The following is a 70595-nucleotide window of genomic DNA, read 5'->3' as shown; positions in this document are numbered from 1 at the left end:
AGCTACTCACCCTCTGCCCCATCCCCGGCTGGCCAGACCAGCCCTGGGGCTTCTGGAGGAGGACAAGGTTAGGAGTGGACTGGAACGAACGAACGAACGAACGAACACACACACACACACACACACACACACACACACACACACACACACACACACACACACACACACACACACACACACACACACACAGTATACGTTTAACATTGTGACATTTTTTTGTCTTTACAAACATTATTTAAACATTATTGTGTCCTCTACTTACAGGGAAGCGTCCAAAGAAAGGACTTGCCACGGCCAAGCAGCGGCTTGGGAAAATCCTGAAAATCCATCGGAACGGCAAGCTGCTCCTGTGAGAGGGGAAGCTGCCACAGGAGATGGAACCAGACAGTGGAAGATGGGAGGCTGAGAGGATAAGAGAGGAGAGAGAGAGAGAGAGACAGGAAAGGACAAAAGGAGGACGGGCAGATTTAAAACAGGAGGATGGAGCGAAGCAGTGATGCCCAGTTCCACTTCAGCTGTGGTGAACAAAAAAACAGAAATGTACATTATTTTGCCTGAAAGAGGCTGTGACCGTAAACGGTTGGGAGAGGAGACTGCAAGCTGAGCAGAGCGTCGCTGGTATGAAGCATGAGACTGAGTGACTGATGTCCCGTATTTGTACATTTCTATGTCATCCATGACTCATTCCTCAAATCTTTCAGTGCTCACATTTTTATCATAAGCAACATCCCATTGGTTTTTGATAAGGGGGATTGGGGGGGTGTATTTAAGATAGGTTAGGTGTCAGATGAGTTCAATTCTCTATCATGACTTGAGTGAGTTCATATGTAGAAAAGCTTTTATGTAATGATTTTATATCTTTTGAGGATGCATGATTCAACTCTGAATTGTGTGTGTGTGTGTGTGTGTGTGTGTGTGTGTGTGTGTGTGTGTGTGTGTGTGTGTGTGTGTGTGTGTGTGTGTGTGTGTGTGTGTGTGTGTGTGTGTGTGTGTGTGTGTGTGTGTGTGTGTGTGTGTGTGTGTGTGTGTGTGTGTGTGTGTGTTTGCGCACCGTGTGTGTGTGTGTGTGTGTGTGTGTGTGTGTGTGTGTGTGTGTGTGTGTGTGTGTGTGTGTGTGTGTGTGTGTGTGTTTGCGCACCTTGTGTGTGTGTGTGTGTGGAGCTAAAGCAAAAGGCTTACATCTAGCCTCTTTTGAGTTCTGTGTTTTTATATGTGGAACAGTTACAGCACACATAAGATAAGGGATTTCAGTGCTAACAAGGGAAATAACCATCACTGTTTCAAAATAAGAGACTGTTTTCCTTATAAAGGAAAAACTGTTCTAATCTAGCCCTGATCCCTTCTAACCTACCCCACCCCATCCCAACCCCACTCCACTCCTGCAAATGTTTGTATAATAACATTTTTGTATAGCATTATCATTGCAGTGACCTAGTCTGTGTGAAATGTATGTTTTTTTTTTTACTTTACATGTGTACACATGCCCTCCCTCCATATGAATCCCCTCTACTCATCTTTTTAGTGATTATGCTTGTCTGAATTCTGTTGTATTATAATGTTACAAGTGTTTGTTTCAAGAGCTCCCTCTTAGACCCAAGTAACTGTAGATATCCAAACCCTGTGTACTTAATCCGCTTGGCCAGCTTGTTTATTAATGTTGCAATGCAGTCTCTTAAAACTCATTTAAGAATGTGTGTGTTTCTAGGTGTCTATATTTTTTTAGTTGTCCAGTCACCCAGGATAGGCAGTAGGATGCCCTTATGCGAGGAGACTGGCTTTAGATCTGTCCTGTCTGCCTTCATGAAATTGTGTAGTCCACAAAAGCTTGATAAACTGTACTGACGAACAAGTAAATAAAGGAGATGTTCTTCAGGTTAGGAATGGCAATGTTTTTAGATGGAGAACATTAATGGTTAAGCTTAGGAGAGTTCATAAATGTCATTGTATATAATTGTTGTAATTTTATTTTCATAGTTTTAAACAAATCTTTGTTGCATCACAAACCTTCTTGATAACATGACTTCTGTAAAAAAAAAATACATAATTGGTTGGGAAATGTAAGAAATAGTTGTTTAGTTGTTATTATTTGTATGTGGTAATTATTATTTTTAGTTGGTCTTGTTTATTGGTAATATTGTAACAATGAAGTTAATGTATTCAAAAGCGCAGTCCTTTGCTACTGTTCATTTTGCTATCTTTTCTTTTAGTAATTAATATTAATAACTGTTGTCAAAATATTTGTTGGGTATTTTTTTAAAGATATTTGGTCCAGATGGCTTAGATATAACATTTTTAAACAAAGTAATTCATGATTTTTGCTGTACCATCATGCGTTGAATGAAATGCTTTCACGTTCACACAAAAAAGAGCTATCAAGATCTTTTTTGTAATTTGTTGAAGTCAAAAATCCCTTTCTCACATATACGAATGTAATGATGTCAATCACAAGCACCACTAAACATTCAAAAGTTCTACATTTTTTTCATTTGTAAGACCTATATTATTGTTCACTGTGTCCAGCGATAGACCTACAGTAGATTGAGTCTAGTTGGGGCCCTATTATTCAGTATGGCAAATTCAAGAGGTCATATTTGTCTCAGTTGGATGTTACCTTTCAGATGGTACTGGTGACTTCCATAAAGAAATTATTTTTTTGAGGTCAGCAAAAATGTATTATTAGTGCATCAGTTTTATTGTCAATATTTGTCAGTTTGTTGCTTTTCAGGCCTGTGAACCACTGTACTTATTGGTCTTTTAGAGACTTATGATACTTAAATTTAGAGTGTATGGTGGCATACATCTCCATTCTCAAGAAATGGTCATGATTGCTGAGTGAAATTCACATCAAGGATCACAAAATTGTATTCAACTCTCAGTTGCCCATACTACAGTGTAGCACAGTCATTTATTATCTACCAAAATGTTTTAAATGCCATGCTTTTCTTCGACGTTTTTCAATTTCTAAATAACTCCTTTCTTGATCATTTCTGTGCTCAAAGTTTTTTTTCTTTTGTTAATATAAATTAGTGTGGTTCACACAATTCCTCTCAGGGTTTATTTTGTATTGATTATGAATTTGTTGTTACTACATTAATGAGCACCTACAAATGTCACTCCGTTCACTCCAAATCTGCTTTTGCATATCATACTTAAAGAGTCCCATACATAAACCATCCCCTGTTTTTTGGAAGTTTAGAATGGATTTTTCAATTACACTCAATTAAAGCATATTTTTTAAAGTTACAGCATTGCTTCGGTTTCTTTTTTGAACAAAATAAGTACTGTGACACCCTCTGAATTCCTTCACATAAATGTAGTGTAGGAGTTTGAGGTCACGCTGTGTATGCATCTGTAGACACTTAAAGGAGAATTCTGACCATTTTTCACATAGATCTCTGTTTCTCAAGGTCATCGAGTACTGTCGGTAGGAAAAAATCAGTGCTACCTAGCTGGAGTTGCTGCCGCTAACAGCAAGAGCAGCCAGGCAGCTACATTGCTACACTCTGGGGATATAATCATTATCATGCCCCCAGAGTGTAGCACTGGAGCTTAGTTTTTTGTTTGGTGTTTTGGACCAACAGCACTCAGTGACCCCGAGAAACAGATCTATACGAAAAATGGCCAGAATCTTTCACACATTAATAGATTTTGTTCAGTTCTGTGATGTTGACTTTGGCCACGTTTGCTATTTTAAGCTAACTTTAAAATTAAGAGTGTTTCCTTGAGAGGACCAGGCGGGGGTGATGCATTCTACGTCACCGATTTTGATGAAACTTGGCCAGTTTGAAGGGTCCACCTAAAAACTCAAAAAGCCAAAATAGTACAAAATTTGAAACAACCCAGGGGGAAGTTAGGACCCCCTCCTTGTTTTAGGCCAAAAAACCTAAAAAAAAGACCCAAAATTGCATAAAATGTTGACATCCCTCCTGCTGTCAGATTTAAGCACAGCAAAGTAACAATCCATGCCATCAAAGGTCCATCCAAGGTTAGTTTAAAACTGGAGTTACAAGGCGTAAGGTGGGACGGGTGTCAGTCCAGGACTGCACATGTCCACTGTCACATGCTTTTTGGTGAATACCCCAAAAATAGCAATATTCAGACCTGAATATCTCCGATGAGCAACCTCCTTTTTTCAAAATTCTTTCTGCACATGAAAGGGCTATCTGTGGACTGGTTGAAAAATAATGCTTAGGTCATTTATGGTGGACAAATGGAGATATATTATCATCAATCATGTCTACTGATCAAATCCAAGCTACATTTAATGTTCTGAGTGTAATATATTCCTTAAGGTAGCTCAAAATGACATCATTGGGTGACATACACCAGTATACCCGTAGGTCTAATTTTTGCAAATGTGATATCTCCAACATATCTCAGGGCTAGAAACAGTCACTTGGACAAATAATAACTTGTACGATTTTGATAGTCAAAGGTCAACGGTCAAGGTCACTGTGACCTGATGTACATCCCATTGTGGTGAATAAACCTCTAAAAATACCTGACAATTTCTAATGTGATACAAACATTCACACTGGCCCTTTCTGAAACCAATCCCTACCCACTCCCCTCAGTTACGGTGTGCACTCAGGTGGGAAACACCCTTACAGCTAAATCGAGTTCTCCATGTAAATGGGAAAATGTTGGAGTTCTTTTATCACTTTTGGGTGCTATAGGCTAGTTGGAACTGCTCACCTCAATGAACTATGATAACATATGGACAACATATGGACAACATATTGAGTAACGTGGTGTAGCAATACTTTTTGGACAAGAATTGATAGCTTCTTGGTCACCTCTGTACACGCGAAAATTAACTCCCCATTTATTTTAACAATATAATCGCGCTGTATCGTTGGTATGAAAGAATATATTTATTATTAAATTATCCGAGGTGGCGGAACTGCGTTCCTCCCACTTTAATTCCTGCATATGACTTCTGTCTGCTGTGTTGGGCTAATAGAGTAATGCCAAGCTAGATTAACATTTTCCCATGTTAAAACCATTTATCACATGAAAAATAACAGTGTTATTATCATGTGACGATAACAATAATAACAATACTCTGTGTTTCCAGGATATCATGTTCAAGTTGTAAAAATATTTTTTAGTGAATAGTGAAATAGTTTTTTTTTTTGTGAGGTCAGAGTAATATTGACCTTTCACCACCCAAATATAATCAGCCACAAAACTTCTGTTAGACTTTTTTTGAGGACGGTCACTGAAAGGAGCTGTAACAAATATCGGAGGCTGCTGAAAAAGCAAGCCAATGGCTATGGCACTCACATGCTATTTGGGGTCATGTTGTAACCTGAATTGACTGAGACGCTACTGCTGTGTTTCTGGGGTGGCAGTTGTTGGTGCCTACATCAAGGGCTTACGTGTCGTCTGTGTATGTTGTTGATCAGATCATAAGTGTCCACAGTAATGAAGAGGAATGACTGGAGAATTTATGATATTGCTTGGTATGTTGGTATGTTGCTGAACGGATCATAAATGGCCATAGCAAAAACAGGAATGACTGAAGAATTTGTGATATTGGTTGGTAGTTGGTATCTAAATATTTGTTGGTATTTGTTGGTGTCTGCATCAAAGGATTGCGGTTTGACTGGGTATGTTAATGATCAGATAATAAACTGCCACAGCAATGAAGAGTATTGACTGAAGAATATGTAGGTATTTGTGGGTGCCCACATCAAGGGCTTACAGTTCTGGTTATGTTGCTGATTGGATCAGAAACTGTGGGAGCAAAGAAGAGGAATGACCAAAGACTTTGGTGGTACTTCTTGGTGCCCTCATTAAGGGTTGGTGTTTTGTTTGTTGTATAGTTGCTGATGAATCATAAATGGCCACAGCAAAAAAGATGATTAACTGAAGAATTTGTTGGTATTTGTAGGTGCCCACATCAAGGGATTGCAATTTGCTTGGCTGTGTTGCTGATCGGATCATAAACGGCCACAGCAAAGAAGACAAATTACCAAAAAATGTGTCAGTATTGGTTGGTAGACAACCTATCATGAGTGTGGAGGGAGCTGGGTCTGAGATGCCAGATACCACTGTTGAGCTTTCTGGAGGTCACCGATGAATGACGAAGACAAAAGTGCAAGTGAATATTTGTACCAAATTTGAAAAAAACATCCCTACAGGCATTTATGATACATAATTTTCTCAAGAATGCAAGGTCCTTGACCTCCACCTTTGACCACCAGATTCAAATATTTGTTATCTGTGAGTCATAGTGAATATTTGTATCACATATTAAATTACGTCAGGGATTTTTTGAGATTTATCCACCACAAAGGGATATACATAAGGTCACAGTGACCTTGACCTTTAACCTTTGGCTACCAAAATGTTACAAGTTATTATTTGAATCCAAGTGACTGTTTCTAGCCCTGAGATATGTTGGAGATATCACATTTGCAAATATTGGACCTACGGGTATACTGGTGTATGTCACCCAATGATGTCATTTTGAGCTTAAGGAATATTGCACTCAGGACATTAAATCTAGCTTGGATTTGATCAGTAGACGTCATTGATGATAATATATCTCCATTTGTCCACCATAAATGACCTAAACATTATGTTTCAACCAATCATTGAAATAGATATGTATTTGAAATCACTGGCTGGATCACACTATTTAGGCGGTTACAGTGACAAAAATAATAAAAAGGCCGAGCATTTTTCTTTTAATTTATAAAGTCCACAGATGGCCCTTTCATGTGTTTTTGAAAAAAGGAGGTTGCTCATTGGAGATATTCAGGTCTGAAAATGGCTATTTTTTGGGTATTCGCCAAAAGGCATGTGACATAGTGGATACATGCAGTCCTGGACTGACGCCAGTCACACCTTACGCCTTGTTACTCCAGTTTTAAACTAACCTTGGATGGACCTTTGATGGCATGGATTGTTACTTTGCTGTGTTTAAATCTGACAGCAGGAGGGATGTCAACAATTTATGCAATTTTGGGCCTTTTTTTTTTGGCCCCGTTTTTTGGCCTAAAACAAGGACGGGGGCCTAACTCCCCCTGGGTTGTTTCAAATTTTGTACTATTTTGGCTTTTTGAGTTTTTAGGTGGACCCTTCAAACTATCCAAGTTTCATCAAAATTGGTGACGTAGCATGTATCACCCCCGCCTGGTCCTCTCATGGACACACTCTTAAATGTACTCCTTCAGAGGACCTCTCCTACACATGGACTAATAGCTCATCAAATATATGAGATTGGTCACCAAATATTACAAAAGGTGTCTTAAATGGGACCTCTATTACAAACAGTTAACCCTACCTCAGGAGATACTGAGCCCTCTACTTCCCCCACCGGCCTGTCGTACTAGCAGGTAAAGCTGCAGGCCCGGATGGCATCAGCCTCAGGTAGTGTTGGGCAGATTACTTTTAAGATGTATTCCACTACAGTGGAAAAAATATTTAAACCTGCTGACCTGCCAGACTGGTTGTCAATGGATGTAGGTGTGGTTAAGTTCAGGATGTGATTTTGATGTATGAATATCCAGCTCTTCTGTTTTGGCTACATTTAGTTGGAAAACTGTGAGATTGAAGTGTTGATATGCTGAGATGGATTTGTTGTCATTGAGTGGTACTATGGCTGTGTCACTGGCATATTTGTAGTAGGCTATCACAGATGATGGGCTGCTGCAGTCATTTGTAGGGTGTAAAGAAAGAGGCTGAGGACACCCTGATGGGCTCCGGTGTTGGTGGTGATGGTTGGGCCTGTTTTCACTGACAGTGATCTGAGGAAATTGTGGATGAAGAGTATTGAGGTGCTTGATGAGCTAGATTGTGTTGAATGCAGAACTAAAATCGACAAGGAGGACTGATGCAAAGTTGGTTGGTGTCTGGAGATGTAGAAGGCAGGAGTGGAAAATGTGACGCCACTGGGTAGGCTATTGGTGTGATGGTCTATTGTATTCTGTCTATTATGAGATGGTGTAGAGCAGTGGTTCTCAAAGTGGGGTCCGGGGACCCCTTGGGGTTCGCTACCCATAGCCAAGGGGTCCGCAAAATAATTTGCTTGAAATTATAAAGTTTAGTTTTATCATTTTAAAAATAAATATCTACAGATGATGCCCCTTTTCACCCATAAAATAAGCAAGTTGTGTCTATTTGCTCCTATCACATTTAACTTCACTTAGGCCATGAAGAACCATTTCTACTACTGCTTAGCTTGGCTTATTTGTTAGCTAGCTAGCTGATGAATGTGTAGAAATGTTTGAGTCAGTCCATGTTGTCAATACAAAATCCAAAACTGACAAAAGACGAAGTTGCACATCTGCCAAAAAAAACATGGGATAGTGGACCTGTCCACAACTTCAGAGAATACAAATGACATGCTTAATTGTTATGGTTATGAGGAGGTCCTCAGAATATTTTCTTCACCAAAAGGGGTCCTTGAAACCAAAAATATCGAGAACCCCTGGTGTAGAAGAGGATGGGAGAGAGCTCCATCACACACAGCTTGAGCACCTCTACCAAGATATCATCTTTGCCAGTTTTGCACCTGGATAGTCTACTGTTTGAAATAGTATCCAGCATCCAGCATCTTTTCAATTATTTTATATCTTGAAGTCTCTTCTCTGTCATCCAAGCACCTCAATTAGATTAATTTTGTCCATTTTATTTTTCCTTTTTTTGTCCAGTCTCGGATATGGCCATCATTCAAGAGCCTGCTGACAACGAGTCCCGTGTTGTGCTGCTTCCTTAGTTACAGTGCAACAAACAAATTCCAAATAATTTCATTTAAAGGCACACTATGCAGGTTTTTTAACTTAATATGCAAGTTTTTACGCTTAATTTACCCTACATTTAACAGCTTCAGAGTCATTGGGATGGTTATATGACTTTTTTCGGGTTGAATTGTGGCCGTCTCGCTTCCCCCTAGCGCAGGGGTGGGCAAACTGCGGCCTGCCGCCAGCATTTCATTTGGTTATCAGGCTGCTTGCTATTTTTTTCCTGTGATAGAGACGATGTTGGTTAGCTTTACTGCAGACTGCTTTTCACTCTCCTTAGAGAACGTTTACAATGTCAATGTCAAAACATCATGTTAAAGGGACACCAGGCAAGCCTGATGCTTTTTCTCTACCAAACTCCCCCTCGCTCGGTCTGAAGCTCTTTTCCTTTTCTTTGCATCTTCCGTCAAGGGTTTTCACTGCTTCTTTGCCGGCTCTGCCATTATACACACGTTTGCAACAATCGCTAGCGTTTCGTTGGCCTCCCTCTGTGCTGTGGATGCAGGATGGAAACTGAAACTGCTTCGGTCGCCGGGTACGATACACTGAACTTGCAAGCGGGATATTCTTCCTACAGGCAGTAGGGGCGGGCGAGAGTCTTCATTCGCCCTGTAATGAGTCATTTAACCATATACCGACTTACGAAGATGAGTAATTAACACGAAAACGTTGCCTGGTGTCCCTTTAAATTGAGATAACATCATGTTAAACTAAGTTAACTCTTAGTTATCTCCTTTGCAGCAGATCTAACGTGAAAATTATGCGATTGCGATCCATTTAATTGGGAACGCGTCTGCACTCACGAAAGAGAGCCGCAGGTTCCAGCTGGCTTGTCATTGTTGATAATTGATATCTCCTTCTTATAAGAAACTTTTAAAAGGAAATCATGAAGGCAACAGTTCCCACTACTGACCATTTAAACACGGTGAGAGGGCCCAGCCGTAGGTACAGCACTAGCCATAGCGGAGCAGGCAGAACCCACATAACAATTTTTGGTTCGCTAAAGGTTCCGGGAACGTTCGCTACAGGTTCCCTAAAGGTAAAATATTTTGAACCTTTAAAGAACCTTTAGGGAACGTTCCCTAAAGGTTCCCTAAAGGTAAATATTGTGAACTTTTAAAGAACCTTTAGGGAACGTTCCCTAAAGGTTCTTTAAAGGTTCAAAATCTTTTACGTTTAGGGAACGTTCCCTAAAGGTAATTACCTTAAGGGAACCTTTAGGGAACGTTCCCTAAAGGTTATGTGTTTGCTGGGAAGATCATTGAAATAAACGTGAATTAAAGTGACTGTCTTAAAGCGACAGTGCACAATTTATACAAAAAGCATAAAATTAGCAGTATTTTTAAGCAATTAATATTTTAAAAGAAATACTTTTTATACTAAACTATAGGCTAAACTATAGGCTATACATTTTTAATTTTATAATTTTGTTGTGCGGCCCGCTGGCCAATTTTCAAAACCCAATGTGGCCCTTGAGCCAAAAAGTTTGCCCACCCCTGCCATAGCGCCTGTGAGCGGAAAAGACACCCTTGCAACTGTGGGCCGGTGGGCCAACGGCCTCGGTGTCACGAATTATAACGAGTGTAACGATTTGCTTTACTGCATTCAAATACACATACACGCCAGGCACCGGCTAGAAAAAGGTAGCGATGGAGTTTCTCAGACATTCGTCATGACAGAGCCATCGAAAGAAGCAAAAACCGAGAAAACAGTAAGGAAATTGCCAATACTGCATAGTTTACCTTTAACTGAGGAGGTCAGTCTGGTCTGCAAATCAACATTTTGAGGACGCGGGGGCGCCCTATCTACTTTTCAACGAAGATATGAGCTTACTCTCGCGAGACTTCAGCATACTCTGCTCGCTGCTGTAAAATGGAGAAGTTAAATTGAGACGCATACAAGGTAAGAGATTAATTTTATTCTAATCAGTGAACCTACGACGTACACGCAGAGTGGTTAAACAGCAATGTTAGGGGAAGCGATAGGATTGAAGCCAAGAAATTTGGTTAAGCAGAGAGGTAAACTAGTCTTTTCAAGCTGAAGTCCGGACATTCTACTGTATATACCGCCATTTTTAATTTGCGGTCCGACTGAAGAGCATTGTAGTGAATGCACGCGCCTTGCGCGCGCGCGACTCCTCGTATCTATTTACATTCTGTTCGCAGAATTCCTCATATCATGTGTGTCATTTACAAAGTCATTGTTCCTCATGCTGAAATACACCCAAGGAAAATGTCATTGTTGTCGTCAATCCTGCTGTAAAATATGAAGCATCTCCTAGCTGGGTCTTGACCGAGCTAGCTGATGTACATGTGGCCGAGGCATGAGTGATGAGGGCTACATAGCCACAGACATGTAACATAACGATAGCTAGTAGGCTAACTTGCTAGCTATCGTTAATGTTAACTTCCATATAGCATGTCAACCCCCCTCTCTCTGTTTTTAGGTTGTAACCTTACCGTTGAGAGACCCAAAATTGTCACTGTTTATTTGGGAGATATCTGTCTCTGATAAAGTATTCATGATAAAAGCCCTCAAAAAAATCACGTTAACCTTGTAGACGTGATTTATAATTAAGAAAATGGACGCAAGGGCAGTTTATGTGCAGAACTTGGAACAATATAAATTAGGTTAGTAATGGCTTCACGTTTAAGTTGGCTTGCTAGCCAGGCTGGCAGGATGCCAAATCAGGGATCTTAGGTCAGATATGTTTTTTAGATTTGAGGTATGGAAATATGGCTCTGGTATGACACTGAATAGAACAGCTAGCCGTTAGTTGAATATCAGTACTAGTTAGTCATAAAATCTCAGTCATCTAAAGTAGTATTGTCTTCGTTTTAAGTGTAGGTGTAGTTTAGGTGTGATTGTGTATTCCAAGAGTGCTGCAAATCATAATGTCATGGTAGAAATGGAAAAGTGTAATCAAAGTAATTGCGTGCTATAGCAATAAGTCAATGTGACTTTTGGTTTTGATATGTTTTGTCCCCTACATCCATGCTGACCTGAAGTAGTTTGAAACTGATGACTAAATGTACTGTACAGTTGTTGTTTTGGTGAATGTTAGGTCACCTGAGTAGTTGTCCTGTTGCACGCCCAACTCAAGCATAACGGTAAATGTTGCAGAACACTGCAGTTTACAGAGTTTATAGTTCAAGAAGTTGTTCTGGAAAACTCAACTATCAAACTTGAAGCAATACGTTTAACACTTGGAAATGACAAAATACTTCCCTCAGATATTGTGTATGTGGCTTGTCTGTTATTTTTAAAAAACATTTTTTTTATCATTTTTAAAACAGGCAGGTGTTTCGCGATGGAATTGTATTATTATTTTTGGTAATTTACCAAACATGCGAAGAGTTGTATGTCGAGGTCCATAATACACTTATTTTTATGTATCTTTTATATTTTCCTAGTTCACATTGTTAAACAATGCGTTATTAAATTTGGCTCATGCATGGCTTTGGAGGAAGGCAGTTTAAACAGATTTAAACAACTTTACCCCATGAATAATTTACATTTGGGGTTAACTTGTTGGTATAATACAACATATCACTTTTTTACCCTAGTAATGTAAACGCATGGGAAAGTTGAAAAATAATTTGACTTGACGCTTTAACATTGTCCAAAGACGAAATGACTACACAGGTTGTTACGCACAATTGCAGCAGTAAAACTCCGAAATCTACCAATTCACTCAGTGTCATTCTAGGCCCGTATGGGGGAATGATTCAGCGGGATATTATGCGTTTCACAGCTAGCTAGCCAACCAACGAACGCATGTCGGAAACCGTAAGTATGAGCATCTTTTCGTCGCTTTAAGTGTGGAAGATCGACTAAATTAAACATGGTGATAGGTATAGTTTTGAGCGAAATATGCATACACCATAGTCCGGTCTAGTTGTTGCCAATTGGGTTTGATAGTGCGTTTTGGGGGATTCTACTTCCAAATAGCTAATGGTAGCTACAGAAGAGTGCGCTGGCTGTTGAAGAGGCCTGTTGCAGCCAGGCGCTATATTAGTCAACAACAGGATGTGGAACTGAGTTAAGAAATGGACAGCTGTGGTTGAACGTATTGGTTTAACGTACGCCTCTTCTAAATTTTCGACCAGTCTATTAAAGCACATGCAAGTTGGGTAGCTAACGTTTATTAGCTTGTTCATAACTAGCGTGACATTTGAGGGGCACTTAAACGTCGCCAGGACTGTTTTAGTCTTGAAATGACCTGCTATGTAAAAAGATTTCGTGTTGACATCTTTCGAGTCACTATCTATTGCAACGTTAGCACTCTTGATGTGTAGCATTTGCTAGATTGCTACCATTGTCGCGAAGTTAGCGCTTAGCGAGTTTACACTTTACAGGTCATATTGCTGGCTAGGAAGACACACTAGCACGTTAACGTTACTGTTATCCTAGTGTTGTAGTCAGCAGCGTCTTGTGGTCATCTCGTCAGGGAGCTAGCATAGAGGTAGCTAGCATAGAGAGATCATTTAGTGTATCTTTCATCAGTGGTAACCAACGCGCCTTAGTGGTAAGTTTTACATGGCTATTAATTATGTATGGATGAGATGGCTTGGGTAGGTAGCTTTGCTAGACTGAGGTAACGTTAGGCTAAATAGTGTAGGATAATTTTGCTAGCGAGCTAATGAGCTGTGTTGACTGCTAATGTTAGCAAGTGGTAACCTTAGCACCCGGTTTTTCCTCTATTTCTATCCATTTCACTACACGATAAGCTTGGTAAACAGCTTTTCACAAACCACTTTTGTAAAAAAGTCTTTGTTTGCTCTGTGTATTCGTTGCTTCATGTGTTGTGAAAATATGTGGCTGGCAAGAAACAACAAATGTTAGTTTTGCTTGCTAGCATTTTGTTCAGGACTTTGCTTGCTAACTGCCATTGCTAGTGTGTCTTTCTAGTCAGCGACGAAGGCACGTCATTTTAATTTTATTTTTTTGTGTATGGTAAAGTTAGCTTGCTAACTGACTCTTCCCGTTTTAAGCTCTTCAGTTAGCTAACCTTAATTGTTTTGCCCACCGAATTGTTTTCAGTATGAAAGACCCTCTATTCACACCGTTTGTTCGCTAGTTGGTTCTTTATCTGTGGTCACACGGAAGTAACTAGTTATGTTTTGTGTAGTGATATTGTTAGTGTGAGTATTTTGCAGAATACCTTTGCCTACACAAACGTTTACATTTGGTTTCCGTTTGTTAGTCACTGCATTGGCACATAGTAACGTTAACAGGCTCTTCGGATGTATTACCCCCTTGGGTTATAAACTTGAGGTGCAATTCACGTTTAGGCCTAGGTCAGGGACAGGTAAGAGCTGTCTATTTTCTACTGATAGTTCAGTGTATTATTGATCAATGTATTCGAAACCTATACAATGTTCTTTTCAGAAGGTTTGATCTCAATCTCAGGGCAAGTGAAAGATGGTTGTGTTCCCCAACTCTTGATGGTGACAGGAAACCTCAGTGCTGTCACCATTGCTTGGCTGATCTTTTTGCTATTACCTCCCTGTTCTGCTCTAATAAAGTTACTCTCGAATTGCTTGTCAATAAAAAAGTATGAATTTTACTTCTTACTAAAGGACCATATTGTATATCTATACTCTTTCCAGGTTTAGGGCAAATAAGTTCATTATATTTTTTTGAGGTTGGTATGGACTAATGACCTGTTATATTTATATGACATGTTCTGATTGTGCTTCGTTACATTTCCTAAGGTAGAAAGGGATAAAATTAGTGGTTGAAAAAAGTGGATATCACATTTACAGATGACCAACTCAAATGACCTAATTGTTGTCTTTCCCTTTGTCCTTTTGTTGTCTTCCTTGTTTAATCTGTAGGTATTGTAAATGAAACATGCTGTTAAGTTGGATTTGCCAAATCATTTACAGTAAGTGTTTTGTCAAATATTTTATTGTGCTGTATTTTGGCCTTAATCTTTGGTGGTAATTCAGTGCGGGAAATTATAGTCATATGCAGTAACCAAAGTTGTGATGAGTTAATTTTTCTGTCCTCACTGCATGTAATCTTTGCACAGCAGAAATAAATCATACCGCATTTGGGACTTTTTATCTGGTCTGTTGGCCTTTAGGCTTGTTGGATCAGTTCTGTCACAGTGGAGTGTCATATTCTTATCTGTGTGTGGGAAATGCCCCATCACCTCTCCCCTCTTTTCAGGAGCAGCGAGTAGAAACTAGTGACCATGAAGGTTGACAGAAGCAAATTAAAGAAGACTCCCACTGAAGCGGTAAGTGCGCCCAGGCTTTTGATCTGCCTAATCCAGCGAGTGTGTGTGTGTGTGAGAGTGTAAGAGCCACGGCGACTCTGCAGAGGGTTCGTGTCCTGACTCTCCTCTTCTCCTCTGTTGCCCCCTCAGCCTGCCGACTGCAGGACGCTGATCGAGAGGCTGAAAGGATGCAGCGACGAGCAGCTGCTCCTGGAGCTGCAGCAGATCAAGACCTGGAACATCGGCAAGGTGAGTGTGCCAGCCTATAGTCTGGGTGAGTCACTGCTGCTCACGTGGCCTTTGGGCTCCCTGGCTCTCCAGTCTGATTCAGACCTGTGGCAACAGAGCATCAGCAGCGCACAGGTGCATATGTCCCCTGATCCTCTGCTCTCTCTCCTCCCTCTTCCTCAGTGTGAGCTGTACCATTGGGTGGACCTGCTTGACCGATTCGATGGGATCCTGTGTGACGCCGGACAGACAGTGGAAAACATGTCCTGGATGCTGGTGTGCGATCGGCCGGACAACAGCCAGCTCAAAGCCCTCTTGTTGGCTGTGCTCAATTTCACGGCCTTGCTGATTGAGTACAGCTTCTCAAGACACCTGTACAGTTCCATAGAGGTACCGCATCAAATTTACACAATTATTCTCTTCTAGATCCAATCCTCAATTATTCTTCTTCTAGATCCAATCCTCCAATGAATTTTTGATGAGTTATTACTACTCTGTATTTTAAGGCTAACTATACGCCCCCCCCTTCTTGCAGCATCTGACCACCTTGCTAGCCTCCTGTGACATGCAGGTGGTCCTGTCAGTGTTGAACCTGCTGTATGTCTTTAGCAAGCGCTCCAACTACATCACTAGATTAGGCTCCGACAAGAGAACGCCTCTGCTCGCCCGTCTGCAACACCTGGCTGAGGTATGGCAAATATCTTGTCACTCCAAGAGCACCTGCCAGCTATCCAGCAGGCCATAAATGTTTTCCTCTGTGTTCATGCTCTCTGATCATTATCTGAATTGAGATTTAAAATGCGTCCTGCGTGTGTGCTAATTGACCTGGGTGAACCTGTCTTGACAACAGTATTGCACATTCCATTCTCTTGCCTGTTTTGCATTATTTCTGATTCTGGTCCCTCCTTCCCCTCCTCCCTCTGCAGAGCTGGGGAGGCAAAGAGAATGGCTTTGGCCTGGCGGAGTGCTGCAGAGATCTGCCCATGTCGGTGAGTGCTCACTCTTCTATGTTCTCTGGCTGCCGAGCCCTGGTGCTATTTGCAGCGCCCCCCTTCTAATTAACAAATAGTGCTGTAGTGCTGCGGGACATTTATTGCTGCGGTCTTCATTGATCTAATTTCTTTGCCTCCTCTGCTGTCTCTTGTGCTTTTTTTCTTTCTTTCTTTTCTTTCTTTCATCCCCCCCCTCCTGCTTGTGTTGTCCGTGAGCAGAAGTACCCCCCTAGTGCCACGACTCTGCACTTTGAGTTCTATGCTGAGCCCAGCGCTGAGGTCAAAGTGGAGCGGAAGGTATGGTCATCCTTCTCTATTAAACTTATACCTCCCAGTCTGAGAATTAAGTCAAGAGAAGACCAGAAATTATTTTAACTTGGTGTAGTTTTTAGAATTAATTTTTTATTGACGTCCTAAAGATATATCAAAAAATATATTTTTTAACGCATTTCTGTCTGTCTGTTACAGTCGAGCAGTAACACGTTACACTACATTCATATTGAACAACTGGATAAGGTAAGCCCTGTTTTTAGAATAAGTGCATTAGTATTGCAGGTTTGCAGAGGCATTGTTTTGGACGTTAATTTATGCTTACTCTCGTGGCCAGATCTCGGAGAGCCCGTCTGAGATTATGGAGTCGCTGACGGTCATGTACAACATCCCAAAGGACAAGCAGACTCTGCTCTTCACACACATTCGCCTGGCCCACGGCTTCTCCAACCACAAGAAGCGGCTGCAGGCTGTCCAGGCCAGACTACACGCCATCTCCATCCTCGGTGAGTGTCAGGGAGTGTGTTTGTGTGTCAATGTGTCAACAAGGACCCACTACGTCCTGACCCAAAAATAAAGGTCTTGTTTGTTTCCATCAATCCATGAACAAACCTCCCCAATGAATGTGTGCTCAGGGTGTCCGCGGGGTTGTAAAAAGTATTAAAAGGTAGTAAATGAAATTAGCCAAATTTAAGGCCATTTAAAAGTATTAAAAAGTAATAAACGTCATCTGATGAGGTATCACATTTTCGAACCGCTAACTATGATGTTTTCCATTTGTGTTAAGTGCAGGCCTATCTCCTAAAATTCGTGTGAATTTATTTATATTATATTAATTATATGTGCGAGTAAGACCTGAGCGATATGTCAGTGTGCGTTTGTGGTAAAAACTTTTAGCGCCCCCTAAAACTCTGCTCAAACTGGATATACGGCTGGCTTACTGCCTAAACTTGTTGCCAAAAGTTCGCTACCATTGACGATGTTATGGGAAATTTAATTTTTTCGGACATTTGGTTAGAGGACTCGAGATTCAAAGACTGGCTTAGGCTAGTTGGCAACAGCCAAGAGGCTTATTGCCACGTCTGTAAAAAGACAATAAATGCCCCTGGATGGGAGTGAATGCCGTCAGGTCACATGGAGTCTACCAGAGCCGTTTTTCTACCGCTCTGGAGTCTACTAGCCAGCAAACAAGAATGGGCGGACGTAATCAGAGGTGGAAGAGTCGACTGCCTGGCTCATCGGCCACGTAGGGCTACTGTCTCCACATAAATATGCGTCATTGAAGCTATCAGTATGTCTACGCTACCAGCTGTCATTGTCATCCAAAAAAGTAATCATTTGCGCCATCGCATTTTCAATGATACAGGCTGTAAGAGCAGCAGACATAGCCTAAACTAGGCCTAGCCTACATACAGTATCACAATAACCCATTTTCAAATTAAAAGTCTCCATAAAGGCAGAAGGCCTTCTCATTCAAACAAACATATAATTAAATGAAAGGGTAAAAAAACAAGAATATAACATGTAAACATATGCACATGTTAATTTTTTGCAATGAGCTACCCCTGCCTTGACTACAGAATAGAGGTTAAATATAGGCCTGACAGTGTTGTTTTGTTTAGGCTATAAGATAAGGTTTAGGCTATAAGATTTAACATTTTCTACCCTCAGTAAATGTCATGTTAAGGTTAGTTTAACAGGTGTTACCTTTACATTATTCAAAGCTTGCTCAGGAGCTATAGGGTTACTCCCTTGATGTAGTATGTGATGAGATCAAAGTCCCAATAGACTTGCTTAAAATTAGTTGAATAAAAGGACCTGTGTAGGTTTGTATAGGCTGTATTGTAATATGCTATCAATATATTATAATATATTTTAAGTCAATTTGTCAATTATTTTCCACAAAATTCCCCAGAAGTCACCATTTAAGGGGTTATTTTTCTAATTTTTCGTCACAGGGAGCATGCAGGCCCAAAAGTATTTTATCACATGTGGCCCACATTCTCCAACAGCACCCAATTAATAATTAGTATTTTTGTAAAATGTGACAGCCTATTTTTGAATGTGATACCTTGACTGGCAAATTATATGAGACAGCGAGGGTGTGTGTGTACTGCGTATGGTACAATGAAATAACTTTTTTTATCTTGGGTTAGGATTAAATAACAAATAATTGTGTATAGGCCAGTGTTTTGTATTGAAGCAAAAAAATGAACAAAGTATCCAGTAACTGTAATAATAGATACTTGATTTGAATTGTAAGCATTGCTACACTTTCTTACTCAGAAAGTTAAGTAACAAAAATGACAGTAATCTGTTATAATTAGTTACCCCCAACACTGAATTTCGAAAGGTTGCCGCTAGTTGCAGCTCAAAGTCGTGTTGGTATTAAACAATATTGTGAAGGTATTAAAAAAGGTATTAAAAGGTATTAAATTCAACTTAAGAATTTCTGTATATACCCTGGAGGTGCATTTTTTTTTTTACCCTCAATGTTATTTTTGCAGTGTACTCTAATGCCCTCCAAGAATCTGCCAACAGTATCCTCTACAACGGCTTGATAGAGGAACTAGTGGATGTACTGCAGATCACAGACAAACAGCTAGTGGTGAGCTACATCTTGTGTTTCTCTTCTGTTTCTTTGATTTTAACCTACAGGATGTTTTTGTTGCACTTACAGGATGTTTTTGTTGCACTTACTCCACAAGGTGGATGGTCGAATCCTAAAAAGATAAACACATCTATCCTATCATTCTGTAGCCTTTGGGCATTGTTTCCTAACCTTGGGGTCGGGACCCCATGTGGGGTCGCCTGAAATTCAAATTGGGTCAGCTGAGATATTGGGTATCTTACAATCGACAACATATACATTAGATAAAAAAATATGAAAACCTCCAAGTTAAGTAACTAATTGGATCCTTCATTACAATCTAGCTATGTAAAAATAAACTTAGAAATCCTCCATGGGATCATCATGGGTAATAATGCAAAACAACCAGGCGAGTTAGTCAAACAAATGAATTAGCTTGCTGTGACATACCGTTCTCAACTGGATGTTACAGCAGAGATGAGATTCCCTCTCAACATGTTGTGAGTGAGTGGCGTCGCCAACGTTTTGTGACATTAAAATAGGGTCACCTGCCAAAAAATGTTGGGAAATTTTGCAGCTGTTACCTTTAAAGCTCTGTGCATTGTTATTTTTTGCTGCTAACCCTGGAGGATATTTCCCAGCCAGTAGCTTAGAATCTTCATGATAGAAAGATAGAATCCATAGTCTTAACCCATAACCACCCATCTAATTTGACCTCAAGGTTAGGAATGATGGGACATTGGTTGTCATTATTGTGCTGTTACACCCTTGGCCATAGGTGGTACACTGGCACTTACTCTTATGCCCTGTTTTATGTCAGGACATCAAGGCTGCCTCTCTACGCACTTTGACGTCTATAGTTCATCTGGAGCGGACGCCAAAGCTTTCTAATATCATCGACTGCACCGGCACAGCCTCTTACCACGGCTTTCTGCCAGTGCTTGTGCGCAACTGCATACAGGCCATGATCGGTAAGCAGATGGATGATTCCATACAGCCATTGGAGCCTCTCATTTTTTTGCACGTTCAAGAAAGTATTCTGAACTATTTAATGGCAGCTATATGCTGTGGATGAGAGATTCAGTTCATTTTGCATGTTTTATATTTGTTACCTACATGTACAGCACTGTGTGTGTGTCTGGTGTGTTTTAACCCTTGTATTGGTGCACTTTCCAGATCCTCTCATGGAGCCGTACCCACACCAGTTTGCCACGGCACTCTTCTCATTCCTATACCACCTGGCTAGCTACGACGCCGGTGGGGAAGCGCTGGTCTCCTGTGGCATGATGGAGGCCCTGCTCAAGGTGAATTCCCCCCCCCCCCCCCCCTGCCCTGCTCTGCTCTGCTCTGTTCACAGTCGGCCTCTTTGACTTCCTGTCTGCCTGGCTTCCTGCGCTAATGAGCAGAGTGATGCAGACAGTCGTCTCTGCTCAAAGGGCCTCTGCTGTTCGTTAGCTTGCAGTCTTTGCTTTGGATGGACAGCATAGCCCAGTGAAGAGAGGGCCCCCTTGTCTTGTGAAAGACTGGGGTTCTAGTCTTCCTATGGCTCACCCGTGGTCTATGTATGCCTCACAGGTGATCAAGTTCCTGGGGGACGAACAGGACCAGATTACCTTTGTGACGCGAGCAGTGCGTGTTGTGGACCTTATCACCAACCTGGACATGGCTGCCTTTCAGTCTCACAGCGGCCTTTCCATATTCATCTGCAGACTAGAGGTAGGCCTGTGGGTCCTTACAGACTTGCTAAACCCCTGTTCTCTTTCTGATGCATAGTGTCATATCTTACTGTGTGTGTGTGTGTGTGTCTGCAGCATGAGGTGGACCTGTCCAGAAAGGAGTGCCCATTTGTCATCAAGCCAAAGATCCAGAGGCCCAGCACCACAGCGGACACAGAGGACATGGACACAGACATGGACAGTCAGTACTTTCCCTATTAGGCGTTTTCAGACTAAAAAGTTCTAAGAACTCCGTTCCATTAACTACTGACTGGAGAGGCTACCCCTAGAACTAAGTTATTAGGGCTGTTTTTCAGTTTGCACTCACACCGTTAGTAGGAACGCTGAGGTTATCTAAGGAATGTTTTAGTGGAGCACTCATGACATTGGACCAAAAAATTGTACAAGAATTTATTTGGCTTTCCCTTATATTTTTAAAAAGTGAGAAATGGGCATGTTATTAAGAGGGTCATATCTTTATTTAGCCTACAACAACATTGCCATGTCTGGCAAATATTTCTTTGACTTTTATTAAACCTGCCTACAATCTCTATGCCATACTAGCTCATATTTACCATTTTCTCATGAGATGAACAGTGTTTCAGTGGAAGATTGTAATGGTTGATTGTTGAGCATAGCCTATCCTATTACGGTGCAAAAATGTGGCCCACTATCCAGGTGATAACAGTAAATAAATCAGCAATTTCTTTTTAAATTTCTTTTTCTTTTTAATTGTTTATTGGCAGATAGCATTACCATCAGGGTAGCATCCTATATTAATGAATGAATGAATCAGACAGCATAGTTATTTAGGCTACTAAAGTTATTGACAGATAACATGGTAAAGTTATTGACTGATAACATGATAAAATAAGCTGCAGCTAGTGTACACTAGCTACTTTACCCCAGTGGAAAATACTCTTGTCTGTCCTGGTGATGTCCGTGAAAGCTTCGCAGGTAGATTACTGTCATACTGACTTAAGGATTGCAGCCTATTTATTACATGAGCATATATTAATGAAACATATGGCATTCCTATTTAGATTACTGAAATGTGTTGACTGATTAGAAAATCATGGTAGCATTGGGCATTTGGGGGGTGGGATCAGCATTGCTGTTTTCATCCGTGTTCTTATCATCTGCCCAGAAGGCATTTATTGTGTTGCAGTAGTCAGCCTTGGCAGCTTACTTCTGCAATTTTTGTGTTAAACAAATATACACAGAAGTTGGATGGTTTTTACACAGAGTTTAAAGAAAAATGTTGCTTTTGCTGCCTTGGCTAAGTTGGCTATTGTGTTTGACCAATCAACATGTAAGTACGTCAGTCATAGTTCCTATGTTCAGGGAAAAGACCATAGTCCAAAGTTGGAACGCCCCCAGTTCCAAGTAGTGCAAATGCGTGAAAAAAGGGTAGTTTCTCAGAAAGTTCTAGGAACTCCAAAGTCCCTCCTATGCAAAAACTCCTATTAAAACTTCCTTCAGAGAGAGTGCCTTCCAAGATGGTGTCTATGTTTATCCCAGCAGTTGGCTTTGGTATTTATTTTTCGCTGGGGCCATTTGTGTCCTATGCATGCTACCTGTGTTATTACGCCAATGCAGATACTGATGTTGATGATGTTTTTAATTTTAGTGTCTGAGGTTTTCATGGAGAGCAGCCCTGGGCCTTCCACGTCTGCCGGCACCAAAACCGACTCAGACACTCGAGCACCGAGCAGCACGGCCTCTACACCTAGAGCAGGTAACTACACTACCCAGAATTCAGTGCAAAAGGCACACATTCGCAGTAAGAATCACAGCTTGTGTCGAGATTCAGTGGACTTGCGGTCTAACGTGGTGTGCTTTCCTCGTAGGTGTCCAGTGCATCCCACAGAGGGCAGCTCTGTTGAAGTCCATGTTGAATTTCCTAAAGAAAGCCATTCAGGACCCAGCCTTCTCGGATGGCATCCGTCATGGTGAGCCTCAGCAACGCTGCGCTGTTCTGAATGCACATTCCCTTATCTTATTAACAAGTTGGCTGCTAGTGGCTAATGGCCCAGTTAAGTACAGTGTAGGCAACAACAGACTGTGTATGTCCCGGTGGTACTGCATACTGATGGGTCTGTTCTGCTGACTCTGCTCTCTCTCTCTCTGTCTCTCTTGTCCTGCTCACAGTAATGGATGGGTCCTTGCCTACCTCACTCAAGCACATCATCAGTAATGCCGAGTATTACGGGCCCTCACTCTTCCTCCTCGGTGAGTCTACTCTCTCTCTCTCTCACACACACACATACGTCACCGTAGAGTTAAATTTGATCATCCTCTCAGTGGTGGAACCTGTTATGGTAACTCTAGGTTTTGTCTTTACTCACCAGAGAGCAGTGCTGTGTTGCTTGTGCTATTAGAAAAGCACAGCTTCCTTGTATGGGCCTGTGCTACACTGGTGCACATTTGTTGCCAAGTGTCTTGCAGATTTTCTCCCCCCTCATTCTCTCTCTGTGGTGACCTCCCCATGCTAACTGACTCTCTCTCTCTCTCTCTCTCTCTCTCTCTCTCTCTCTCTCTCTCTCTCTCTCTCTCTCTTTTCTCTCGCTCTCTTTTTTTCTCTCTCTCGCAGCTACGGAGGTGGTGACAGTGTTTGTGTTCCAGGAGCCCTCTCTGCTTTCCTCTCTACAGGACAATGGCCTCACTGATGTCATGCTGCACGCGCTGCTCATCAAAGACGTGAGTCTGCGCCTTCTCAGTCACCCCCCCTCCTCTCCCTCTCTCTAGTGTATCTGTAGATCTGTGCTCCTTTTTTCTTTTATTTTCACCTGCAGCAGTGATGGGCAGGGAATCCCACATCATGGTCTTTTGGGCAGGTGGCCAAAGCCTGGAGGAAAAGGCATATCTCTATTTCTTTGTGTGGCCGACAACTATTACTGCATAAATGTGATGGACAGAACGAGTTCCATAAAAAAACTCTGTTTCCAGTTCTGGGCAGCATTTTGTTTTTGTTGGACTGGACTGCCAATTGCTCTTATACACTTGAAAACATATTTTAGCCATTGGAGAGGATAAATTGATGCCTTGACGTGTTGTGGCTCAATTTGGTCTGGCTGCACAAAGAGTTTGATAAATTGACTGCGCTATCGTTTCCACCATCTTTCTCTTTGACCACTCCTATTTACTGTACCCAGTGGTTGGCTTGTTTTAAATGTCACAGCTTGGCAGACTGTGAACCGATAGGAATGGATTGGCTATATCTTCCCTCTATTGTAGTGGCAGTGTTCTAAAGGGATGGCTTGTGCTCTGTCACTCTTGGTCTGCGTCTTTCTCGAGCGAATTGTCTCTTAGTCTTTCCATCCTTTCATCTCGCTTCATTTCTGTCTCCTGTGTGTTCGTGCCTGTCTATCTGTCTGCGACTGTGTTATTCTCGCGGGCTGGCTCCTGTTGTTCATCTCCCGGAGGTTCCATGCGGACGGACGCAGTTCTCCTCCGCCAGGTTCCTCCTCCACCTCCTCCCCTGCCATTCCCTGAGTTGCTCAGTCGCTCACACCCCCCCCCCCTCCCCCCCCCAGCACTCTGTCTCTCACTCGTTCTCTCTTCTGCCTCCCTCCCCTCTTCTTCCACTCTTTATTTTTATTTCCCTCCGCGCTTTTTTTGGTTTCTCTTTCTCAGACTCTCTCTCTCTCTCTGCAGGTCCCTGCCACCAGGGAGGTGCTGGGCTCCCTGCCCAACGTCTTCAGCGCCCTGTGCCTCAACGCCCGCGGCCTGCACTCGTTTGTGCAGTGCCAGCCCTTCGAGCGCCTCTTCAAGGTGCTGCTGTCCCCCGACTACCTGCCCGCCATGCGCCGCAGACGCAGCTCCGACCCACTGGGTGAGCAGAAGCAGGGGTTCAGCCAGAGTGCACTTATATACACACGCACACACACACACACACACACACATAGGCTTAAGCACTTTCACTTGTGCTCACTTGACACATTCATTCATTCATTCATTCATTCATTCATTCATACACACACACGCATCCACAATCATTGTGTCTTGCTTTTGAGCTTACTTCTGTAAGAGAACATGGATTGTACTGTGTTAGCTGGTAGTAAAGCGTGTGCATGCGCACCTGTATGTTTCAGGAGACACTGCTTCCAACCTGGGCAGTGCAGTGGACGAGCTGATGAGACACCAACCCACTCTGAAGACCGACGCCACAACAGCCATAATTAAGGTGCGCTCAGTCAAGAGCCCAACATGACCATCGGACCAGCTCAAGAACAACCACGGTGGCTAGTTTAGCGTCGATGCTAACGACCTCTGCCCTCTCTCTCTCTCTCTCTCTCTCTCCCACAGTTGCTGGAGGAGATTTGTAACCTGGGCCGAGCCCCTGAGTACATCTGCCAGAAGCCCTCCATCCAGAAGGCGGACGGCACGGTGGTGGTGGCCTCCACGCGCTCCAACCATGCGGCCGAGGAGGCCTCCAGTGAGGACGAGGAAGAGGAGGAGGCCCTCCACACCTTCAGCCAGCAGCAGGGGGAGCCGGAGAGCAACAGACAGTTAGTTCACATTCCGTCTCGTGGCGTTTGTGTGAACAGGAGCCCTTTGTATGTCACCGGTGGAGTAGAGTCAGTGGTGGAATGGGATAATTGTGTCCCCCCTTCCTGTTAATGTGGAAAGTGTTGACCATGTGTTTGTGTGTTGCTTTCACAGAGTGGTTGGTACTGAGGAGAGAATCCCCATTCCCCTCATGGATTATATTCTGAATGTGGTGAGTGTCCAGCCAATGCTCCTGACATATTGATTCTCCATACATGCCAAATGGAAACACCTCCAAAAAGCATATACCCCAGGGTTAACTGCGCTCTCTCTCTCTCTCTCTCTGTCTGTCTTTTTTTCTCTGTTCTTCAGATGAAGTTTGTAGAGTCCATCCTTAGCAACAACACAACCGATGACCACTGCCAGGAGTTTGTGAACCAGAAGGGCCTGCTGCCCCTGGTCTCAATCCTTGGCCTGCCGAACCTACCGATCGACTTCCCCACTTCGCCTGCGTGTCAGGCCGTGGCGGGAGTCTGCAAGTCCATACTTGTGAGTCCACCTTAATGGTCTTGGGAAAGTGCACAATCACTGTTTACTTAGAGAGTCAGGAAAGGACAAATCATTACTGGACCGTGTCAGGGCTGTTAGCTCTATATTTGCCATTTCCACTGATTAAGTGCCAGACAAATGAGTCACAGATTTGGAAATGTAGCTGAGATACTGGACTAGCAGTGTTTCAGCCAACTGCAGTAGTCAACTCAGGCTCACTGATAATGTTGGAACAGTTATGCGCAACAAACCGTGATTATGTGGGGCCAAGTGTTCAGTTTTCTGCATCCTCCTCGTCTTACCTCTCTGGCCTGTGTGGAACTAACCCATCCCCCTTTTCTCCGCAGACTCTGTCCCATGAGCCCAAGGTGCTGCAGGAGGGGCTGTGCCAGCTGGACAGCATCCTGACGGCGCTGGAGCCGTTGCACCGGCCCATCGAGGTGCCAGGTGGCTCGGTGCTGCTGCGCGAGCTGGCCAACGCCGGCCACGTCACCGACGCCACGCTCTCGGCCCGCGCCACGCCGCTCCTGCACGCGCTCACCGCCGCCCACGCCTACATCCTCATGTTTGTCCACACCTGTCGAGTTGGACAGGTGAGTCATGGCAGGGGACCAGAGGGGTTAATTGTACAGAAAAGCTTGCAAGGAATGTGGTCAGATGCGGCGTATATGAATCGGTGCCGTTCTGTCCTGACTTTGTGCTGTGTTTGGATATGTAGGCAGAAGCACTGCGAAGAATGCTGATGTGCATTCCTTTCTGTCTCTCTCACTCACTCTATCCTCCTCTGCCTCTCTCTCTCTCTCTCTCTCTCTCTCTCTCTCTCTCTCTCTCTCTCTCTCTCTGTGTCTTTCTCTCTCTGTCTCTCAGAGCGAGATCAGGGCCATCTCGGTGAATCAGTGGGGCTCCCAGCTTGGCCTGAGTGTGCTGAACAAACTGAGTCAGCTGTACTGCTCGCTGGTGTGGGAGAGCACCGTGCTGCTGTCCCTCTGCACGCCCAACAGGTCAGCGAGCGCTCGCCTCTCACCGCCACGCCTATATATAGCCAACCCGACGCCACACAATCAGCCTTGTGTTTAACCTCTCGCCCCCTACCAGTGGTGCTAACCCATACCATTCTCCCTCTGTATATCTTTCTTTTCTTCCACCCTTTTTTCCTTTTTTACCCACCCCCCTGTAGCCTGCCCCCTGGTTGTGAGTTCGGCCAGGCTGACATGCAGAAACTGGTCCCCAAGGAGGAGAAGCCATCAGGCAGCAGCAGCAGCAGCGCTGCATCCTCTAGCAGGAGAACCGGTAAGGAGATCCAACCCGGAGTCGTGCTCTTAATTGAGCGCTAATTAGGAGAGTGGAAGCACTGCCATCTCTTCATGCACTCCTACTGGTGTCACTGATTAATTATGCATGACGTCCAGCATAGCGGCTTGGAGAGCGTGCCTCCATCTCAGTAGTGACAAGGTCCAAAATGCAATCATAAAAGCACATTGTTACCTCACGAATATTGGAGTATAGACACAGTGGCATTTTAAGAGCATATTACCAAAATTGCAAATGTATAAATTTAGTTGTGAAAGATAACCGGTCTTAAAAAATAAATGTAATGTGTGATGTGTTGGAACAGTTCATAAAACTGGGTGATGTTTGCTCCAGCAGAGGCAGATGCACTGGGAGTGGACCCCTCAGCCCAAGGCCTGCTGGAGGGTATGGGTCTAGACGGAGACACCCTGGCCCCCATGGAGACAGATGAGCCCACTGCGACTGACCCCAAGGCCAAGTCCAAACTCACCCCAGCCATGGCCACACGTATCAAGCAGATCAAACCTCTGCTCTCAGGTCAGTGGCAGCATACCTCTAGCATTGAAGCTTATGAGCGTCAGATTACTGTTTTGCCAGCAGGACTGGAATGATATTTGTATTTTGACTTCCCAGCATGTTTATTTTAGCACTAGATTATTTCAGATAAATGGATTATAGTGGTTGCTCAAGTTGAGCCCAGCCCTGCCCTTTCTGGCCCTGGGTGTGAATTTCTTTGCTGTTCCTGCAGCTTCCTCGCGGCTAGGCCGGGCTCTGGCCGAGCTCTTCGGACTGTTGGTCAAGCTGTGCGTGGGCTCGCCCGTGCGCCAGCGCCGCTCGCACCACACCACCAGCACGGGCACAGCCCCCACCCCCGCCGCCCGTGCCACCGCATCCTCCCTCACCAAGCTTCTCACCAAGGGCCTGAGCTGGCAGCCGCCACCCTACACGCCCACGCCACGCTTCAGGTACGGCGGCGTCCTCCTCTCATTTCCCCTGGCCACTTGGAGCTCCTGTTCTGGCTTTAGCTTTCGGCTCCAGTGGCTTTCCCAAGTCAGCATCTCTTAGAGTTCATTTAAGGTCCTCCAACAAGCATATTATTCACAATACTGATGACTACAGTATGGATGCAACATTACATTTCTAATTGTAATTAAGCACAGGTGTCTTAAAACCCACAAAAAAAGTATAGTCATACAATGTGCAATTGGTACAAATAGACATATAACACAAGTATCCTCGTCAGACACTATTTGCCTTTCACATTGTCTTCCCTCCCTCCGTAGGCTGACGTTCTTCATCTGCTCGGTGGGCTTCACGTCCCCCATGTTGTTTGATGAGAGGAAGTACCCCTACCACCTCATGCTACAGAAGTTCTTCTGCTCTGGCGGCCATGATGCCCTGTTCGAGTGAGTGCAGTGGAACACGATACTTCCTCTTAACCCCTACACCCCTTAAACCCTGTTAGAAACAAACTACCCCTGCAGGAAATCGAAATGGTGTTAGATCAGTAGTGTTAGCTGAGGGTAATGTGTGTGTGTTTGTGTGTGTGTGTCTCCCCTGACCTACAGGACGTTTAACTGGGCCTTGTCCATGGGAGGGAAGGTGCCCGTGTCTGAGGGGCTGGAGCACACTGACCTGCCTGACGGCACGGGAGAGTTCCTGGACGCCTGGCTCATGTTGGTGGAGAAGATGGTGAACCCCAGCACCGTGCTGGACTCTCCCCACTCCTTGCCCGCCAAGGTGCCCGGAGCCACTGCTACCGCGCCCCAGTTCAGCGCCCTGCGCTTCCTCATTGTCACCCAAAAGGTGAGTTGGTCACTGCCTGAACAGCGGTCTGTCATCAGATGCCAGCGTTTCAGTGTTGCTCGCAGTGCTGTCGTTGTGTGATCCTCTGACCGAGAATGGTTCAGATGAGATGAATGTTTTGTTTTTCTGTTGCTTTGTTTTTTTGTTTTTTTTGTTTTTTAAATGTCGTTTGGTGTTTTTTCTTTCTCGTAGGCGGCCTTCAGCTGCATCCGTAGCCTGTGGAACCGCAAGCCGCTGAAGGTGTACGGCGGCCGCATGGCCGAGTCCATGCTGGCCATCCTGTGTCACATCCTGCGCGGCGAGCCCGTCATCCAGGAGCGGCTGGCCAAGGAACGCGAGGGCACCGTGCGCCCCGAAGAGGAGACCAGCTCCGCCGCCGGGACGGCCGGCACTGCGGCCCCGGCCGCCGGAGGGCCCACCGTAGAGGGGGGTGCCCCCACAGCCACCACCGCGCCGGCTCCAGGAGCGGCAGACGAGGCCAACAGCTCCACACCGCGGAGAGAACCGCAGGTCAACCAAGCTCAGCTCACACAGGTAAAATATGGCAGTTTTTGCCCGATTGCCTCTTTCCCCTGGAATAGAATGGCTTCTCACCTTTTTGCCTTTTTAATGTTATTTTTTTAATATTTCATATTTCTTCTCTCCCTGGTGCGGTATAGCTGATGGACATGGGCTTCTCCAGAGAGCACGCCATGGAGGCCCTGCTCAACACCAGCACCATGGAGCAGGCCACTGAGTACCTCCTCACTCACCCCCCACCCCTGCTCAGCGCAGCAGTCAGGGTAAGAGCACTCACGCACACACACGCACACACACTCACACCTGCACGCTCTCAAGCACACGCTTGGACAACACCCATGGAGTACACGCACGCACATAGTCTCCCTCATGGCCTGTACAGTGTAGTTACTGTGTGCCGTGTTTTCATAGGAGTTTGCCATGTCTGAAGAGGATCAGATGATGAGAGCCATAGCCATGTCTCTGGGACAGGAGGTCAGCATGGATCAGCGCTCTGACTCCCCCGAGGTGGGCACTCATTCCTCTCTCACACACAAGCGCTTGCACGCATACACGCACACGCATACGTAACAGCTGACATGCTTTAACAGCTTGCTATTTTTAGCCCAGGGTTTTTCGTTTTTATTTTTTATTTCATTCTTTTTATTTTTGCTATTAAACATCACTTGTCCCATATTCACATCACCCATTGCATCACATTGTGTTCCTTGTCATACTTGCATAAAAGTGCATCATGCAACTATCATGTTTTGGGTTATGTCACTATTTTATCAGTACATTCTGAGTGGATCGAGCAGTACAAGCCTAAATTCTCCACCTCTGTTTTTTCCCCTCCATCTGTTCTGTCTCTTTCCCTCCATCTCTCCTGCAGGAGGCGGCGCGTCGGCGCGAAGAGGAAGAGCGCCGGGCGCGGGAGCGGGCCGAGGAAGAGGAGGCGCGCTGCCTGGAGCGCATTCTGGAGGCTGAGCCCATCGACAGCACCGAGCTGCACGCCTTCACCGACACCATGCTGCCTGGCTGCTTCCACCTGCTGGACGAGCTGCCCGACACCGTGTACCGCCTGTGCGACCTGCTCATGACCGCCATCAAGCGCAGCGGCCCCGAGTACCGTGACCTCATCCTCCGGCAGGTCGTCAACCAGGTCAGTGACCCCTGGCTGTATGCTACACCACACCACATCCCACGCCGTAGATTTGGAGGTTGGAGAAATGTAGCGAGGCTGAGGCCAGAATATGTCCATCTGTTCCTCACTGTTCCTCCAGCTGTAAAGTAGCTTCAGTTAAAGTGTAATCTTGCAGAAAAGAGATGTTTGACTGTGGTAAATTGGAATGGCTGGTTTGTACATCTTTGAAATAAGACTGCACAAGAAAGACATACTTCTTCAAATTGTGGAGAATGAGCTGCCCAATTGACTTTTTTGTGTGTGTGTGTGTGTGTTGACAGGTGTGGGAGGCTGCTGATGTTCTGATCAAGGCTGCAGTGCCGCTCACCACCAGCGACACGAAGACCGTGTCCGAGTGGACCCGGCAGATGGCTACCCTGCCTCAGGCCTCCAACCTGGCCACGCGCATCCTTCTGCTCACACTGCTCTTTGAGGTGAGAAACAATCTGCTGTGCAGCGAAAACATGATCTGTGGCCCTATGCTCACTGTGTAGATATCACTTACCATGCTCTCAGAAAACACACGTATAGTAAAGCCTGCTGATTGCTGATGTTCCACTTTTAACAGTATTACATTCACCCCCAAACAGCACAACTGTTTTATAACGTATAGTATTCTCCTCATACTGATGTGCAAACAATACAGCCCTCTAATTTGGCCTTTTCTCTGTGTGTGTGTGTGTGCGCAGGAGCTGAAGCTGTCGTGTGCGCGGGTGGTAGAAAACAGTGGGGTGCTGGCTGTGCTCATTAAGCTGCTGGAGGTGGTGCAGCCCTGCCTGCAGGCGGCCAAAGAGCAGAAGGACATCCAGACTCCGAAGTGAGTCAGACGCACACACACCTGAGCAGTGCGCTCAGCCTCTGATTACTCCCTCTGTCACAGCACGTGCTCCCACTACCACATCATGTACCGGAGTGGAGTTGACCTTCTGCTGTTCTGTGTGTGTGTGTGTGTGTGTAGGTGGATCACCCCCGTGCTCCTGCTCATTGACTTCTATGAGAAAATGGCTGTCTCCTCTAAACGGAGAGCTCAAATGAACAAGGTGGGTAGTCTCGCCACAGTGCAGAAATTATTACACTATGGCAATTAATCCATGGAACTTTAATTTCGGATCGGTTTGAAGCCTGTGGTGTAAGTTGTTTGTCTGTTCCTCCCACGTCCAGTATTTGCAGCCCAATGGCAACAACTGGCGCTGGTTTGATGACCGCTCAGGCCGTTGGTGCAGCTACAGTGCGAGCAACAACAGCACCATCGACTCGGCTTGGCGCGCCGGGGAGACCAGCGTGCGCTTCACCGCCGGCCGGCGCCGATACACCGTGCAGTTCAACACCATGGTGCAGGTATGGCTGATTGTTCCACCCTGGTCTTACTCGCAGGGTTACTTACTCACATAATGCATGTGGTAACAGAAGATGGGCCTTTCTTTAGCAGCCTATTCCTAAGTCCTGTCCCTCTTAAACTATAGAGTTTTTACACTGCCTGATTTGCCGCGATATATATGGCCTTTATGGCGGAACACCTGCTGATTTTAGATACACCGAGGTAAAACGGGGGTCGACATGGCCCGCCAATTTTACCACCAAGGAGTGTAGTCACAGAGGCGAAACATTTGGTTCCGTCACCAGTGTAAAAGCATCATGGCGGAATGGAGGAATTTGGGCGGGCTACATATGTCTAACCCACCACCAGGAGATTTAAAATCTTTTTCTTTTTTTTTGACTGATCAATAGCAGAGACAGCACATTACGACAATTTTTAAATCCACAGTCATTTAACGCCTGCTAGATTTGACTGTAGGTCGGAATGAAATCGGGTGCTATACATCCTAAAATCCAGCGATAAAACAAAGCATGAACTCCCATGAGTGTCGACTATCTTAGCAAGTTTTTACATTATCGCGTTACCTCTCACATTTCTGCCTGTTCTGTGCTGTTCAGCCCAAATACACATGCATCACATTTCGATGGTTACTGGGATTGTGTACAGCCAAACTAACAAGCTAAAACGAATGGGATGTATGACATCTGACAACAGATACATAGCTCTAAAGTATTCATACTCTTGCAGCATTCCAAGCGTTAGTACTGCAGGTTCACATTCCATGCTGGACTGTGCTCAAGATTTGTAGTTTTATATCAAGCAACATATTAATACCTTAACACCCATTAATAGGCTATGCCAACTTATAGTGGCGCAAAAAAACTGCACACTTCACAGCGTAAACTACCACTAGCCACATAACATCTAGGAGCTGGACATTAGCGAACTTATCTTAAAAGTTGTATGTTGATGTTCAAACAAAACAGAGAGCTAGCTCGCTAGTCCCTCCCCCTTCCTCCCCTGCAATTAAAACTCTCCTAAATGTGCATCTCGCCACTTTATGGTATACACAATTATCCATAGTTAGTATATCGTTCTTTCAGTCATGCTTTCTTCTCAATACGAGCTAGTTAGAGATAGAGATAGTAGGATATGGCCAGGATATCACACAGGCCTGACTAAATTCAACATTCTCTCCAGAAACACTTTGTTGTAGCCTATATGGACCTGGCATACCAAAACTCGCGATGGTAGCAGGCTAAAGACTTACAAACTGTCATAGTATGATAGTAGTTTCCGGCATCCATTAGAAAAGCACTACTAGATGAATGGCTAACAAAACTTAATTATACCCTACATCTTACTTGTCTTCATGGAATAGCAACGTCTCCTTCACAGTGGTGAGGGCAAAATTATTGATGGCAAAATCCACAGCTAAACTGATGCATGTCAAAGCTATTGTTTTGAAAATCATGCACAGGTATGCGTTGCTCTTCACACCCAAAGTTGCTATTTGGGCCTGCCTCCTGGCTCCTCAACATGTGATCTCACTCCAGGGCGGCAATTTTCCACCTCCTTTTTAGACAGATAATGAGGCATAACGACGTCTCTCCTCCCTGTGAATTTTGCGCGATCTCTATCTAAAAACAGCTTATGTTAAAATGCTGTGATTTAGCAACCAGAATTAAAAAAGAAATCCCTATGAAAAACCTATGAGTCTTAGATTTAGTCAAAAAAATGTCTTCAGTGTAAGTAATTAGTCAGAGGCATTTTGTTGTGTGTAAATACAGGTTAATAAAGGTATTCTTTTATTTTTTGAAATGAAATATCCATATGGGGCAGCCGTGGCCCACTGGTTAGCACTCTGGACTTGTAACCGGAGGGTTGCCGGTTCGAGCCCCGACCAGTGGGCCGCGGCTGAAGTGCCCTTGAGCAAGGCACCTAACCCCTCACTGCTCCCCGAGCGCCGCCGTTGAAGCAGGCAGCTCACTGCGCCGGGATTAGTGTGTGCTTCACCTCACTGTGTGTTCACTGTGTGCTGTTTGTGTTTCACTAATTCACCGATTGGGTTAAATGCAGAGACCAAATTTCCCTCACGGGATCAAAAAAGTATATATACTTATACTTATACTATTTATTCCCATGTAATTTGTAAATAGCTACCTTTTGATATTCAGTCAGGATACACTGCAGTTGATTTTATTATTTTACCACAGCACTATGGGTCTAAAACTCAGAAGTTTAGTTGAGTGTATAAGTCATAATTATGAACCTAGTCTAGATGGGCGAAAGAGAATTGTATTTGAATCTTAAATTGAGTTATGTTTTATTGCTCAGTAAAATCCCATTTGCGCAACCCTAAACTAAACCTAAACTAAGTGTCCACCTGTTTCAATGGTTGTTGTTATTCTGCCACATTCTTGTCACAGTGAATTTACCTTCGCTAGCCATGCATAATTTAGTGTTACTCAAATGTCAAAGCATTGAGTATGGCAACCCTTCACAGCTATATTGACTTTCATATTTTGAATAGGCAGTCCAGACAGCGTAACCTTTTGAATAATGCATGCATGAAAAGTTTTTTTTTATTATTATTTGTAATTGAAAAGAAAAGTCTTAACCGTTTAGCTCCATCACATCACATTTTCCTCTATGTCCTTCTGGCTTTCTCCATGCTCACCATCCATCAACTCAAGCGTGTGTGTGTGTGTGTGTGTGTGTGCAGGTAAACGAGGAGACGGGGAACCGTCGGCCGGTGATGCTGACTTTGCAGAGAATGCCACGTGCCCCCAAGCCCTCCAAAGCTGGCAGCGCCACTGACGCGGACAAGGAGGAGGGAGAGCGCGAGCGTGCCAAGACTGAGGACGCCCAGGCTGATGCAGGTAAAGCATCTCTCTCCACAGCTTTGGCTAGATAGAAGTGTGAGCAGCAGCAAAGTCATGAAGGCTAAGCACATTTTTGTCCAGCTGATCAGTTTTTCATGCTTAGTAAGTTGCATTAGGGTTCACAAATGCAGAGGCAGAGACACAGGCCAACCCCAAGTGTCCTCGTTCATCAGAGCATTGAGTTTTGTGTTGAATTTATGATTTGTCCACCACTGAGGCTGGATCTGAAATTTCACTCGCATCTTTTAGAATCTGCGTCCACGGCCGTGGAGATGGCCCCGCCCAAAGAGGAGACGGAGCAGAAGGAATCGTCTACGTCGTCCTCCGCAGCGCCCGCGGCCGCCCAGGACTCCTCGTCGCCGGCGGCGTCCGAGACGGGCGCCATCGTGGTGCAGGGCCTGACGGAGGAGATGACGACGGTGCTGATCCGCGCCTGCGTGAGCATGATCAGCGTGCCGGTGGACCCGGACACGCTGCACGCCACGCTGCGGCTCTGCCTGCGGCTGACGCGCGCCCACCAGTACGCCATGATGTTCGCCGAGCTCAAGAGCACGCGCATGATCCTTGGCCTGACCCAGAGCTCGGGCTTCAACGGCTTCACGCCGCTCGTCACGCTGCTCTTCCGACACATCATCGAGGACCCGGCCACTCTCCGACACACCATGGAGAAGGTGCCCTGACCGATTCACTGTGCTGCTGTTTATATCCAGTTTGTCTATGCAGTGTTTGAATGAGTGTATGACGTCAATTAATTTCCCTTTTCTTTCTTGTTATGTGTCCCATCATTCTTTTTTTTTTTCCTGTCTCGCCATCATTGTCTCTTCTCTGTCGTCGCTCACTGTGTCTGCCCCTTGCGCTATCTGTCTGTCTGTCTCTCAGGTGGTGCGTTCTGCTGTGACCAGTGGGGCTGGGAGCACCACCTCAGGCGTGGTGTCCGGCAGCCTAGGCTCGCGGGAGATCAACTACATCCTGCGGGTGCTGGGACCGGCCGCCTGCCGCAACCCCGAGTGCTTCACGGACACGGCCAATAGCTGCGTGCGCATCGCTCTGCCCGCCCCGAGGGGTGCAGGTACAGGTGAGTGGTCGTGCATCACGCATGCAAATATGTGATGGGATCTGGGAAAACCCATCACAAACCCACCAACTTAAAATGCTGCTAGGATGGTATCCAGGATGTTGCTAGGATGGTATCCAGGATAGGGGACTGTATCCAGAGTGTTGCTAGGATCTTGGTGAGTTGGTGAGGGTTTTTCCAGATCCCATCACACAAAGCTGAGACAAAGCTATGAATGCACATAGTGGAGAGGTTGTTGTGGTTCCTCTTGGTATGTTTATACTTCATACTCCTGTGATCATTATAATCATTGATGGCTCTTCCGTCTAGCATCAGATGACGAGTTTGAGAACCTGAGGATCAAAGGGCCCAATGCAGTACAGCTGGTAAAGACTACCCCCCTGAAGCTGTCTCCCTTACCATCCATTCCTGACACCATCAAAGAGGTCATATATGACATGCTCAACGCCCTGGCAGCCTACCACGCCCCTGAAGAGGGTAAGCCTGAACCAGAGCCAGCCAGTAGAATCAGCTTACTGCTCTAGTCCATATGCTGTCAGTCTGCTGCCTTGCATGTTTTTCGCAGAGCTGTTTCAACTTCCTTCTCAACCTTTTTTCTCTCTCTCTCTCTCTCTCTCTCTCTCATCCTCTCTCTCTCTCTCTCTCTCTCTCTCTCTCTCTCGTGTTGTGCGCAGCGGAGAGAGGCGAGGAGCGTGCTGCACCTGTGCCTGGAGGTCAGGACCTGTGCCAGATCCTGCAGGATGTTGGAGACGACGTGTACCAGCAGTATAGGCTCACGCGCCAGGGCAGCGACTTCGACTCGCAGTCGGCCTTCCACATCAACGTGAGTCTTTCATCATTTCTGTACGCGTGTGTCTGTGTGTGTCTTTGAAAAAGCTCTGAATCACACCTCTGCTCTGCTCTGCTGTTCCAGACTCAGGTGTTTGCTGCAGATGGAGCCGTGGCAGAATCCTCCCAGTCTGGCACTCCACAAGGAGAAGGTAACTCCCTGAATACACATACACACACACACACACACACACACACACACACACACACACACACACACACACACACACACACACACACACACTCACACAGACACTAATATCAAGTCTCAGACCTGCATAAATCCTCTTTCATGCACTCTTTGTTTACTACCATTTGTCTGACCCTTCTAGCCTCAACACACACACACACACACACACACACACACACACACACACACACACACACACTATTAGCAAGCCTCTATGGGCACGTGCATAAATCCTCTCTGGTTACCCTTCCTCCTCACCCCCATGCGTCTGCACCCTTCTTTGCAGCGTCCACGCCAGAGGAGATGCGCGAGGAGAAGAAGGACCAGGAGGGCGATAAGAGCGCCGCCTCGGAGGAGAGCCGCGCTGCCAAGGCCAAGGCCAGCAAGCCGCTCATGCCCACCTCCACCATCTTGCGCCTGCTGGCCGAGCTGGTGCGCTCCTACGTGGGCATCGCCACCCTCATCGCCTCCTACAGCTACACTGCCGGGCAGTCCGAGCTCATTAAGGAGGTCAGCCCCCCCCTGCGGCCAGCGCACCACTGCTCTTCCCGTTCTCTCCCAACCAACACGGGAGCAAAACCGCTCAGAACGAAACTCATGGTCATGGGGGTTGGTAAAGGACATCACCACGGCGGAAGGCTGAGTGCCGAAGGCAATTACAGCCGTGACAATATCCTTTACCAACCCCACTCCCACTTGTCATATTGGTTAAGTATTTAGAAAGAACCGTATGTGGTTGAACATCAATGTGTCAGAGGACCATTAATCTATTTTATGAAGTTAATTTTTAGGCATTTGAAAGTGGAGGCATTTGCGTAGGTGATTAACATTTGTATTGACAGGTTGAGGTTAATCTCAGGTTAACTGCTGACCCCTTGTGCCTTAACCTTGTTCCTCTGTGAGGAGACTTGTCAGCTGTGTGTCAGTGGTCTGAGTGTCCCGCTTCTGTCTCTGGTGATGTGTAGGACTGCAGCGTGCTGGCCTTCGTTCTGGACCACCTGCTGCCGCACACGCAGAACTCTGAGGACAAGGACACACCCGCCCTGGCCCGCCTCTTCCTGGCCAGCCTGGCGGCCGCCGGCACTGGCACCGACGCTCAGGTGGCGCTGGTCAACGAGGTGAAGGCTGCCCTGAGCCGAGCGCTGGCCATGGCAGAGGGCACAGAGAAACATGCCCGGTGAGTCACTCAACGCTCCGCCTGACACTGCAGCTGCTGCCTGGCAGCAAGGGATGACAGGCAGACTGCTCACACACACACACACTCAGGCAGGCATGCATGCACACACCCTTGCATACACACACACACACACACACACACACACACACAGGAGGACAACAGGGTTGGGCAGATGACTCACACAGATTGACATGAGCAAGGGAAAGGTTGTGAATTAGTATAGCAATTGACTGGTATGACATGCTGTCATAGGCTACATAATGTCCTATTAATAATGCCAATTTTAAACGTTCCACATACTCGACGCACCCGACCGGTAGCGCGACAATGTGACGTCACAGAAGCGCCGTAACCATTTATACTCGCATATATACTTGCAATATTCTCCTGAACAGAGATGTCGCTGTTGTGAAAAGATTAAGGCTAACTACATTACACAGCAGAAGAAGCTGCATTAAGAAACACTAGTAGCAGAGAATGCAAACGGGCTCTGCTATTAGCTAGCCTCTGTGATGGTACTTCAGACTTTGGTTGCTACTATTCACAACTACCACCATCATTATCATCTAGTTTCCAAGGTGTGCGCACAGGTAGATAGATAGATGGATATATAGATAGATACTTTAGTCATCCCGAGGGAAATTTTTAATAATTTAAACAGTTTAGTTAGCTGGCTAGCTAGCTAGCTAGCACCTGGCTGAGTTTGTGTAATTTCCTGAAGTGGAAAGAGATTTTGTTTGGCCTTAATAGATATCCTTTGTTTGAAAATAAATAGTTTCTATTCTTTGTGTTGCAACTCTCGCTGGTAACTTTGTTAACTTATCCAGCAAACTATTAAAAATTCTGGACTGTAACAAAACACTGCAACTCTCGCTTGCCCTCGAACTAGTCCATCTTCCTGTTTCCGCTTTGTCGCGCTCGTCTGAAAAAAAATTAGTGGTGCGCTGCCTCGCGCTACCTGGCTAAAATCCTGGCGCGCCAGCAAGATCTACGTCATTTTGACGTCACGGTGTCGCGCTACCGGTCGGGTGCGTCGAGTATGTAGAAGCCCTTAGATAGACCCCTTTTCAGGCAGGCTACTTGTCGTGTCTAAATGAACGGAAGGTTGAAATTAAAATATCCACCGATATTACATTGATATTCTCTGATTTTTGTGTAGCACATATGACAATAGGTCGCGTTATACAGCACTGCATAACCTCTGCCGTTTTTGTGGCGAAGGCATGCATTTCTTAATAGTAATATTGAATATTCTTTAACCATCGCTGTTTTGATTGGTGCAGTTTACAACACAACAACTCCTCGTCATCTTTTCTTGGAGAGTTCTGCGCTATGCTGTTTTGTGCTGCTTTCTGCCCCTTAAAGGTTGTATCAGCGATTTCAGGCCCAAAAAATCAAATCTTTCCTAACGATCCGCTAGCTGTCTGCCCCATAAGCAGGCCGTCAAAAGAACACATCTCTGTAGGCAGCCTAGGCTCCGAGATCTGTACACAAAAACAATTGCTACCAACAAGGGTTGGCAACCCACTCAAAGGCAAAATAAAGTGTTTCAACCAATAACCGACGAGATGCGCGTTTAGGAGAGTTTTAATTGCACGGGAGGGAGGGGGAGGGAGTAGCGAGCTAGCTCTCTGTTTTGTTTGAACATCAACAGAAGTGACGTATCCCCGCTATCACTGATACAACCTTTAATTGTGTGCACATTTTTCTGTGACTATGTATGCAACGAAGGCATTCTCAGGGTCTGCTGAGGTGGTGTTGATGTGTATAAATGAGCTGAAGTGCCTGTGCTCTTTGAGTGACTGTGTCTGTGGTGTTGCCCCCCCCAGCCTGCAGGCTGTGATGTGCATCATCAGCACCATCATGGAGTCGTGCCCATCCACCTCCAGCTTTTACAGCACGGCCACCACCAAGACACAGCACAACGGCATGAACAACATCATCCGCCTCTTCCTCAAGAAGGGTCTGGTTAATGACCTTGCCCGCGTGCCACACAGTCTCGACCTCTCCAGGTATACACACACACACACAGGTTAAAAAATAAACAAGATGTTGACACTGGAATAAAAGCCAGATCTAAGACTATGTAACATTCACTGTTGTAATATTGAAAACCCTATAGAAGGTGTTGGTGAGATTTGATGAGTTTGAGTAAAGATTTCCTTTAAAAAGAAAAGCCATTCAGATTCAGAGAGATTTGGGATTTGGTTAAGATCTGTAGGATATTTGCCACATATGGATATTTCAAATATTTAAGTAAGTGTTTTAAATCTTGCCAATACAAAAGAAATCATCATAGCAGTATTATTGACCATAAAGTGAAAGCATAGTGATATATGTATTTTGCTCAGCACTGTTGTGCAGACCCATTTCTAGAATATTTATCAGGCTGCAGCTTTGTTTATATGGACTCCCATGATGATGGTCTTTTGTGTGCATCAGTCCTAACATGGCAAACACCGTGAATGCCGCCCTGAAGCCCTTGGAGACGCTGTCCCGCATTGTCAACCAGCCCAGCAGTCTGTTTGGGGGCAAAGGAGGCTCCAGCAAGAACAAGACGGAGCATGACACTGTTGGCACCACCAGAGATAGCAACAGCAACACCCAAGACCAAGGTAGTCCGCATGGCAGTACTAGCAGCAGAACAACCAGCAAAAAGCAAACAACATCCAGTGAAATCAAATGCAAATAATGTTCCCGTTCTCGGGTAGTGCGCCCCTCTACTTGAATACATTGTGTCATAGAAACAGATAAACCAAGATTGAGCTTTAGATCAAACCTATTGGACCACGGTGAGGCATGGGCTGCCTAAAGGACGGAACATATATAGGGAAGCACAAGAATTCACATAAATCCATGCATCACATGAATTTAATAAGATGTTCAAACAGATACTCAACGAAAGATGAACTGTTTTGAACTTGTGAAGCCCTCTGAACAACACTGATTAAAAACAAAGCCAGAGAGAGAGGCAGAGAGAGAGATGGCCAGATGTACACAAAAAGTTCTGTTGCAAAGAAATGCAAAGACAGTGTTATTTCTGTGGCACTTTGAGATTGGCTTGCTCTCAAAATACAAAATGATGTGCATGTTGTTTTAAAAAAGCAATTTTGGTTGGAGATGAAACCTTGCTGGGTCACTTGGGGTGGAAGAAATTACTCTGGGAATACACTTTGGCTATTTGGCGAGCTGTGCTGCGCAAGTGGTTACCAGGCAACAGACATCTTTGAGCTAATACTTCCATCTGCAGCAGTAGAAACAGAATCTATGTGGCCCAGTTCTCTTTCTTTACTGCTGTGTTTGCAATGCTGGAGATAAAGTCACAATATTGTTGCCATGTAGACGGTTATAAATGCTGTATGCTGCTGTCTCTCAAGTCAAGTTTCATTTGTCTCAGCACAGTGGTTAAAACTGTGAAACTACACTGTAAGCAATCAAGCCACAGGAAATGGATTTGTATAGGATCTCCCCAAAACACCATGATTCCTGTTAGAGAGACGGAAGGGTGTTAACGCAAAAGTAGAAAAGTTAATTCAAGGGTGTGCTTGATAATGAGGATGTGACGTATGATGGAATACACCAGCAAACTGAGTGTAGTGTGTAGATGAGTGTATAGTAATTAGGGGTGTAAAGGTACACATATTCTTGCAGAACTGTTTAAGTACTGGATGTTTGGTTCAATACAGATGTGTACCAAATGTACCAAATGCGGTCTTTAACAGTAATCAACAGTAGGCTTTTTTGTGTGTGGACCATATTTCAGTTCCCACACAAATATAATATGTGGCGGACCCTGTGTCAGTTTAGTCAATTAAAATCAAAAAAACATTTGACACTTCAAAATACTATTCCCGTTGCATATCAGCAGTATTGTCAGTGAATTTAAGGCTTGCCGTACCTGAAATACAGTGACTCCGCTAATAGTAATTACAGAACAGTGACTCCGCTAATGGTAATTCCAGAACAGTGACTCCGCTAATGGTAATTCCAGAACAGTGACTCCGCTAATGGTAATTCCAGAACAGTGACTCCGCTAATGGTAATTCCAGAACAGTGACTCCGCTAATAGTAATTCCAGAACAGTCACTCCGCTAATAGTAATTCCACTGCTGTCCTGTTCCTCAGGCGAGGTGGGCGAGGCAGAGCCTGTGGAGAGCCGCCACCGGGGCCAGGGGACGGACGCTGACCTGATGGACGGGGAGACGGAGGGGGACACGGTGGTGATCGCCGGGCAGCCCGAGGTCCTCAGCACACAGGCCATGCAGGTGGGCTCACCTGTCGTTCGCTGCATGAGAGTACGCACCCTAGACATACTTCTCTTCATTGCTTACTCATATGAGAGCTCACACTTAAGCATATCTGACTCTGTGTGGCTTTGTGTTTTGGTAGGTGGAGAATGAACTGGTGGATTTGATAGATGAACTTCTAGAGGGAGACCCAGGCACTGTCAATAGTACTATAATTGGTAAGTGGGTAAAGAAAACTCAGTTTCAACCTAGAGTGGGTAAGATAGGGAAGGAGTGTTTTCTTATTGGCTTTTTGCATTCTCTTATCAGTTGGACCCAGTGGAGAGGACGAATCTCAAGAGGATGTGTTGATGGATGAAGCTCCTTCCAACATGAGTCAAGCCTCCACACTACAGGCCAACAGAGAGGGTATGAACTTTGTCCTGAAATTAAAATCTGGCAAAAGGCCTTAACTGTATGGGACTGTATTGGTCACTTTTGTCAACCCAACCATCGGGAATAACAGCTTGCCACAATAGCATGCCATTGAGCTGTAACTACTGTTTTCTTTGTGTGAGTGAGTGGTGGTGGCCTGTTGTTTACTAGTCAGAGGAGCCATCAGTGAAGTGTCTGCCTCTAATGTGCTCATCTTCTGTACAGACTCCATGAACATCCTGGAGCCTGAGGATGAGGAGCACACCCAGGAGGAAGACTCCAGTGGCAGCAATGAAGACGAAGACAGCCAGGATGAAGAAGAGGAGGAGGAGGAGGAAGAGGAGGAGGATCAGGTGAGTCTGAAATGTGTAATGTGCCCATTTTTTGCCCACTGACCCGCAGATTTCCCTTCTCTTCTTCCGTTCATTTTAACATCACTAATCTTCTCGTACTTATTTCAGGATGATGAAGAGGGAGATGAGGATGATGACGATGAAGGCTCAGAGATGGAACTAGACGAAGACTTCCCTGACATCAACTCTGCTCCTCACATTCGCTTTGAGAGGTTCGACCGTGATGATGACCTCATCATCGAGTTTGACAACATGTTCTCGACCAACGGTGAGTAATGATTTTTTCCTCATCTTTTCTGGTTCTCTTCTGCCTTGCTTGACCTGTCCTTGTGTTGAGTTGAGTGTTGAGTAGCTGTAGCCGTGGTGTGTGAGTCTCTCCCACAGATCCGAAGGCCCATGTCTATAACGCCGCTGTTCTTCTCTTGTCTGTTCTTTATCGCGCTCCTGTAGCTGACATCCCTCCCTCCCCAGGCAACATCCCCAGCTCCCACCCGCTGATGGTGCGCCACGCTGACCACGGCTCGCTCACGCTGGGCGGTGCGGGCAGCAGCAGCCGTCTTGCCCAGGGCATGGGCCGCAGCCAGCGCACCCTGCGCCAGCTCACCGCCAACACCGGCCACACCATCCACGTGCACTACCCCGGCAACCGCCAGCCCAACCCGCCTCTCATCCTGCAGAGGTGAGGAGTCGGGCGTCGACAACCAAGAATGTCCTCTCTCAAATGCGCCGTGCAGGGACGGGGACAAACATTATGCATGCTAGCATTTATTCACAGTCCAGGCCAACGGCCACTGGTGTCATCTGACGCACGTCAAGTGACTCCAGAGTTCAGAAATCTATTATTTTTAACGGAGCAAAGCCCACTGGCGGCGTCTGACGTGCATCAATGGCAAATTTGTTCTATCTCTTGAGCGTCAAATCCATAGATGCGAATGTCATTGCCAGTGGGCTTTGGCCTGAAGTCCCACAGCCGCTCATAGTCGTTCACACTCAGTCACACGGCTGTCCATATACTTTGAGTCAGTAGGTGTTGAACCATAGATAATTCATAATCCATAATCCAATCCAATCCAATTTTCATTTTTAAGTATCTTTAGTGTGTCCCTGGTGGTGGTGTTGTTGTTGTCGTCCTTGTTGTCTCCTCTCCTTCACGCCGGTCTCCTATGTGCTTCTGCAGGTTGCTGGGCCCCAGCGCTGCTGCGGACATCTTGCAGCTGTCCAACTCTCTGCCGCTGCAGTCCCGAGGCCGCACGCGTCTCCTGGTGGGCAACGAGGACGTGCACATCATCGCCCGCTCGGATGACGAGCTGCTCGATGACTTCTTCCACGAGCAGAGCAGCACGGGTGGACAGGCTGGTAAGGATGGATCACGGCACTCACACAAAACCCCCATCACATCCAAGCCTTCAAGGCGCTGACCATTTATAGCTGACCATTTATAATATAACATTTCCAGTTGCTTGCTGAAGACTGTAGGCACCGCTCTGTATTTGTCAATGGTGTTAACCAGTGATCCTTCCTCTCCACCTCAGGCACTCTCTCCAGTATTCCCACTGCCTTAACCCGCTGGACAGATGAGTGTAAAGTGTTGGATGCGGAGAGCATGCATGATTGTGTAGCTGGTAAGTAGACCTCACACTGTCCTTCGTTAGCATTTCTGGGTCCTAATTGATTGTAGTCATATACATATTCATATATCAGAATGCTTATTGCCATCGCACCAGGGGAGAGCACAATGAGATTTGTTGTGCACACCTAAAATGACGCTTACACACACACACTCCTCCACACATACACAAACTCCACAGAACAATATGTAGATACACACACATGCACACACCTTTTTCCACATTTGCAAGAAATACTAAAATCATATCACAGAACATCCACCACCTGCTTAAAGGTGACCGGTCCAAACGGTCTGTAAAAACATTTGCATGTTGGTGGGCGCAGTCTCTGATCACTCTCCCTGGGACCTCATCTGGCCCTACAGCCTTCCTAGCATTCAACAACCTGAATATTCGCAGCGTCTCCTTTGTCTGTATGGACAGCAGGTGGGGGTGTAGCTCCCTTATCTCAATCCCAGTTGTTTCAAAGAGGGAAGACACAATTTAGCTCCTCTGCTAAGGAGACATTGTAATCTGGTTTTTTTTCCGATCACTCCTCTCCTTGGCGATATGCTGAATGCTCTGCCACCTACATGTGGGATCCCTTTAGCCCACTTGATGCCTTTTGTCCAGGTTATGGAAAAATGTCTGTCTGTCTCTCTCTCACCTAAACTAAAGGCTGCTTTGCGCTCTACCATACATTTTACAATTGACATTTAGTCATTTAGCTGACGCTTTTATCTAAAGCTACTTACAAAAATGGAAAACAATCAAGGTACAATGCAGCAAGGACATGTTAGTGCAGCAATAAGTACTATTCGCATAGAGTCAAGTGTCTAGTGTCAAGTGTTCTAGAAGAGGGATAGTCAGGCGGTAAGTTCTAGAATTAGTATGTGTAGTTGTTAGTAGTGCTAGGAGAGGAGGTACTCTCTGAAGAACTGGGTCTTCAGGGGTTTTTTTGAGGGTAGAGAGGGACGCTAACCCTGCTCTGGTAGAGACTGGAATCACGTTCCACCAATCGGGAGGGTTCGGACCTCTTGGAGAGATGTTGAGCTTTGTTGGGGATGTTGGGGAGTTTATCACTTAGTTTCATTAATAATGTACTGGATTCACTGTGCACCACTGTAGTGGCATAGACATTATCCAGTAGTACTTTTAGTTCACACCTTGTAAAAATAAGAGATTCCCTTTTAGAGTACGTGCTGTACTATGTCTTGGCTCAGTAAGGTTACACACATTTTCTAAGGACTCCCTGAAGCCATTGTCTCTACACTTGTGTGCCGCGGGGTGGCGGGAGGTCAATGTAAATAATGAATGAGTCCTAAGTGTGTGAGAGTGTGTAAGGTCATCTCTGCTTGCATCTGTCTCTCGTCTCCTCCAGTGGTGAAGGTGCCCATTCTGCAGCACCTGGAGGGCCTGCGGGACGAGGAGCTGGAGGAGCGCCGGGAAAAGAGGAGACGGCAGCTGGCCGAGGAAGAGGAGGCCAAGCAGAACGAGAGGAGTACCTCCGCTGGAGAGGAGAGCAGGGAGCAGAGCCTACAGGTGAGGGGCAGGGAGAGTGAAATACTGTGTGTGTGTGTGTGTGGTGGTGGTTAGTTGTAAGGTAATTAAAGTCAAGGATGTGTAGAGAGAGGGGGTGGTTTTAGAAGGGGTGGGGTCCTCCACTGATACAGTACAGGGAGCAGTAATAGAGGGTATATGGAGCAGGAGAGGCAGTGGGTTAAAACGGCTCAGACATGGAGGCAGGAGTAACATCCATACAGCTGATCAATAGTTAATCAAGGCCAGAGCATGGCTGGCGGCCAGGCAGGATGGGGCAGTGAGGGCTTCTGTGTTGTGGAGCGTTTGTGTAGGTGTGTGTGTGTGTGTGTGTGTGTGTGGCGTGGCACATGTGTGTGTGCAGGATGACGTTCTGCTCCAGTACTCATGTCTGTGTCCTCTCATTACAGGGCTCTGGCCTGGGAACCGTAAACGGAGCCGGAGAGAACACTGCAGGTACACGCCATTTTCCGTTTTACAGCCTCCTACTGCAGACACAAGAGCACTCTGAACATGTCTCCTTCATATGATGATAAAATGTGTTGGCTGTTTTCTCTTCTGCCTCGTAATCGTGTAAGGGAAGTCACAATGGATCTTGAGCGCCTCTTTAATGCCTGCATCAATGGAGGAGCCGATGCTTTAGAGCCCAGTGTGTGTGCGTGCTGTGGGATGAGGTAGTAGTTTGTATAGTTTTAAGATCACACCAGATCTGGGCGATAACTATACAGTCTACTGTCTTTCCCACGGCATATGCCGAGCAACTCCGAAGACGCTGCCCCTCCCGGGAGATCCACCATCCGTTCCATGTCTCGTTTTGAGCTGTTGCTAGGCAACTGGCAGGCCTGGTCACCAAGAGATACAATTTATTTAACACCATGTGCAATGCAATCATTATCTAGTTAGTTCTGTTTATGGCATTAGAGCCTGCGATGATTACACAGATTAGATGCATAATTGGCATATTGTTTGCCTTTTCTCACTCAATTCACTGCTACTGAGTTGCGCAGTCAGTGGCGCTGACTGTTTCCTCAACCGCTGCTGTCATTGTGAATGGATGTCTGGCTGTGGTGAGGTGAGGTAGTAAGTTGTGTTGTTGTTGGGGATCAGGATTGAGCGACCCCTGGAGGGAGATAACTATACAACTTACTGCCTTCCCCACTGTGGCGGCAACTCACCCCTCTGCCCACAGACACAGTCTCTTTTATTGTGTGCTGCAGAAGATGATGAATGCTCAGTAATAGAAAAGTAATATGCCTCTGGTGTTTGGAAGAAGTCATTTTTTTTTTATTATCTTCTTTGATGTGCTGATGTCGTTTTAAGAGCCTGTTCATTTCTTTATTGCTTACTTTTCTTCCTTCCTCGTGGTTTCCCTCTGCAGAAGGGGAGCAGGCCCAGGGCGGCGTCTCGTCCAGCCTGGACCAGCCGCGCACCTCCGAGGGTTTCCTGACGGCCCCACCGTCCGGAGAGGTCACCCCCACCACGCCTGCCCCTCACGAGCAGGCCCTGGTCTCCCTGGAGACGGCCATCAGCCAGCAGGTGCACCAGCCAATCGCGGAGCTGCTGCTGGCCGAGTCGCACGGCGATTCGCTGGGGGCACTGGCGGGCGCGGGACTCGGCCAGCTGCCAGCGCCTGACCGGCCCAACTGCGAAGCCGAGGCCTCTCAGATGGAGATGTCCCCCGCGCCCACTATCGGTGAGGGAGGGGGAGAAAGAGGAGGAGGAGGAGGAGCGTTGGAGGCAGTCAGGGAAGGTAGATTCACTTTGCCAACAACAAAAAAACAACAACAACAAAACAAACCAAAAACAAACCCCAAAATCTTTAAACACACTGTGGTGATGAACATGATCTGACTCTGTTTGGGCTGTTTGGGCTCCAATCTGGATTCAAGCCAATTGGTGGCATTCAGTTTGGTAGAAACCAGACCCTTTTTAAAACAAATATTGTTGTATAGAGATCTATCACAGTGTATTTATATATCTAGGGAGTTTCACTGGATACATGCATGTTGGATGTATAGATTGAGTTTCATTTCCTGCTTTGCTGTCTCAGCCTCTCTCAGTCCAGACATTGCTGAGAGTTCTGAACCCGTGCCAGTGGGCGTGTCACAATTGGAGGGGTCTCCCATGGATACCAGCAGCCCCGCTTCTGCCACACAGGAAGAGCCGGCCGCTAGTTCGGCGCCTGCCAATCAGATGTCCCAGGAGCTATCTGGGAGCGGTGACAGCGGGTTGACCGACAGGCAGACAGACGCTGAGACTGGGTGAGTTTGCTGCGACCACCCCAGCTAAAATGATATGATGGAAATTATAGATTTGTTCACAGAACAATTTTCAAACCACTTAGACTGTTTTACATAGCGATTTTCAAACCACTTAAATACTGTTTACTTTAAACCAAGCCACAGGAGGAAGTAAAGATACTCCCATTTTAAAGGAAAGGAAAAAGTCCTGAAAAATCATAGCCAATCGCCAGAGTAGAATAGTTTGGAATTCTTGGGTGAAGCCAGTTATAGTCAAGGGGGTCAAAAGTGGGCACAAAGTGTCAGTTTTAGTGAAATGAAACTCAAGAGAAGCCATATCACATTTTAAGACAATGTGCAAGGAGTCATTCACACCAAGAGCGATAACTATAACGGCTAAAAAATATTGTTCTAGCTAATATGAATGATGCACATAAACTTTAACTGTAACGACATGAAGAAATTATATCATTGGTGATCACTTTCAGAACGATTTTGAGAACGATAAAAAGCTGACAGCCAATCAGAATCCATCCAGTTTTAGCCATCACATTCATCAACACAAAGAGAGACTTTTCTTATCGTTGGCCAGTGTGGATGCTTTTATAGTTATCGTTCTAGTTATCATTCCTAGTGTGAATGGCCCTTAATGATTGGGATGGTATTACATTTTTCACCTCCATAATGAAAAGGCTGCTGTCTGCCTCCAGCTCCACATCTGTCTCGTCGCCCGGAGAGACCATGCCACGGAGTGATAGTGCTGACAGCCAGTCGCAGGCTATCCAGGAGGAGCCCCTGCCATCTACCAGCAACGACGAGGATGACCCGCTGGCAGGTGAGGGATTCACTGGACTGTAACAAATGTTACTATTAGTAGAAAAGCTTTAGGCAGGAATCTGGTCGGTTAGAACCTGCCCTCACAGTTTCCTCCTTGATTCTTTTGTGCTTTTCCGTATATTTAATGTCATGACTTGTACCGTTAATAATTGATGTGACAAGATGTATGGCAGGGTAGGCATTCTTATCAGTGTTCCATACATCTCTGTACATTTACTTTGGCCTTGGTTAATCCCTCCTCTGCCTCTGTTGGTACACTGCCTCAGGGATTCCGCTAGGATTTTTTCTTGCCAGTCAGATGTCCAGAAATAATTAATTGTACAGGACAAATTTGAATTGTATCGGTCATGTTCCAGTCTGTTGTAAACGCAAATCAACACCAAATGTGTGATGACTTGGGTTGCCAAAAGGGAGTTCTGAAATCAGTTTGATTTTTTTTTTTTTTTTTTTTAGTGAACATGAACATTAAAGAAAAAATTGGATAGAATAGGAAGTTTAAGAACTTTTTTTTCCATCAATTTCACCTGTCAAAAACTGGTAAATGGCAGCTAAAGGAAACGCTGCTCTGTCTGCTCTGCCTCTGTAGGTATCAGTTTGCCTGAGGGTGTGGACCCCTCCTTCCTGGCCGCCCTTCCCGAGGACATCCGTCGGGAGGTTCTGCAGAATCAGCTGGGCATCAGGCCTCCGTCTCGCGCCACCACCGCCACCCTGCCCTCTGCCGCTACTCCCGTACTCGGGGGAGGGGCCGGAATCACTGAGGTCAGCCCAGAGTTCCTGGCTGCTTTACCACCTGCCATCCAGGAAGAGGTGAGGCTCTTTAGAGGACACATAAGCAGAAAAAAATAAAATATTTTTAAATGTTTGAATTGAGGAATGTTTTTAGTGTTTTGGATTGATGTGATCATGTTTTGCGTATGTATAAATGTATAAAAGAGGTTGTCATTGTCTTGACTGATGTGCTATGCTGCACATTGTCTGATCTATTGGATGCATGGGCTTGGACACCAACTGAACCATTTCCCCTATTCTCACTTGCTTTCTCCCTCTTTGCCTTCCTCTCTCCTTCCCCTCTCCCTCTCTCTCTCTCTCTCTCTCTCTCTCTCTCTCTCTCTCTCTCTCTCGCTCTCTCTCTCTCTCCCTCCCTCTCTCTCTCCCTCCCTCCTTCCTGCAGGTGCTGGCCCAGCAACGTGCGGAGCAGCAAAGGCGTGAGCTCTCGCAGCAGCCCACCACGGGCGACCAGCCCCTGGACCCGGTCACCTTTATCCAGACACTGCCGTCGGAACTGCGGCGCAGCGTCCTGGAGGACATGGAGGACAGCGTGCTGGCTGTCATGCCGCCGGACATCGCCGCCGAGGCGGCAGCGTTGCGTCGCGAGCAGGAGGCGCGCCAGAGGCAGCTCATGCATGAGCGCCTCTTCGGCCATAGTTCCTCGTCCGCGCTGTCGGCCATCCTGCGCTCACCCGCCTTCACCAGCCGCCTGGGCGGCAACCGTGGCGTCCAGTACACGCGCCTGGCCGTGCAGCGCGGCGGGACCTTCCAGATGGGCGGAGGAGCCAACCACAGCCGGTGAGAAGGCCGTTTGTTTGTGGATGTATTAGTGATGCTTAATGTAAAATGCTTGTTTAGATTGTGTACAAAATGCAGTTATAATATGCATTGCAGAGTGCAGACCTCCCTAGAGAGCATTTCTGGTTTTGAAGACTTGGCTGCAAGATTTGATAAAACTTGAACTTGAACTTGAAAGTTTGTAAATGCAGTTTAAGATTTCATCGTAATGTTTTAATGTGTGGCAGGATGTTGTGCAGACTGTACCATAACTCCGAGCATGTGTGTTTGCGGGCGTGTGTTTTTGTGGGCAAATGTGGTTGTGCATGTGTTTGTTTGCTTGCATGTCTGTGTGTGTGTGTGTGTGTGTGTTTGCTTGCATGTCTGCGTGCGTGTGTGTGTGTGTGTGTGTGTGTCTCCTCGCTCAGCCCCTCCAGCTCCAACGTGGACTCCCTGCTGCGTCTGCGTGGGCGCCTGCTCCTGGATCACGAGGCGCTCTCCTGCCTGCTGGTGCTGCTCTTCGTGGACGAGCCCAAGCTCAACACCAGCCGGCTGCACCGCGTGCTGCGCAACCTGTGCTACCACTCGCAGACACGCGGCTGGGTCATCCGCAGCCTGCTGTCTATTCTGCAGCGCAGCAGCGAGAGCGAGCTCTGCCTGGACACCAGCACCGCCATGGCAGCGGCCGCCGCCTCCGGATCGTCCCGCCTGGACGAGGCCTCTGGCAGGGGCAGCAAGCGAGCGCTGGGCCAGGGGAGCAGCAGCAGTAAAGGCTCGTCCTCGGCCCAGGCCTCCATGGCCTCTTCGTCCTCGTCGTCGTCCTCTTCGTCCTCGTCGCCCTCGTCGCTGGAGCTGCTGAACCGCGTGGAGTCGCGCAGCTCCAGCCAGCTCTCCTGGCTCTCCGTCTCCATGGATGCGGCGCTGGGTTGCCGCACCAACATCTTCCAGATCCAGCGCGCCTCGGGCCGCAAGCACGCCGACCGCCACCCACAGGGCAGCAGCGGGGTCAGCTCGGGGCTGGCCGCCGGGACGGGGATCGGCAGTGGAGGGATGTGTTCTGGAGGCGGGGGATCTACTGTACACATCCACCCGCAGGCGGCACCCGTTGTGTGCCGACACGTACTGGACACACTTATCCAGCTCGCCAAGGTAAGACGCTGAGTCACTTTCAAACTGTCACCATCATACGGTCACATACTAACTTAACACACTTACCACAAAAATAGCTACAAAATAACCACTCACACATTGTCAGACACAGACTTGCCAAGCAATGACACACTTTTGGTGGAAAGTTACATAAACTAAACTCAAAATGAATGCAATTCCCTGATTCCTGATGTCTAGACTGTGGTCTGACCTACTCTCATTGTTCCCAGCCTCAGTGCTGAAGTGGGTGCTGCAATATGCGGTGTATTTCTGTCCTCCTTGTTCCATGTGTGTGAGCCGGTGTGTGTTTGTGTTTGTGTCTGCAGGTATTCCCCAGCCACTTCACCCAGCAGCGCTGTAAGGACCTGCTCACCGCCTCCTCCTCAGACCTGGACGCCCGCCTGTGCGGCAGCGCCTCCAGCTCCAGCTGTCGTACCCAGGGCAACTCTTCATCCTCGCCCCTCTCCGCAGCCGCCCACAACTCCCTAGGCGGCGGCTCGTCCGCCTCCTGCATGGTGGGCACGGCGCAGTCCCTGGGTATCTCCACCGACTTCTGGGACCTGCTGGTCAAGCTGGACAACATGAACGTGAGCCGCAAGGGCAAGGCCTCCATGAAGACTGTGCCACTGGGGGGCGCTGGCGAGGCGGAGGGCGGCGGCCTGAGCCTAGAGGCCTCGCCGCTGGGTCAGCTGATGAACATGCTCTCGCACCCGGTCATCCGCCGCAGCTCACTGCTCACCGAGAAGCTGCTGCGCCTGCTCTCGCTCATCTCGATAGCGCTGCCCGACAACAAGGCCACCGAGGTGCCCGCTGCGCACCCCACGCCGCAGACGCCCGCCACCATGGCAGCCGGCGCCACCGCCACGGCCGTGGCCACAATAGCGGGCACAGCCACGGGCTCAGCATCCGTTACAGCCGCTGCGGCAGGGGCCCCAGCTGTTCCGCCGGCCGCCACGCAAGGAGTCGTCACGGGGACGGGAGCGGCAGCCGTACAGCCGCCCGTCTCCAGCAGCAGCTCAGCTGGACCCAACGCCAGCAGTAGCACCACCACCATAGCGATTTCAGGTAAGTGAGCGCAGCCACTCACGACGACCACCACAACCGACCCAGCTTGTTAAAGAGGCTATGTGGAATTCTGTAGGCACACTGCACCCTTGCATTGACTTACATAGTACAACGTGGAATTACAAAAGAGCCAGCCCAGCTGTTGTTTTGCATGCATACTTGAGTGGATGTCTGGGCAACACAGAGTGTAGGTGTTTCTGACGTTGTGTTCAAGCGGTTCCTTCATCACATTCTGTCACATTTCTTGGGCACTTTTGGATGTTCTCAATTAAAAAAAACGCCACATAGCCCCTTTAAAAACATTTGTTGTGACATTTATACACACACACACACACAATAAAATTGTTGAGTGCATCTGTTGTGGTGATGAGTATCACATTGTTGTTGGTGGTGCAGATGTGGTGTCTGACGTGTGTGTTGCCGTGGTGAGTCAGGAGCCTGAGCCGTGCTCATGAAGTTGCTCTTTGTGTTTCAGGAGGGAAGCAGAAGATGGCGGCAGCAGCAGCAGCAGCCGCAGCAGCAGCATCAGCAAGCAGCACAGAGGCCGACTCCAAGCTGGCCTCTGCGGGCCTCACTGAGAAACAGCTGCAGCTGTCTGTGGAGGTCCGTAACACACACGCACACGCACACGCACATACACACGCACACACACACACACACACAAAGAGAAAGACTTAATTTAACACCCAATAAAAGCTCCATACACTCACACTGCGCTCATCCAGTGGTCTGCTCTGCAGCAGTCGAGCCCAGCAGTGCTGACTCAGCTGAGTGGTCAGCTGTAGGAACCCCCTCCTGACCGTGTGTACGTGTGTGTGTGTGTGTGTGTGTGTGTGCAGGTGCTGACGTCTCACTCGTGTTCTGAGGAGGGTCTGGAGGATGCAGCCAACATCCTGCTGCAGCTGTCCCGAGGGGATGGCCTAACACGTGACACTGTCCTCCGCCTGCTGTTGACCGGAGCGCGTCACCTGGGATACACTCTCTGCAAACAGATCGGTCAGTTAACCTTACCAACACTACTTTTACAAATATATTGGTCAGTTAACCCCACTAAACCTCTACAAAAAGATTGTTCAGTTAGCCCTCAGATTGCACATGTGTGTATTAGACATAATTAGACATGAATGGAGGAATGTGATGAGCTTGTGTGGGAATAGATTTTTTCCTGCCGCTTTTTAACTGTGTGGTGTTTCCCTCTTTCTTTCTTTCTTTCTTTCTTTCTTTCTTTCTTTCTTTTCTCTCCCTCCCCCCCTCAGGCACTTTATTGGCAGAGCTGAGGGAGTATAATCTGGAGCAGCAGAGGAGAGCCCGGGCCGATGCCCAGTCTCCTGAATCAGCACACGAAGACTCCTCCCTCACCGGCCGCCTCAAGGGCAAGATGACCAGCAGGTGAGAAAGGGGGGATGAGGAGTACTTCTGTAGTGACAACACTCCACAGGCCTCTGACATTGATATGGTCATGTTGCAACTGGAATGTGGCCACAGCTGTCTAAAGAATCTTTGTCAGAAATCTGCTCAGATCGGTTTATTTAACCTGTTTTTCCCCGTACCAATTCTGGTATCAGCCAGTGGTGTAATTTTGGTAAATAATATTTGTAGACTCATCCGTTCAGATTTCCCATCGAAGTGTAGACATGTCAAGTGTGTTCTGATTTGATACTGATGTAAAACAAATAAAACTAAAATTAATTACTCATAAAAACTACTTATATACTTAATAGTATACTCAAATGACACTACAGAGAGAAAAAAAGGCCATTTTATCCGGAGAGTTGGTATTTCCATACCAAGTTGTTACAGTGCATCTGGAATATTTTCAGACCCTTTCAAGTTTTTTACATTTTGTTATGTTTCAGACTCATTAGATCAAGAAGTTCAAAAGTAAATGTAATACCCATCAACTCATAGTTGTGAAACCTTGAGCACTGCTGATTTGAATTCCTAAATAGCCCATTCCTCTCGCGGGCAGGTTTGACGGTCAGGAGAACGTTGTGATTGTGGCGGCGCAGAAGCGCCCACTGGGTGGCCGTGAGCTGCAGCTGCCCTGCATGAGCTCGCTCACCTCCAAGACGTCCACACAGAAGTTCTTCCTGCGCGTGCTGCAGGTCATCATCCAGCTGCGCGAGGACACGCGCCGCGCCAACAAGAAGGCCAAGCAGACCGGACGACTTAGTAAGACACACACACACACAAACACACACACACACTCTTAAATGAAACAAGAATGGTTATTGCACAAGCCTTGTAGCTAGGTCCAATGTGTCAATGTTATTATGACAATTATTTTTTTATAATATCAGTTCCTGCAAAAATCAATTAGGCAATCTTCTCTGGATATTGCAACCTTTTGAAGTGTGGAAAAAAACACTTGCAGGTGTAATGTAAATATCTTAGAATTGATTGGACTGTAGCACTATAGATCAGGCGGATAAATTGCTTTATGCCCGGGGCAGGATTAGAATACTATTACTATACAACAGTTTCAGAAGCTGTTTACTACGCATGTGTGCAGAAATACCTCCACAACATCCTGGAAGGTGATGTCTCCAAAACAAGAGGGAGCATGTGTTTCTGACATAAAAGGGCTGACAGCTGTGATCATGCCCAGTAAAATGCAGTCAGTGTTTGAGTTAGAGTGAGGCAGTCGAACCACGAGTCACTGCTGAGGGAAACAGATGGCCGGGACCTGTAGGATGGCCACATACTGGTCTAGATTCCCAGTGGCTGTAATTATTACAGGGAAGAACTGTTACTGATCTACAGGATGTCACTGGTGGTTTTCTAACCATCTCTCTCCCTCCCTCTCTTCCTCTCCCTCCTTCCTTCTCCTCCTTCTTTCTCCTTCCCAGGCTCCACCAGTCTGGGCTCAGCCAGCAGCATCCAGGCTGCGGTGCGTCAGCTGGAGGCCGAGGCCGACGCCATCATTCAGATGGTGAGAGAGGGCCAGCGGGCTCGCCGCCTGCAGCAGGCCCCCCCACCCACCTCCACCACCACTACCACCTCCTCCTCCGCCGCTGCTGCTGTTGCTGTGTCTGCCGGACCCTCAGCCCCGCCTGCCCCTGCTGCCACGGTCCCGGCAGCCGCTGTCGCCCACAGCGCCCCCCCTCCCGGCACGGCCAGCACCGCCACGGTTAGCATGGGCCGCACTGACAGCAGCCAGCCTGCTACTCACACTACTCACCCCATACATGCACCGCTTAGCGCATGCCCCATGGACAGGACAGGACACCACACCACGTGCCGCCATGCAGCTCCATCCGCAGCTGCCATGACAGGCCACAGATCACATGTTGTTATAAACTGTAACATCGGTTTATTGGATGTTTCCATTACCCATCCTAAACACTCACAAACACGGTCATATTCATATGCATCCATTGCACACGTTTGCTCTGCTTACAAAATCTATTGTCTGAAAAAATAAGGTCGTCTTTTCTAGTGCCATCACATGTGTCCCTGTGAATTGCTATCGTAACACCCCCAATTATCACCACTATTGTTCAGAAATTCTATAACAACAATGTTTTTTCACACTTCAAAATAACATTTACTAAATGAACCTTACATTTTTCAGTAGCCATAGATGTGTAGATTTGAACAAAATCTGGTTTGGTTCTTAACGGGAGCATTTACTGCCTGAAATATCCGATTTTGTTTACCACATAGCTAATTTAGATACACCTATGGTGTGGGTGGTTGCGTTTCTTTAGGAGTCCGCTGTCTTGGTTTGTATAGAAATGGATATTAAGTGACACATACACGCAAGACGGTGGAAATACGGGGCCGACGGTAATAGGGGGAGTTCCGATAAGTAATGGCAATAAGGTCACTAAGTAATGACAATAAGGTCACTAAGTAATGACAATAAGGTCACTAAGTAATGACAATAAGCTTACTAAGTAATGACAATAAGCTGACTGTCTTCCCAGATGTGTACTGATTACACACACACACACACACACCTCAGCAAACCTCACACACTTCAGCAGTGATGCTCCTTCAGACACCTTTTAACACTCTTAAGCTTGTCACTCACCTCAGACTCTGACATGGTCACATGGTGGTAGACACTAAAGAGAGCAGCCTGTCGCTGCCTCACGGCCACTTAGGATCTCTCTCCATCACTCTATCCGCTGACAGCCTCCTGTACATGTGACATGATCTGGCTTATAGGCACAGCGTTGAATGTACTGCTTGCCTGTCTCTTTTCTGGATATCCGATCTTTTGTTTCATTTAATCACATTTCTCCATCTGTCCATCACGTACGTGTGTGTGTGTGTGTGGGTGGGTGTGTGTATGTGTTTGTATGTCTCTCTTATGGCTGGCTGCCATTGCGCAGTGCTTCTGCTCCCTTCCTGCTCCCCCCACAGATATTCTGTGTGTTGATGCATGGCATACTAATCCCTAATTACGGTGCATATGATGGGCACTGCTCCTCTTTTTAAATGTCACTGTGTAATTCACACACATTTGCCACAAACTGAGAAACACATGGGCATGTGTGTATTCACACACACACACAGACTCACTCAGACACACACACACAAACACACACACACACACACACAGACTTACTCAGACATTCACTGATGGCCTCAGGGTTTATCATGTTGTCTAATCGTCATCTTCCCTTCTTCCCTGACCTCAGTCTGAGGTGCATTCAGCGTCTGAGCCCCCGTCCGCCCAGCGAGACGACTCCCCCATGGATGTGGACCAGCCCTCGCCCCAGGAGCAGGACGGAGCACCTCTGGGTAAAAACAACCAACCAACCCGACACTGTTGTGAATAGGGCTGTAACCATTGATTGTTTTCATAGTTGATTGATCTCCCACATATTCAAGATTATGTCTTCAAATGCCCTGTTTTGTCCACATACCAAAGATATTTAGTTCACTGTCATAGAGGAGTAAGTAGAAATGAACATTTTAAAAGCTAGAGAGAATATAGATGTATTTTCCTTAAAAAATGATACAAATAGATTATCCAAATAGTTGGCAATTTAATTTAATTAATCAATCTAATCAATCAATCGTTGCAGCCTTAGTTGTGAAACTTATCACCCCATAGGTCTGGGTGGGTGCTTGTTCTGTAAGACAGAGATCACTTTGGAAATAACGAAGCAGTGGTAAAGCGTAACGCAACGCTCAGACCATAATAAGTTATATCTTGTTCCAAAGTTTACCACCCGAGTGGTCTACGTTCTATTGCCTAAACTGACAATTGGCAAGCCTCGCATTACGCTTTGAAAGTTGAATCAAGTTCAACGCTAAAATTGTTTGATGCTATGCTGCCGCTCATACCTGTTCCGCTGCCGAACCATAGCGAACAATAGGAAATCTGCTGCTTGCCTCTAGTCAATGTGATCCCTGCCTAAGTGATGTGTGCTGTGTGGTTGTGCAGGAGAGGAGGGCAGCAGCCAGGCGGAGCAGGAGGAGCGTCTGCCCGACCTGCCCCTGCTCAGCGAGCAGCTGCTGCTGGACGAGCTGTGGGACATGCTGGGCGAGTGCCTGAAGGAGCTGGAGGAGTCGCACGACCAGCATGCAGTTCTGGGTAAGCACAGGGGGCCGAGGGAGAGAGGGCTGCTGGACATCACTGAACCCGAGAAAGTTGACTGTTGAAGGATTTGTTGATAGAAACTTAAGTTGCAAGCCTTGATGATAGTTAGCTCTGAAGACTTTCTTTTGTGTCATGGTAGATGTCACAGGTTCTGTGTGGAAAATGTTGCTTTTTAAACGGTCTGAAAGGAGCCCTTTTCTCAGTGAACAGTCTTCTAGCGTCCCCTAGTCCAGGTGTGTGTGTGAGTGACACTCTTGCTTTCTTGTGTAGTGTTACAGCCAGCGGTGGAGGCCTTTTTCCTTGTGCATGCAACGGAGCGTGAGAGCAAGCCGCCGGTGCGAGACACCCGAGAGAGCCAACTGTCCCACATCAAGGATGAGCCACCGCCACTGTCGCCGGCTCCCCTCACCCCCGCCACGCCCTCCTCCCTGGACCCCTTCTTCTCCAGAGAGCCCTCCTCTATGCACATCTCCTCCAACCTGCCCCCCGACACCCAGAAGTTCCTGCGCTTCGCTGGTGAGTCCCATTTTTTCCTCTGTCTGTGTCTCCTCCTTGCTCTTAACACACACACACGAGCCAAACACCCTCCCAGAACCTTCAGAACCTTTTTTCCCTTTGTCGAACCCTGGTCGAGTAGCGCTGTCAGAAACTAATGACTTTCTGCAGGCGCTAATGGAACCAACTTAGTATCTCGTAAATTACCCCACTAATAATTCCCAGAATGGTACGAAACTTCCACAGTAGTACAACTATGTTCTTTACTCATAAAACGAGGCATTGGAAAGTTTGTAAGTACACCAGGAGTTTATTTAAATAACACTTGATAGCTTCTACTCTGCTGCTATCTACCGCTGCATAGACAGATAGGGCAGCCGTGGCCCACTGGTTAGCACTCTGGACTTGTAACCGGAGGGTTGCTGGTTCGAGCCCCGACCAGTGGGCCACGGCTGAAGTGCCCTTGAGCAAGGCACCCGAACCCCTCACTGCTCCCCGAGCGCCGCTGTTGATGCAGGCAGCTCACTGCGCCGGGATTAGTGTGTGCTTCACCTCACTGTGTGCTGTATTTCACTAATTCACGGATTGGGTTAAATGCAGAGACCAAATTTCCCTCACGGGATCAAAAGAGTATATATACTTATACTATACTTAGACGTTACTTCAGTGATTTGGGAAAAGCCTGTAAAAGTCCTGGCAGGAAGCGATTACATCAAAGTTTTTTGGTATATCCAGTTTTTTATATTTTTTTCCGAAGTGTTTGGCTCGGGGTCATGGTGCAAAGGACCCTAGAGTGGAATTACTCCAAACCATTGCTTTAAGTAAAATAGTGGTAGACGAAGAAAAAGAAATTAGAATAGGTTAAGAAATTAAACAATTAACAATAACATGCAAAAACATATAAGAAAACATTATTAAAATAGTTAGTCGAGTGAATTTAGATAAATAAGCAATCTATCTATAAATTACAGGAACGTCTGTCTGTCTGTCTGTTATTCGCATATCTATTGACTGTTAGTCCAATTGATTTTAAACTTGACAGGTGTCTTGCTACGGGCACAAGTAAGTGCAGTGTCGAGTTTGATGTTGTTTGGATAAGTAATGTAAAATATATCGGTAAAAGAAGCACACATTGGCTTTCTCCGCTCTACTGTAGCCACTCCCCCTCTTACACAGCACAGCGCAGGACCAGAGACAGAGAGGGACGTTTTGGCAGTACTGAATCAGGGCACAGCGCGGGTCAAGATGTTTGGATGATTATCATGTCTGACCTCAACAATAAAGACTCCCTCTGTGCAGTATGCTTACATAAAATGATTCCGCGGATTTTGTAACAACACGCCAACAAACACGGGTATGCAGTGGCTATTCAGAATGACGTAAACATGATGTGCAATAAACTGACACTTCGAATAGCTCAGGTCTTTATACTATCAATAAACAAACGACAATTCCGACTGCAAGGTCTGAAATTGAAACGTGCGCTAATGGTCCCGAATTTAAGGACGTTTCTGAATGCCACACTCGACTGGCTACATACAATCAGTGGCAGACAAAGCGTGATGTCACCTATAGGCTACCAGAGATTGTTTTTGAGTTATATCGTAGCAAATTTCAGATGCATCATTCCACAAAATAATTTGAAGAGCCTTAACTCAAAACAGCTGTTAAGCTTATGTCATTTTGATCTGTAAAAAATATCACATGCAGCCATGCTTAAATTCTTTTATTATAATATAATATTCAGTATTCCTTATTGAATGCTTAGCTGGAATTATGTTTTTCCCCCCATCATCCTATTTTTAAAGCAGGTCTACCTGCGGACATGTAATTGGGCTACGGGTTTTCTACAGGAAACGCATGTCTGAACGGGCACTGCACTAGTAGTAATAAAATTAGAATAAAAAAAGGAATAATAAATAAATAGTGCCTATTTATAGTGCCTAATTCTAGCTAACTTTTACAAAATATAAGGACACAAATCCTGAACGTATTACTTTTAAACAGCAGTACGGCCATCTATGAGTTAGCTCAAGTTGAGTTTCAAGCAACGTTTGTCATGTTGCCTTCACTCAGTTTGGCAGTCACACTGTCCCTCAGGATTTGCAAAAAATAGACTTCATCTATTTTGGCTCCGCTTAGCTGGCAGAGTAACGACCACTTGTCTCTTGTTGCTGTAAAACGGCAACTCTGATTTAAAATGAATAGCCGCTGGTTGCTTTGCATCCGTCTCCTGTCACTAGTCTGACCAGTCTGGGTTAATCCTGTTTCACGCTGTACTGAGTGGAATTATGTGGAAAAGCCAACGAATTCTATTGACCTTTTTTTACTTCTTCTGTTCCTCCTTTGCTCTCTTTTCTGTGTTCCTCTCTTTCTCTCTCTCTCCCTCTCTCTCCCCCTCTCTCTCCACAGAGACCCATCGTACAGTGCTCAACCAGATCCTGCGCCAGTCTACCACTCACCTGGCAGATGGCCCCTTCGCCGTGCTGGTGGACTACATCCGCATACTAGACTTTGATGTCAAACGCAAGTAGGGCTTCCTTCCCATCTTTTTCTAACCCTGGGTTTTTCTGCATATCTCCATACTCCCACAATAGGGCCTGAATGTCTTCTTGATCCTCAGTATGGTTATTCATCACATCTTATTGTGCGTGTGCGTGTGTGTGTGTGTGTGTGTGTGTGTGTGTGTGTGTGTGTGCACCCTCCTAGGTATTTCCGTCAAGAGCTGGAGCGTCTGGACGAGGGCCTGAGGAAGGAGGACATGGCCGTTCATGTGAGGAGAGACCATGTCTTTGAGGACTCCTACAGAGAGCTGCACCGCAAGAGCCCAGAGGACATGAAGAACAGACTGTGAGTTCACCCAGCTACGTCTGGACAAACACTCACTCACATGCTCTCACACACTCTCCGTCGCATACTCTCTCTCTCACTCTCTCACTCTCTCACACACACACACACACACTCTCTGTCTCACTCAGAAGCTAAAAAAAGCTCATACCTAGTCACACACCTTCATCCAGATTCCGCCTCTTTGGGGTTTTTCCTCAGCGCTTCAGGGAGGCAGCGCACAGCAAGACGCCAGAGTAATTAAAACACGCCCACACACACAAATGCACAGCAACACTCTGACTTCTGCACAGCGCAGAGTCCGTGTACACCATCGGGCCTCAGCAGTCAAGAACAGATTGAGAGTGACATATACACACACACACACACACACACGTGCGCGCGCGCACACGCTCACAAGCTCATCATTATTCCCACAGAGAACACAATGGCACAAATCCAGAGGACACAGGAACAGACTGTGTGCCTTTATAATCCACCCCTCGTGACTGCGTGTGCAAACACACAAAAACATGCTGCCCTACAACATAAAAATATACTCTAAAACCAGCCCAAGCACTAGTCTGTAACTTGTGCCTGTTTCTCACAAACACACACACACACACACACACACACACTACACACATACACACACACTGCTCACACAAACCTCGCACACCCCAAACACACACACACACACACACACACACACACACACACACACACACACACACACACACACACACACACTGCTCACCGTCTCCCCCTGTTCTCTCCTATGTGCAGCTACATCGTGTTTGAGGGCGAGGAGGGCCAGGATGCAGGTGGGCTACTGAGGGAGTGGTACATGATCATCTCGCGCGAGATGTTCAACCCCATGTACGCGCTGTTCCGCACGTCGCCCGGCGACCGCGTCACCTACACCATCAACCCCTCGTCCCACTGCAACCCCAACCACCTCAGCTACTTCAAGTTCGTGGGCCGCGTGGTGGCCAAGGCCGTCTACGACAACCGGCTGCTCGAGTGCTATTTCACGCGCAGCTTCTACAAGCACATCCTGGGCAAGAGCGTCAGGTACAGCCTCACAACACAGTCCCATCAACAAAACGCTAGGAGTATCTCCTAGCGCTGTTTCGTTGGGTGTGTTTGATTAGTGAATACCTCCTGTATTCATTCTCTCACACCCTCTCTCCTTTCTCTCTCTCAGGTACACAGACATGGAGAGTGAAGACTACCCCTTCTTCCAGGGGCTGGTGTACCTGCTGGAGAATGACGTGTCCACCCTGGGCTACGAGCTGACATTCAGCACAGAGGCGAGATGCTTGGCCTTTTTTTTTTTTTTTCTCCATTTCCCCCCTCTGGACTCCTCTCTGTCTTGTGGTTCCTGCGTAGGTGTTCTGTGCAGGAGAGTGGCGGCTGACTCTTCTTCCTCTGTTCTGGCTCCACAGGTCCAGGAGTTTGGGGTGTGCGAGGTGCGCGACTTGAAGCCCAACGGCGCCAACATCGTGGTGACAGAGGAGAACAAGAAGGAGTATGTGCACCTTGTGTGTCAGATGAAGATGACCGGTGAGCACACATATACACACGCACACACACACACACACAGCCTGTTCCTCTCATCTCTCCTGCGCACTCTGTCAAGGGGAAAGTGCCTCTGCGCAGTAAATCCCTCAGACGAGAGCTGTGTGTAAGCAGGGGGCTTTGATGCCTTTCACCGCTTTGCCCTCGGGCTGTCAAACAACAGCCTCAAAGAGTATCAGTCTCTCAGTCACCAAAGCTCTGACTGTTTATCTCCCCTACATTCTGATGGAGTTGTTTTTGTTGTTGTTGCTCTTATTCCTTTTGTAGGTGCCATTCGTAAGCAGCTGGCAGCCTTCCTGGAGGGTTTCTATGAGATCATTCCCAAGCGGCTCATCTCCATCTTCACGGAGCAGGAGTTGGAGCTGCTCATCTCTGGCCTTCCCACCATCGACATCGACGACCTGAAGGCCAACACCGAGTATCACAAGTACCAGGCCAGCTCCATACAGGTACACACATCACTTTATGCTTTGTTAGGGTCAAGCTCCGTACAGGTACACCCATTACTTTATACTTTGTTAGGGTCAAGCTCCATACAGGTACACCCATTACTTTATGCTTTGTAAGGGTCAAGCCCTATCTGAGTTGTATATCCTTCTTTACTCACCATGAATGAGAAATCTTTGGCAGATAAGTCTCTACATGGCACACATCTTTGGCAAATAAGTGTGGCAGCTTTGTCATAAAGCCAGAGTCTGCCTCTCAGTCTGTCTTCCCTCCCTGCTGTGCACAGATCCAGTGGTTCTGGCGTGCCCTGCGCTCCTTTGACCAAGCGGACCGGGCCAAATTCCTGCAGTTCGTCACGGGCACGTCCAAGGTGCCCCTGCAGGGCTTCGCCGCGCTGGAGGGCATGAACGGCATACAGAAGTTCCAGATCCACCGCGATGACCGCTCTACTGACCGCCTGCCCTCTGCACACACTTGGTAAGTTTCTGCCAACTCCGATAGGAGTGTTGTGCCCGTCCGCACACGTGGCATGTTTTCGTTGTGTGGAAATGCTGACCTGCCACTCACCACCTCCTGCATTCTTCCTCTCTCTCATTGTCTGTTGCAGCTTTAATCAGCTGGACCTCCCGGCGTATGAGAGCTATGAGAAGCTGAGACACATGCTGCTGATGGCCATTCAGGAATGCTCAGAGGGCTTTGGACTGGCCTAGAGACTTTCCTTACACGTACACACACACAAACACACACACAAACATACACATCTACTGACACACACACAGGTTTAGACTCACATATTCTTAACTTAAGACAAAACACACATGCATATTCACACTATCGTAGACATGGCCAAGATCTATTTGTTTCTAATACATATAAACCAGATGGCATTGGAGAGATGATGCAAGCCAGAGCGACTTATTGACATTTGCCTACTACACACAGAGCCTCACACAGACACACAGAACTGTATTTGGTATATTTGTGTGTCTCCCTTCCCTATTAAATTGCAAAACCTGAGAGACGATAATGGAGGATAATACTTGGACTAATATGAGGAGAAGAAAAAAAAAAGATGTTTCTCCATTTAGTTTTTCTCTGTACAAAAGGTTTGGGAGTTTATTATGTTTAATCTTTTTTTTCCTTTTGGCTGTGTAAAAAAAAAAATGACAAAAAGACAAAAAGAGAAGGTTGTGCGTGTGAAAGGATGGATATAAAACACTTGGGGGAAAACCGCTGATTGTCCTCTGCTAATTTGTGACCTCATGGTAAGCTTGGAACGGGGGATCTTCAGTGTGGGGGAGGGTGTGGAACAAAGCTCAAGGCCTAACAGGAGATGAGAATGCAGAGACTTTTCAAAGGGTGACATTTTTAAGGCAACTTTTGTGGTATTTTGGGGGGGGGGAAGGATTCTATAGAGATAAAGGTTAACAAGTGAAGGATTACGGTTGGGGTGGGCTGTTCGGGGAGGGGAGGGGAGAATCCACAGGCATTCTGACTGATGGCGGGATTGGGGGGTGGTCAGTTCAACCACTGAAACCAGCCTCTCCGCAAGAGATCAGAGAATAAATTGCTACTTAAATAAATGCATAAATTGAGTTGGCTGTGTGTTTTACAGTTGTTTCCATTCGTCCTTGGAAGAATGCAACATTTGTAACCTTTTTTTCCAGTCCAGTTAGCTGGTATCTGTACATATACACAGAGTTATTAACATTGCAAAAGCCTCTTTTTTTTTTAGGTGAATAAACCTGTTTGTGTTTGGTTTTGCATTGAGCAGTGGTGCTTGCTGAGCTGTCTGTCTTGATTGTGTGAGGGAGGGTAGAGTGACTGGCCTTGTCTCAGCAGCTAACTGCCATCCAGACAGCTCCAGTGTCGCCTTTAGCTGGTCCCTGAGTGTCGCCTGCCCACGCGCTTGTCCCATGCTGCACTGCTCTTTTACTGCTGTGTGACAACCGCACAGTCAAACACCATCACACACACACACACACACACACACACACACAGGCAGCTCTTCCTCATCCTCTCAGTCTCTGCCTCGATTCCAGGACCAACTCTTTGAAGCACAGATTCCAGCACTGCGCCCATGCAGAGCCACCTGGGAGGCAGTATTCCTGTGTGTGTGTGTGATCAGTGGGGTTCAGATGCAGACTCCTTTTGCAGCAGCGTCTCAAGCCTGACTGCACCCCAGTGGTGTGGCACAGTTGCACTGCTGGGCCTGTCAAGACAAATAAAAATCACACACACACACACACACACACCAACCATCCCCGTCACTATCATGTGCAATAGCTGGGGTCCTCTCACTGCTAGATGGAGGGCCAGACAGCGTCTCGGAGTGTCTGATCTAAAGGCCTCGGAGAGTTTTGAGTAGTGTAATGTGAGGTGAGGACATGCTGGCAGAGCGGTGTGGGCGGGTGGGTCACTTTGGACTGCACCCCCCACCCCAGAGCCCCCTCCATCTCCATCTTGACTGCATTTATGTGCCCAGTCATGGTTTCACAGGAATTGGTTCCACCTAAGGCGGCTAACGTTGGTTTTCAGGAGCTCCTGTAAAAACATCACCAGGGCTCGTGGCACAGGCGAGCTAATCCTGATAGGGAGATGAAAGCGCTCCGATTTCTTGTCTTGCGTTTCTTAATGAGTGCTGCAGCACCCGCCGTGCATCAAATAAGCGTAGGCTAGAAGCCTGTTGTCCGTAAGCGCACTGCGGAGAGCCAATTTCTCATCAAATATTGGTCATACATGAGGCACGGTGAGCAGAAAGGAGAGGATTTGCATTTTAAATGAGGCCGGTGAAATTTTGCCTACGCTGGAAGATGTTTGCAAAATGGTCCCAACCCCTAAAACCCCGGCGTTTTGCTTGCGATGAAAAGGCACGATGACACAGGTGGGCATGTTCATTAACAGATGCAAATGCGCTTGGTCTGGAGCTTGGTTGCAGTCAAGACTAACCTACTTTCTGTCCCCGTGTGTCAACATTTTGATGAATAATCTGATCACGGAAGGCCTCTTTCATCCAACGTCTTATTAATATTTCAGGCTAATCTAATGTTGAGAATATATATATTTTTTAATTATTATTTAATGTCATTTTCCAGCTTCAGGCTGACAAAATGCGACCTGCAGTCTTTCATCGACGCCTAGGTGATCCTTCACCTGTGAACTCTGTGACTCTGTACTGTATTTACTCCTCCACTAGATGGAGATGTTGAGGTTGAGAAGTTCTGTACAGTGCTGTAGGATCAATCGCCAGTAACCATTAAATGGTGTTCTTTAACAGAGCAAATGCTTCCTTCCTGTTAAAGGAGCATACATATAAGAAGCTATTACCCCTCCTGCCTTACAGTATCTGCTTTTGTCTATACATGCAAACTACAAGGGCCATCAATTATTACACTAATCTAAATAATGCAAATTCCTGTGTTCATGTGCTCAGTCAATAAACAAGTCGATTACTATAATCAATTATTCAAAAAGCCAAAGCAAAGCTTCAAGGGAGATATTTTTGCATTTGCAGTCAAATGGAGAGGAGAATTTGGGAGTTGGAGAGCTGCGTCTTCTAATGTAAGAATATTAAGGCACATCAAACGCTGGGCTGAATGATCCTGAGATGTAAGGCAGAGATTGGTGGTGGGTTGCTTTGGTGATGCATGAGGCAATGGCTCATTAATGGTGGGTAGCAGATTTTGAGAAGCAGCCAGAATGCTCTTAGTTTAATACACTGTGCAGTGCATAAATCAGGATATTACTGCTCTCTCCACAGGAAGTAAGAAAAATGGCTGAAGGGAAACGGGTGACCATGCCATTGAGCTGTCCAGAGATGGAAAGTTGAGACATGGACTGTTCATTAGTGTGATTGCTTTTCTGCTCTTTAATCGTCTCTGAAAATATATCTTTCCTTATGACTTATGAAGTGCTAATGATTTATACATACACATCCCTCTCTGTGTCCCCCTGATGTGCACCTAATGCGGTAAGATCATGGCACAACCCCTTGTACGCAGCGAGCCGGTGGCTTCACAGAGACAAGGAAGATGTTATTCCTCCTATCTGGAGCGTTGCGTAACACGCCAGTGAGCTGATAAGAGAGAGCTGGGTTTCGCTGAGACATCCTTGAGAGTAGACCCAGATATTTTTATATTGCTTATCTCAGTGCCTCACACTGCTGTGTGTGTGTGTTGGTCTCAGAAAAAAAAATGCTGAAGATATGCTTCTAGGTGTGTGTCTTCTGCACACACTTAAAACAAGGAGAGGGGAAAAAATGCAAGTGATATAAAGCAAAAATAACCCTGAAAGCATCAATCCAGCTTCAAAGGCAGACACGAATGCTAATACAATGGTGTTTGCTCTATTTTCAGCAACGCTTCTCCTGAGACAATGGATGACAACACCGAGCCAGGGGAGTCTCTCTCCAGAAATCCCCTATTAATGTCAGATTCAGAGGAATTCCACATAAAAAGAAGTAACGAGATTAGGTTTAATATCTTAAATAATTTGTTGCACGGTGACAGGGCTACGAACTGTTTAATAAGCCTGTTTCATCTTTCCAGAGACCCAGATGTTGGCTGATGTTTGTGGTGTGTGCATTTAGTAGTTATTTGGCCCTGCACTGCGGGTAGGCTACACAGCACGTGATTTAAGAGCCCTGACAAGCATCAACAATGTTCCTGTTTGTTCAAAGCCTGAGCGTTCCTGTGTGCCCCCCCTGGGCAACTGATATCATTGATCATTACAGGACTTGGTACACAAATAAATAACCTAGGAGAATGAATCGGCAGCAACACCAAAACAAAAAGCCCTGAATAAATCTTGCTCTTTATTTTTTTCCAGCATTCTCTCTGCACTAACTCCAGTTCCCCACTCCTCCCTTTCCTCCCTCTCTTCTTTCTGAGTTTTTTTTTCGGGGCCCCGCTTCTCGCATCGGCGCCGTCTAATCAGCGACCCCGAGAGAGCCAAACAAACGTCATGCCGTGTCCTACTTTGACTCTGCTAGTCTTCTCTCCTGAAAGCAAGCCTGAGAGAATTGACTTTTGAAGTGTGAGTGTCTGTATATGTGCGTGTGCATACACACACCTTAACGGAAGAACAAACCTATGTTTGCAGTGGGCGAAAGGATATCTTCCCCCACAGAGCGAGTCCAGCCTGCGGTGTAGCCATGGGTGTTTGGCTGGGAGGGCTCCTGGCTCTGCAGAGGCCCCTGTGGCTGCCAAGCTGGCTTCCCCACCAGAGGCCAGAGCACTCTGTGAACCAAGCGGTCAGCAGTGAAGAATCCACTCCTCAAATGGACGCTGTCCACTGCTCCCTTATGGGTCAGAAGGACAGCCTGTGCTTTCTGTCGCTACGGCGTGGCGGTTAATGGATTTAATTGAATTCATTAGCAAATGTAAGGTCATCCAGCCAGCTTGACCTGGTGTTAATCAGTGACTAATTGAAGGGTAATGACAGGGGAAAGACTGACCCACAGCTATCCCACACAATGTCAGTCTGTGCAGACAAGGACTTTTAACCTGGTAAAATGGCAAGCTCCATCACTATAGATGGAGGCACTTAGTCTTATTACACAACTGCCAATGCTATTCCTTCACCAAAATACCAGTGCTTTGTGATACTGTGTAAGCAGTATATACCTATGTGTTGATTTATCATCAGTCTTCATTTTTAAAACCGGGCACAAGCTTCAAGTTTAATATGGATTTATATATGATTATGTTCTTGCATGAGCTCATCGTTGGCAGATTAAAGATGGCTGTTTGCCATCTGTACAGTGCAGAAAGCCTTGTGAGGTGCTGTAAGACTTGACTGCAGGCTAGGCTCAGGCTGTATCAAACAATCTGCTCTCCATTGTCCCATGATCCCCTCAGCACACACACAGGCAACAGCACTCTCCCTCTCTCTCTCTCTCTCGGGTTCTCTGGCGTTGGGGGTTAAATTTGGCGTGGAGCCGCAGAGCAGCTGAGGCAGGAAGCCGGCGCGGTGAGAGGCCTGGCAGCGGCTCCCCCAGGAGGAGTACATCAGGTGTGAGAGCGCAGGAGGTGCAGGAGTGGGGGAGGGGAGGGGAGGAGCTGAGATAATACACAGATAATACACATAAGCGTTCGGCAAAGGAGGCTTATGCACGACTAGGTACACACTGACCTTTACAGTGGGCGCGCGGTGTCACTTCGGCTTTATGTCTGGACCCTGAGGGGGGTGTGTGTGTTTACGTGTGTGTGTTTGTTTCTCCGTCTGAGCATGTAAAGTGTGTGTGTGTGTGTTTATCCAGAGAGTGAATCTCTAAAAATAAGATGAGGCACCCTGTGTTGGCCTCACTGTACTCACCCAAGAGACGCAGAAGATATGCAAGAAGTGACATTCTGGAAGGAGCACTCTATCAGGTACTGTATCGCCGTGGCGTATGACTCATTTGGCATTCAACCATTCTCTTGTTTCGGGGATAGCTCTCCTGGGCCAGCAAATGAAATAAGCTGTTCAGATTTGTGAATGGATTTCTACCTAGCCTCGGGAACAGCACTCCCCATAAACCACTTTACAAATAACATCCATCACTGCAGAAAAAAAGTGCTGAAAAATCTGATCTCTTATTCCTCAGATGCACTCACCCTCCCTCCATCTCTCTCTCTCTCTCCCTCTAT

At 46.4% G+C, this 70595-nt stretch overlaps 2 protein-coding genes across 19 annotated transcripts in view; both read left to right on the top strand.

Moving 5' to 3' along the window:
- The window catches only part of phf8 (PHD finger protein 8), a 16030-nt gene extending 12806 nt beyond the window's left edge, over window positions 1-3224 (top strand). For both annotated transcript variants that reach the window (XM_076277475.1, XM_076277474.1), the window contains exons 21-22: window positions 1-67; window positions 265-3224. The exon at window positions 1-67 is cut by the window's left edge and continues 294 nt beyond it. In XM_076277475.1, the coding sequence (XP_076133590.1) occupies window positions 1-67; window positions 265-353 (156 nt within the window). In that variant the 3' untranslated portion in view covers window positions 354-3224. The remainder of the gene's footprint in view (window positions 68-264) is intronic.
- Window positions 3225-10428: 7204 nt separating this feature from the next.
- On the top strand, window positions 10429-65732 carry huwe1 (HECT, UBA and WWE domain containing E3 ubiquitin protein ligase 1). Of its 17 annotated transcripts, none has more exons than XM_076277562.1 (82): window positions 10429-10655; window positions 14594-14643; window positions 14931-15000; window positions 15130-15228; window positions 15391-15597; window positions 15743-15895; window positions 16134-16196; window positions 16419-16496; window positions 16668-16715; window positions 16807-16975; window positions 18977-19077; window positions 19889-20030; window positions 20236-20363; window positions 20635-20775; window positions 20871-20976; window positions 22405-22512; window positions 22625-22726; window positions 22926-23006; window positions 23368-23474; window positions 24411-24609; window positions 24869-24960; window positions 25083-25333; window positions 25440-25497; window positions 25638-25814; window positions 26162-26407; window positions 26682-26815; window positions 26992-27104; window positions 27459-27641; window positions 27853-28069; window positions 28388-28510; window positions 28673-28910; window positions 29103-29444; window positions 29570-29692; window positions 29841-29936; window positions 30301-30570; window positions 30873-31025; window positions 31281-31408; window positions 31550-31631; window positions 31753-31929; window positions 34635-34791; window positions 35044-35465; window positions 35674-35869; window positions 36179-36346; window positions 36544-36692; window positions 36783-36849; window positions 37174-37397; window positions 37853-38064; window positions 39894-40076; window positions 40507-40679; window positions 42190-42359; window positions 42454-42529; window positions 42621-42719; window positions 42951-43078; window positions 43187-43346; window positions 43529-43757; window positions 44256-44434; window positions 44611-44700; window positions 46067-46227; window positions 46635-46680; window positions 47603-47974; window positions 48275-48485; window positions 49175-49299; window positions 49888-50108; window positions 50473-50867; window positions 51275-51995; window positions 52322-53060; window positions 53536-53663; window positions 53900-54056; window positions 54317-54449; window positions 55030-55232; window positions 55910-56190; window positions 57710-57812; window positions 58462-58611; window positions 58888-59133; window positions 61525-61642; window positions 61822-61962; window positions 62725-63012; window positions 63146-63251; window positions 63387-63504; window positions 63787-63968; window positions 64253-64443; window positions 64574-65732. In XM_076277562.1, the coding sequence occupies exons 3-82, from the start codon at window positions 14956-14958 to the stop codon at window positions 64674-64676; spliced, it is 14001 nt and encodes a 4666-aa protein (XP_076133677.1). In that variant the 5' UTR covers window positions 10429-10655; window positions 14594-14643; window positions 14931-14955; the 3' UTR covers window positions 64677-65732. The 17 variants fall into 17 exon arrangements, with proteins under 17 accessions (XP_076133677.1, XP_076133685.1, XP_076133683.1 ...); XM_076277570.1 differs by having other exon boundaries at window positions 19880-20030; window positions 24432-24609; window positions 25083-25285; window positions 42190-42329; XM_076277568.1 differs by having other exon boundaries at window positions 19880-20030; window positions 24432-24609; window positions 25083-25285.
- Window positions 65733-70595: the final 4863 nt, after the last annotated feature.

Source organism: Alosa pseudoharengus, unplaced genomic scaffold (assembly GCF_046254945.1).
Source record: "Alosa pseudoharengus isolate Yale_2024_CS ecotype anadromous, Long Island Sound unplaced genomic scaffold, YU_APseudo_1.1 YU_APseudo_1.1_scf_9, whole genome shotgun sequence".
NCBI classification, from domain to species: Eukaryota; Metazoa; Chordata; class Actinopteri; order Clupeiformes; family Clupeidae; genus Alosa; species Alosa pseudoharengus.
This window is presented reverse-complemented; position numbering and strand designations above follow the sequence as displayed.

Excerpts from the sequence above, each read along its gene's own strand:
- huwe1 (XM_076277555.1), top strand. The coding sequence starts at position 14,956 with ATGAAGGTTGACAGAAGCAAATTAAAGAAGACTCCCACTGAAGCG. Across the intron at positions 31,026-31,280 it reads TGCTCACACTGCTCTTTGAG|GAGCTGAAGCTGTCGTGTGC; the intron begins GTGAGAAACAAT and ends GTGTGTGCGCAG. Across the intron at positions 46,228-46,634 it reads GCAGGGAGCAGAGCCTACAG|GGCTCTGGCCTGGGAACCGT; the intron begins GTGAGGGGCAGG and ends CTCTCATTACAG.